The sequence below is a fragment of the Glandiceps talaboti genome, chromosome 16, assembly GCF_964340395.1.
Source record: "Glandiceps talaboti chromosome 16, keGlaTala1.1, whole genome shotgun sequence".
NCBI lineage: Eukaryota > Metazoa > Hemichordata > Enteropneusta > Spengelidae > Glandiceps > Glandiceps talaboti.
The window spans coordinates 4,162,243-4,226,212 of NC_135564.1; the positions used below are offsets into that span (position 1 = coordinate 4,162,243).

At 35.7% G+C, this 63,970-nt stretch overlaps 1 protein-coding gene across 1 annotated transcript; it reads left to right on the forward strand.

The window, feature by feature from the left end:
• Positions 1-42,720: 42,720 nt before the first annotated feature.
• LOC144447740 (uncharacterized) lies at positions 42,721-59,039 on the forward strand. Its single transcript, XM_078137819.1, has 4 exons — positions 42,721-42,982; positions 55,531-55,616; positions 56,030-56,134; positions 58,269-59,039. Exons 1-4 carry the CDS (start codon positions 42,859-42,861, stop codon positions 58,326-58,328), a joined length of 375 nt encoding a protein of 124 aa, XP_077993945.1. The 5' UTR covers positions 42,721-42,858; the 3' UTR covers positions 58,329-59,039.
• Positions 59,040-63,970: the final 4,931 nt, after the last annotated feature.

Genomic DNA, 63,970 nt, shown 5'->3' on the forward strand with positions numbered 1-63,970 from the left:
TGTTACCTGTGGACCAGGTGTTAGGGAACGGACTCGACAGTGTGATAACCCATCCCAAGCTTGTAATGGGAAAGGTAAAAATAAGTTTCAATAATTATCAAGTAACACTTTTGTCAAAATTTACTGAAAATCAAAATTTGTTAACTAAGATATTTTTTCCTTAAAAAGAAGATAAGTAAATATAAGACAGTATATGAAAAATCCTGAACGTTTTCTCTTCAATTGTTCTGATTGTTATCACAAATTGTTGTTTTATAATGAGCAATTCACGTACCTATTTGAATGTGGTCTATTTATTCCGTATTCGGAGGCCATCGGCCCATAGATACAATATACCAATATTACAGTAAAGCAGTATTGAAAAGGCAATGAAACTGTTACATAACTCTGTTTACTTCTTTACGCAGTTTCATGGCATGAAATAAGAATACTGCGAGACGTTGTAGTGTATCTACATTGTTAGAAGAAAGTAAATCGACAAATTTCTGTACAGACGGAGGATCAAAGTAAAATCTAGAAATATATTTTTCCCTATGATTGACAAATGAACATACTAATAAAAAATGATATTCATCTTCGACTTCATTTGAATCGCACAATAAACATATTCTCTGGTTTCTTCCGTGTTTTCTCACGTACCTATATGTTACATTGATTGAGCTACTATATTCCTGTCCATCATATACAGAATGTGAAGGGGAGAAGAGAGAGTTTATAAGCTGTGTCACTGGTGTACGATGTCCAGTGCTTGGAGAGTGGTCGATATGGACTGAGTGGACAGACTGCAGTGAAACTTGTGGAGAGGGTAAAGGTCGAAGGTCAAGGGAATGTATTTCACCAGAAAATGGCGCTTTGCAATGCAATGGACCAGACGAAGAAGTTGGGACATGTACACTTGATGCATGTCCGGTTCAGTTAGTTCCACAAGGTAAATATATATATTACATAATACTTGTAGAATGCCAGATCTTATGATTTAATAAGTTCTCTTTGAATTTCAATAATTTTTTATCACGGCACATATATGGCTCTAGGACAATTGCCACACTCCCTGACAATTCCCCCCGACATAGGATAACCCCCCCACCACCACCCCTGAATGTCTACTTCAATCTGTCATATGCATGAAAAAGAGTATCCTCCCATACATGTTCACATAATGTGCCGATTAGTATGGAGGGTGATAATGATGTCCTCTCCAACGTGTGAATATATTTGCCATACATATAGGAGGTCGAAGCCCACATCAATATTCTTGCAGGGGTTTGATAGGTTGTGTGAATCTATGACGCAAAAGTACGTTCTTGGCAACAATTGAATCACCATTATCAAATAAACTCTGACCGATTTATCAAATGGACACTGACCATATCAACGAGATGATTGTTATCAACGAGATGATTGTTGGAGAATCTGAACCACCAAAACGAAAACGTTACAATAGGAAGACAGGATATCTACTTTCGTGCAAGATTTTAAGAATTCTATGTCTTTCTTAGGGAATAGCCCATATGTTTACAGTTTTTATGTAAACTGTAACGACATGTTTCGCATGAGAAAGAACACATAAATGTGAACATTTCAAAGTTCCCCCCCCCCTCCCTCTTCACTAACTGTTTTGCATGAATATGACAAACATATCAAATATGTTTTACCTGTACATATCATAGAAAAATGCAATAAAGTTTGTACTGTGTATCTTTATGGACATCCTTCTTCCAATTGTCTTTGCTATCTATTCCAATCAAGTGCGCGTACGTGGGCCCTCATCCGGAGGTTGTCCGGGAGCAGTAGTTCTAGAACCATGTGTATTGCTACACTAGCCCCATCTACACGGCGTAAGTTTTTACGCGTCCCAACCTGTCCTGAAACCGTCCTGACTAAGGACACCTTCGAGATGTTTCCTGAAACCCTCCTGACTTCGTCCTAGGTACTACTGTCTGGACGGAGTCAGGCGGGAACGCGCGCCGCAACATTCCTACGTGTAGACACAAATCTATCCTATCTCAGGTAGAACCCGGGACTGCCTCAGGTAGGACGACCTACGTCTAGACGGGGCTCGTGACACCAGTGCTCCGGGACATTTTTGAGCCTCAAATTCTCCAGCTATTTTTGAGTTTGTTATTCATTTTTAGTTTTGTAAGGGAAAATGTCCTGAAATGTTTTGTTTGTTATTGTTGACAGTTAATAGTCTCGGGCGTTCAGCCGACTGTTTACAAATATCTCACCCTCGTCAATATTTCACATCAAATGAATGAATTCACTTAACTTTTGTTTAAAAAACAAATAATCAAATTAAGACTGTTAAAAGCCCGGCGACTTGAACATTGCTCAAATATCCCAATAAATTAACCAAATGCTATATTCAATGTATGTTACCTCTGTACGATTCTCGTAATTATAAATACACACTTTGATTGTAAAACTTATATGTACACTCTTACTGTGGATATTATAAATATAACATTCGCATATCTATCATATTTTTATGTCAGTGACAAGTGGTTGGAGTATTTGGGCACCATGGTCTGACGATTGCAGTGTAACATGTAGTGAAGGTGTAAATCTAAGAACACGCCAGTGTGAAAGTCACATTCCCTCCGGTAAGTATGGCATGATTTTTGGAAATATTGGTACAGTGCTACCACTATTGAACAGTTGCTTTTATTTCGTTTCAAATCTGTGCATATACAAAGAACACATTCAATTTACAAAGACATACAAATAAGATAAATACGCACTGGGGATGCACCATTATCCGAAACAGCTGATAGGACTGAATTTGATAAACACATGTCGTTTTGTCGACAATTAGCTACTCTTGCTATTACAGGGACTGAGTATCAAGTTTCATTTAAAGAGTCGATGTAGCAGCTTTTGTGATCCAATATCAACAACCAGCAAGACAGACAGACAGACAGACAGACAGACAGACAGACAGACAGACAGACAGAGTTATGACATTACCTCCCCTTACGAACACAGTTCCTTACAGGTGTATGTAATTGATTTTTTTCATCTAGAATGTCCGGGTACAAAAATAGAAGCAAAGATTTGCTCTACACACATACCATGTCCATCAAATGCAGAATGGTTAGAATGGGCTGACTGGGCAGAATGCACGGCAACTTGTGGAGAAGGTACTCGTAAAAGGTCTAGGACGTGTATGCCACCAGAATACGGTGGGTCAGAATGTAGGGGACAAAGTGAGGAAAAAGAGGCGTGTAAGCTGGATAATTGTCCTTTGCCAACACTTGCACCAGGTAGATGTATAAATGTGTACCCAAGACACTACTGCGGAAAATCAAGCTCTAGGGAAACAAAGATAGACACAAACTAAACATATTGTTGGAACATGTTAATTACACTCATAGAAGGGTGGAGTCTCTGATAGCAAAGTTTCCTCAAATGGCAGCAATTCAACCTCGAGTCGTTCAGTGTCAACATTATTATCATTATCCTAAGGCACCACGTGTGTAATCTATTAATTTCTATCCATCTTAGCTTGCCTATAGCTTGATTTATCGTAGTATGTCATTGTGTATCCATATTGTAAATTTTCATTGGTCGGACTTTGCACGGATGGGATGAAGTAACCATGATACAACACAGCACCACAAACCAGCTCCTAGCGCTGAAGGTTTCACAATAATAAATGTTTTCTCCAATTTGTAAGATGACTATTACGTCTGTTTTCTACTTATCTTCTCCAATAATGGTGCAACCCTTGAATTCGCTGATTAAACATTATATTGCTTCATTTAACCAAGACAATTGCTAACTGACCATAAATAAAATTCGACGACATTATCAGTCAACTGCTCATTTGATGTAAAAACGTTGTCATGAATCATATAACCGATTAGTGGCACTGCTGTTTTGTGAAGGTTATGTTGTATTTTGTGTGCCGTCAGTATCTACCAAGAAAATGAAAGGTAAACAACAATAGTGTTCAAGGGTTGAGTCATTTAGCACATATACAATTTAAAGTTTCTTCAACCCAAAGGTGTAAACGTTTGACCTATACATTTTTCTTTTACAGCTGAGTGACTAGCATATGAAATAGCAATCAAGTTGTCGACTTCCATTTTGGTCATAATTATGTCATTAAGACGAACAGCTAGCATTTATAAAATTGACCATGTATTCGATATATTATGGGATTTAGCGCATAATAACGCGAATTTATGCAGAGTACGGCAATTCATTGACATTTTGTAAGCATTATAGGGATAAGTCAGTCGAAAGCGTGTGTTCTTCTGAGGAAGAAGTCCTTTATCGTAATTATCCAAAGTTGTCACCTCCATGTCTCGGGGTCATTTATTGAAATCAATACAACTCTTAACTGATTAGTGATTATAGTTCGTCCTTGGTCTCTTAGGTGATAAATTTCTTGTCTACTCATCTACTTTTATATAATGGATTCAGTTTAACAGTAAAACCATTGTTGGCTCATCAAAACATTGATAACATGGCTACATTTTATCGTCTGGCTCAACAAAACTCATATACTAAAATTGCTACATTTTATCGTCTGGCTCAACAAAACTCATATACTAACATTGCTACATTTTATCGTCTGGCTCAACAAAACTCATATACTAAAATTGCTACATTTTATCGTCTGGCTCAACAAAACTCATATACTAACATTGCTACATTTTATGGTCTGAGTCATCAAAACATTGATAACATTGCTGCATTTCATCGTCTGGCTCAACAAAACTCATACACTAACATTGCTACATTTTATCGTCTGGCGCAACAAATCTCATACACTAACATTGCTACATTTTATGGTCTGAGTCATCAAAACATTGATAACATTGCTGCATTTCATCGTCTGGCTCAACAAAACTCATACACTAACATTGCTACATTTTATCGTCTGGCGCAACAAATCTCATACACTAACATTGCTACATTTTATCGTCTGGCGCAACAAAATTCTAACCAACATTTTTGTGTGACCTAGCGTTAACTTAGCATGTCATTGCTAATCATATACATTGCAACACTGTAACATACATCGTAACACTGTAACATACATTGTAACAAAGTGTAGTCTTTCAGGCATGTTACAGGATTAATATGTAAATTTGTTTATTGTATCTCAACATTTGTCGTGTTAGATGCTACGATGTACTGTTGAAATATTACTAAAACGATATGTCTCAAGTAAGACAGTAAGATGTAGTAATGTTAGGAAGATATTTGACTAGTAGCGAGACGACGGTTTGTTAATACTTAACTACAGTAATGTCTAATACACATACGTTTTACTGTATTTCAGATATAAAACATAAACTGGAACAAAAACTGAAGCGTAAGTCACTTGCATATCAACTCGTTCTTTGATCTACAGCTCCACTTACGTGACTTTGTTGCATCATATAACATGATAGGTTACAGAAGACATTATTTATTTACATATATTGTAATAGTAGTGACTACACCTTGGGAATTATGTCAACAAAAAATAACCCATAGGGCTTTGTGCTGCATTATGAGTTTTTTCATTCTTTTGAGTTTAAGGCGTTGCTTTGCACAACCAGGCCAATTACGTATGTGTTGGGGGAGGGGTAACCAAAATAAATGATACATTGTATTTCAAAACTTGTCAATATATTTAGTCCCTACTAAGACTACGATTGTAAGTGCCAGACCAGTTCTTATATTGAGATTGCGTGTATTAAGGTCTTCATTTTTTTTCCATTGGTAGGTTCTGATAATAATTTGGTCAAATTAGAAGGCGATATGGTCGTCATGTCATGTACGGACATGGACTATGTCCTCAAGGTTTACCCAGATGCCCTAGTCACTTGGGAGAAAAACCAGCAACCTATTGCTTTGGATGGCAGACGTGTGACTGTGGATAACGGAGTTTTAGGTACTTTAAATTGTTTTATCACCTTTGGTCGGTAGTCATCGGTGTCATCGGTGTGGCTATTACAATGAAAATCGCGAGACCCGAAACAAAACGTCGTTTGGATCAACAAAAATGTTATCAACAGGGCTACATTTGATCGTCTGGCCCAACAGAAATCTTACTAAAATTTGTACATTTTATGTTCTTGCTAGACAAATATCTCTGTTGGAGATTTTTTGTCTCGCCAGGAGGCGTTTTGTTTCAGATCTTTTCATTTTGATTGTAATAATGTAATAAAACACACATGCACTTCAAATGGATTCTTCAGTCTTTGTGCGTACAAATTAAATTGTGGCGGTTAAATGTAGGGAAGTGTACTTTGCATGTTAGAGCCGACCACCTGATCACATCATTAATGTACCTTATGGAAAACAACCATAGCGAGAAAAAACGCCCGGTATATTGTTAACCTAACCTGTTTATGTTTTCTTTTTTCTCAGTGATGAAGGACGTTCAGCAACGAGATTGTGGTGTATATATTTGTCAAGTAGATTTTAGAGGTGCTGAGAAATTAATTGTTAATTTCTATGCACTAACAGGTGAGATTTATTGACATTCTTTATGATTTAAAAAAATGTCCTTATTAATAATAATGATGTCCTTAACCCTTTCAGTTCCGAGTTCCATAGTATTGTTATAAATTCAGTAGATCATAGCACATTCAGTGACACATTGTAGAAAGATGGGACCAAAATGGCAGAACGTATGATGCACATTGTCGTGACCTAAATGACTAAAAAATCCCGTACTTTCTGTTCGAATACGTACAACTTGGCATGTGCGTGGTATTATGCATTATATCCGGAAACTGTAAATTGACACTTCAATATAGCCGTACTCAACAATCTACTGACTCCTGAATTTTTAATAAAATCTTCTATTATTTACAGTTGAGACAAATAGAGTTACTATATCAGTGAGAGAAAATGAAGATTTACAGATGGTCTGTAATGGTGCCTCATTAGGCTTACTTTTCCCGAGTAGCGTCATGTCTTGGTACAAAGACGGTCGTTTGTTCAAAAGCTATGGCGCACTTAAACCACAAGAGGTGGGTATCATGGGACTTGATGCCCTGTCATATTAATTAATCATTTCATTACAAGTCATCGACTTGAATTGACATAGCCATATGTTACTAGTATTTTCCAGCTAAATGGAAATACGTGGTAATAATATATTTATTCCTGTGAAAGTTTGAAAGTTTAATTAATGATATTTTAGAAGAATCATGACAACTTTGGACGTTTCGACATCGCTGAATCAATTACGTAAACACACACTGCCATGGTGTCGGCAGACCATTGTCATTGTTTCGTATTTTTGTTCGAATGCATACAACTTGAATCAATAGCTATTCGTGGCCATCATTAAAATCCTTTTCAAAATTTTCCAGAAAAGGTAATTAACAAAAACTGTAAAGGGTCTATTTTCCTTTAAATCGTGGAATGTCGAACAATTTTAAGAACTCCCCAACTATATTTATTTCAATCTTCATTGAGAAGATCAAACAATCAGTACCGTAGCCTGCGGGGGGGGAGGGGGCAGCTGCCCCCTCCCCCTGAGATTTTGTAAAACAAAAAAGAAAGAAAAAAAGCTACTTTTGAATACATAGCGATGTTTTTAAAATCGTTATTTACCATTCCTAGCATACACGATTTAAATTGATGGTTCACCATTGACTGTACACTGTCTCCTCGCTAATATGCATCTTATATCTTTATTGTACGCTTGCTAAACTTTGACTAAAATGTGTCCAGTTAAAAATTGTAACTTTTTGCAGCAAATTAAAAGAAGTGCGCACATGCACTGTGTATTTTCCTCGAGTAACAGTACAGTCTTGAAAGTCTCCTTCATTTGAAGATTGCAAGTCGCAATTATAATGTCAGCGAGTGAAACTAAAAAAAAGACGGAAAAGTCGTTCAAGTGAGGTCGCCTGCTATGCTGCGTGCCGTGACCCCGAAGATGCGCTCGATCTTATATTTAAACATTGCATACTGATAAAACAGCAGATCTCTTTTTGGAATATTTGGTGGCCCTGAAAAAACTATTTAAAAAACTAGGTACGCAGTTTAAGATCCACTCTTTGAAGATCCACTTTCAATAATTGTGTTCGACGTTGTATTTGGTTAAAATGTTTGATATAATTATCTCATTGCACACTGACACTACCGTTATTCCGCAATTCATTTTGAAGCGACAGTTTGCTATGGAAAGAATGGCCCTGAATTTGTAAACAGAGCTGTACCTTCGATATCAAAATCCAAACTTCCATTTCCATTATAATGATGATAACAAGGAGAATCCACTGAGTTCACCTTGGGTTCCAACATAAACGCGGCCATAAAAGTTTTAGTAGTTGGGTTAAGAAAATGATTATTTTGTTGTGTTACTTATTTGAGAAAGCACCATCCATTTTTTTACTTTGAATGTGATATCTTTTCGGCAACTACTTTGAAAGATACGACATTAAGCCAGGAAAAAATGAAAAAGCTGTTCAACCTACCCATATATTTTTCTGGTGATGGGCAATATATCCTCATGCGGGCTTCGCATTTTTTTCAAAATTAAGGATATTTCAATAGTTCATGTAACAACACACATTTGAGTCTATTCCAAATTATATAATATCTTATACAGTGGTTACTTGGCTCTGATGATGCATACAAGCATGAATTGAGATTAAATTAAGCTGTTGCATATCCAATGTGCACTAAAACGAATAGAACAAAAGTTTACGACCATTATAGTGGACTGAGCAGTCACTGGGCCATCAAAAGTCTAAAAGTTTTGAAATGTTTCGCTTTTGAATTTTTTGGAACCAAATTAAACTTCAAGAGAAGTCATTTACAAAGTGCACATCCGCAAAATATCTTTCACCTTTGCCACTTCCAGATAATATGTAATGCATAGCATAATTGTTTCAATTCTGGTATTTTATTACCATATTCAAGCATTGTAAGACTTTAAATTATGTCTATGGTTTGATATTTTATACCTCTAAATTGCCTCCTACACTGTCTTTTTTTTTCAATTTTTTTCCACACTTGGAGTTGTCTCCTTCCAATCAGTAGCAATCAAGGTGACAATTGTCTTTCCCCTACAACAAGATGAAAGGTGTCCGGCTAAGTACCTCCCTGTATAGGTTAGAGCTAATTAGAGACATCTCCTTATTATCCACATCCTGTGTAAAGTAATCTCGTTCGGAGTATTATTGTAGTTGGTTTTCTCTTATGCATCATTGTACTTTATGATTTTAATATCAGAAGGGGTGGCTAAAATAATGCTTGAGTTTGATTTGGCGGGCTTAACATTTTTTAAGAAGAGATAGTAAGAGGAACAACACTATTTTCTTATGCAGACAAATTGCAAGAGATAGTATCAAGATGACTGAATAAGTTCTATCTAAACCCGACCTGAAATATTTTGCTAACGTTATATATGGTTTGTATTATCCTTGTCAAACATTGTGAAAAAATGAAATCGACCAACCTACCCAATGTGATGGGTTAGGTTACCCGTTGACCAGCATTTTTTCTTCTGGCCTTACATATGATATTTAATTTCGTATGCTAAAATATATACTATATTATGTAAATTACATGCACATTTATATAAATTAGCACATTTCTAAATTTTAAATGTATGATTGCACCAAGACAAAGTGCTGCCCCCCTTGGCAATATGGTCAGGCTACGGCCCTGACAATCATATGTATCACATGAAAATACCATGGTGTGCTGGCTTTGCTTCATCACAATTTCTCTATCCATATCACAAAGAATCAAGCACACTTCTTCACTTGACATCTGTGTTCCCCATGTTTCGCATTCTCGCATTTTTCCCTTTTCATCATGATGGCACGCCTCGAATTGGGCAGAGCTTTCTTTTGAATTTCCCCGGTTGTGACACGCCACTCCATAGCACACCAGTGAAGAACATTGGCGGTTTTATTTTTGCAATGATTTTTTCAGATTCCTTTAGAAATGATTCACACTCATTTCCCGCCAAACTTTTGCTAGAAATTTCTCAAATATTGCAACACTTATGTTTAAATTAGTTTGCGTTTCTGAAATGTAATTCAGTTCAGGTATGCTCTCCATCTTCAATAGGTAGAACAACAGTGTCCACATATTAGGGCATGAAATGGCAAGACAATTAGCTCATTAATTGAGGAAAGTTTCATGAGACAGTTGATTTCTCAGGGACATTGGATGTTTGGATACCTTTCTATCTGTAAGATTTTTTTTCCATAAAGATAGCCAGATAGATGATAGATAAAGTAATTGCTTTGTAGAATGACAACAATAATTTAATTGAGACACTGCCCAACCCGTGTCTTAGACATGCTACATCCGAGTGGGACACACAGAAGTATTTAAAAGGGAAAAAGGAAATACACAAACAAAGTGAAGAATTTTCGTGTGTCCTGACAAAGGCGATCAAAAGCACAACCCAGCAAAACATGTATGGCAGGGTATTGTCAGTTTATTGATTTTTGATCTTAGCGAACATAAAATGGAATATTGATGATATTGTCTGTACTATCTGAAAAATGGCCCCTAAAATGGTTCATTTGACCTTATTTGTTACTTTCCTATTTCGAAAAAAAAACATAGAGGATTTTAACCATGGCTTGGCTCACTCATAATAAACCTTCAATGCACTCCTAAATAAACATCTTAACCATATAAATAGTGTTATTAATATCATACCTTCTTCTTTTTTACAATGCCAGGCAAACGTCGAGACCTTGACCGGCGTGACGAAAGAATTTGAAGGGCAATGGAGTTGTCAAATAGAGGATGCTACAGATGACAGAGTGTGGAAAACTAATCTGGTTAACGTTAGAGGTATGAAAACATATTTAAGCGAACGAATATAGCTAATATGGGAATAGAATGTTGTCCTTTTACTGATGGGACACAAACAGAATCCAAGAAGAGGGAGACTAATACCAGTATATTGATATGATGGTGCAAATCTTGGGATCTGGTTGGTGAAGACAAAATAGTAACTGTGCTAAATGTCGATATACTATGGTTGGCATGTATCCAGAATAAGGAGTAGTATACCAATATTTACCTATCTATTTACTTGATCGATTTCATCTGCAATCGTCCGTGTATCTGCTTGCCGTATTCATATCATGCCGTCGTGGGCCTATAGAACATTTTCCATGCAGAACGCTGATTCGTTCTCCAGCTGGGGGTAAATTGATGTGAGTTCCTAAGCCAGAGTTGTCCAACATTTATATAACACTGAAAACTACTGTCTAAGAGGGACTTTTGTTCGTTTTTGAATCCGCCAATGAAGAGACAGGGCAAAATAGTCATGTACATATATTCTACCAAACTGAGTTTAGCATCAGTCATTTTTTTAAAGATTAATTGCATATTCATATATCATCATATACATAATACAACTTATATAGAATAATATATAATTGTTACATGTAGTCACTCGCTCAAACATATGTGTTGATGTTGTCAACTGTCAACAAAACATCAGTGTGTACTGTCCCCAGAGAGTTATCTAATGCTCAGATATATGTTAAAAGTATTGCAATATTTTTGAATCCCTGCATAGTATTCTGAAACCTACTATGCTGAACAATGCAACCGAATCATAGCTAAAGACCAGAAAGACTATCTGAAGCTGTTTCAGCCCTTGCAAAGATCGTGTATATCTTTCAAGCAAAGAATCAAATTTCATGCTCAGTTCCATGCGTAATATAAAGTTTAACCTTTCAATTGTCATTTTAACATTTCGAAAATTGAGTAATTGACACAACCTACGATAATTCACCACTTTTTGAAGGTAAATCGAATGCAGTGATCATTTATTTATTATGGAAGTGTAATATGATATCATGATATATACGATGTAAAAATAGCCTTTACCGACAAGAGGTAGCTATTGATGGTGGTTTATTAATGATTGAAATGTTTTATCTCTTCAACAGTAATTCTGGATACTGTAAAAGGTAAGTAGAGTCACTTTTCTCAGATATTGCAATTTACTCATATAGCATGGCACACCAGAGCCACTCCCTCGTGTATTTACGTACGTAAGAGCGATTATTGTTTGTTTGTTTGTATGTATGTATGTATGTATGTATGTATGTATGTATGCAGCTATTGATAGTGAATTGATGATGCCCGAAAATATGATGGTTTATTAATGATTCTAATTTTTTATCTCTTCAACAGTAATTCCGGATCCTGTAAAAGGTAAGCAGAATCACTTTTCTCAGAGACTGCAATTTACTCATGCAACATGGCACACCAGAGCCACTCCCTCGTGTAATTACGTACGTAAGAGCGATTATTCTGTAACCTCTCGTGCACAATATGACTCAGATTGGTTGGTTGTTTTGATTAGTGTTTTGCAGGTGATAGATTCATAGTTTTTAATTATGTCTGTCTATATGTCTATATGTCTATATGTCTATATGTCTATATGCATGTCTATATGCATGTATGTATGTATGTATGTATGTATGTATGTATGTATGTATGTATGTATCTATGTATGTATGTATGTATGTATGTATGTATGTATGTATGTATGTATCTATGTATCTATGTATGTATCTATGTATGCCTGCCTGCTTACCTGCCTTACTTAGAAGATTTGTTTTTTTCCAGATTCAAAATTGCCTATATCCTTAACAAATGATAAGTATGCACCTGGTACAAGCAGGTCCTCGGTCATTAGGAAAAAAATGATAGAAAAAGCCCGAAAATATCCAAAAATTGCCGGAGCTGCAGGTGGAGCCGCAGGACTGTTCATTCTAATTCTCCTTTGTCATATGAGAAGAAGGTGAGCAGAATTGGGTTTTTTTACAATCATATATTATAAATGTAAATGTCTACTGGAAACCAATGTATCAAGGATATACACTCTATCATTACTGCAGAAAGTATGTCATCGATAAACTATTAGACACAAACTGAAATTAATGCTGTGGTAGATTATACAAATAGCTTAGAGTGGTGCCTCGTTCACCTGTATATCATTATTCATTAATGAAGATAGCATAAACACTAAGTGAGGTTGGAGAAATGAGGCCAAGAAAGTGGGTTCACTACCACAACATACTTAGTGAGAGAAAAGTGTACTGTCAGTTCTCATATCGTTTCGTCCTTAGCTTAGAAACATCACAAGACACCTAAATAAGAGAAAATATCCCATAAAAACACACTTTAAAGCTTATATTTATTTACAGCTATGAAACCCCTCGTTGAATTTTCTTGGGCAATTTTAACAATAACGTGTAAGAATCGCTTATACCGTCCAAGATTATTACAATTATTACCCTTCGTAATATTTCAAAGTCTCATTTGCATAGATTAAATAACGAGCGAATACTGTAATGTATTGTTGAAATGAAGCAATGTGCTCCAGGCGATTTATAACTTTATCATCTGACACATAAATTTCATATAGTAATTAATGAACTATATTGTACGTTCAGAAAGAAGAAAAGGATGGAAATGTTGATGGGACAACGACAGATGCCTATACAAGAAAAGAAGACAAGGCCAAGAAAGAGAACTCCGAAAAAGAAAAAGAAAAAGAAAAAGAAGGAAAAGCCCATAGAGGATCACATAACTCATGGGGCTCCTATGGGTCAAGGAGGTCCCGGAGTTCTAGGGGCTCCTGGAAGTCATGGACCTTATGAGAGTCATGGACCTCATGCTGCTCAGGTGGGCCATGGGGTACCTGGAGGTCATGGCGTTCCAGGGGATTATGGGGCTCCTGGAAGTCATGGACCATATGGGAGTCATGGACCTCATGCTGCTCAGGTGGGCCATGGGGCTCCTGGAGGTCATGGCGTTCCAGGGGATTATGGGGCTCCTGGAAGTCATGGACCTCATGGGGGTCATGGACCTTATGCTGCTCAGGTGGGTCATGGAGCTCCCGGGAGTTACGGGGCTCCTTTAGGTCACACAACTCATATGGGGCCAACCGGCCAGGGGGGTCCTATGGATCCATGGGCTCCTGTTGACCCTTGGGCTCCTGCGACTCCCATAACCCCATCGAAGGATAAGGGGAAAAAGAAGAAAAAGACCAAGAAAAAGCCCCCCAAAAAGCCCAAGAAAAAGACTAAGAAAAAGTCTAAGAAAAAGTCCAAGAAGAAAAAGAAACGAAAAGATGAAGTTGCAGTCTCAATATCTTCATCATCGACTTCTGTTGATACAAGTACTACTGTAAGCAGTGATAGTTCTGATAGTAGTGAAGTCAGCAGTGATGGTTCTGATAGTAGTGAAGTCAGCAGTGATGAATCCTCCAACGCTTCTTCCGATGACACATCCAACCAAAGCTCGGATGACACTTCGGAGGATTCTTCTGTCGAATCCTCGGATGAAAGCAGTGACTAAATTGACTAGAACTCTTAATTTACTAAAACTAATGCAATGTGTTAATACTTCTCAAATGTGACTTGCAGACAAGGCCCAGTTTTTGGATGGTTTTATATAAATATCGCCTCTGACGATTTGAGAGATGACATTAGATCGAGCCTTAAAGGCAAGCGATAGCTAGAGGGGATGCTATCCTTCATATCTATTATCTGATTGAACAGCCTGCAAGACATTGTAACCTATGTAATTCACCACTACTGTCAATATTAAACTCATGACACGTTTGACGTTATCATGTACATAATACCCAACAGCTTTTGAAGGAATAGTCCGCATGCGCATTTGTAGGAGCAATAATTCCAAGTGAGTATGTTATCAAGAATGGAATATTCACTCTGTACTAGGCATGTCCTTTTTTGTATGATGATCCCTATGTCAAGGTAAAATGTAGTTGGAGATAACGCAATCATAGTATTATATCAATTGTGTGTGTTAAACCCAGGGTGTCATTTCTCTGTACGCATGCCGGAGTTGATAAAAATTATATTATATATAACAAATTTAGTTTACTAAGAAATTGTTGAGCCAGACCATAAAATGTAGCAAATCTGGTAAGAAATTGTTAAGCCAGACGATAAAATGTAGCAAATTCAGTAAGACATTGTTGGGCCAGACAATAAAATGTAGCACTGTTAGTAAGATTTTTGTCACAACACAGGACGATTTGTAATTGTTTGTACTTACTGATTTCTAGTGTAATATTAAAATTACTGCTGACTAGCTTCTCGTCAAATATGTTCACAGTGCAATGATGTTTCAACAATACCAAATACTCAAAGCTGAAGGCTGGAACCGTAAAACCACTTTGTACATTTTAGAAGAAGATACAAATAAACACACTAAGCAAATTATTATTAGGAAAGATAGATTTTTATTGTTAGAAATCAATCAGAATTGGTCAAAAATTTCTGACATTCTTAACATTTACGGACATGCCCAATAATTCACATATAGCTAAAAGCAGAAACAACTCGAGATCTCACATCAAAGCAACAAATACAACGATATTGTCAAAATCTGGCTGGCAATGGTGATGACGGACGTTACACATCTCGTTCTTGAAACAAGACGCCGTACTCGTTATTGTTCGCTTTTACAAAATATATATGAAGTACAGATCCAAATTACCGTAAGATTTGCACAAATATGTTTGATTTATAAGAACATTATGCGTAGAAATGGATGGTGAAATGTGCATACTTTTATCTGCTATAAAAATCAATATGTTTCTGAAATCCATTAATTTTACATTGAAGAGAGGGAATGAATGTATCATTGGCACTTTGATATGAAACCGATGTTCTATACTATATATGTAATTTCGGCAGATAAGGAATGCGAAATTTTGCATTGCAATACAATGGAAATTCGAATTGAATAGCTTGGTTTATAATAATGTAATGAAGAAACCGTGGCAATGAGATATAAACGAATTAATGACACAGAATTATGCATGTAGTTTCCAAATGAAATGTGCTAAAATGAAAAGTCACTAGGGTCGTGAGGTGAATATGATATCTTTCGTTAAAAGTGCTAGTAGTTAGTCTAAGTTGCATTTTGTCTGCATCTGAGTCATGAACGAGGCGTCCCGGGCGTTGATTTTCAAGCGTGTTCCATGCGTCTCTCGATATCATAGGTGACCGTTATCAATTTCAGCAGCTGAAAGAGAATAATTTATGTAAATGCAAACTCACTTTAGAACGAACCGTATTCAACACTCCAATCCAGGGAATAAGTCATTGTTATTGATTGTATACCCCTCATTAAAGGGCTATGTAACTTACACACTAAGACCTAACAAAAATATTGTTTGGTTCCGGTTACCCGACCCCACCTAGTTTTTCACTGCCGACCCTAAACTTTTTTTTTTACATATTCGAGAAAAAATAATATGAATTCGTGAAAATTGTGAAGTCTCGCCAGAAATACTTGATGCGGAAACTGACATCAACTTAAAAAGACCGTATGAAACTGTTCTTCCGATCTGTAATGGCTTACATGTGATGGGAAGAAACCAATAACACAGAGACCATTTGAAAATCGATGGAAAACGCAAACTACCTGAACTAGACACTCACACATGAAAAAAGTCTAATGAAATAAAATAAAAAATCTACCTACCCAACCTATTCTAAAATTGAGCGTAATCGGAACCAAATAATATTTTATTAGGCCTAATATACGTTTGTAACACTTCCATTAAAACAATGCTCTGCCTGACCATTCCCATTTGTGTGCCTACATCCTTGTTTTTTTCACTTCAGTATGTGTATGTCCTCATAAGTGATAATGTAGATCTATTTGTCGTTTTCAATCGATTTTATTAACGTATTGACAACGACATTGTATGTACAGTTGATAATTTCACGTATTAAATGAGCCGTGTTTGATGATAATGACGGACATAGTGTGTGTCTATAACAAGATGTAGTTGAGGCCATGTTAAGGGGTGGTGAACTGTGTGTGGGGGGCGTGTTTATGTATGTGTACGGATGGATGGATGGTTTGTTAGGTGAGCGGATGAGTTGTTGGTTGGTTGGTTGGTTGGTTGGATGGTTGGATGGGGATGGATGGATGGCAGGGATATGAATGGATGAGTGGATAGATAGGCATGGACGGACGGATGGCTGGATGAATGAATGGGTGAAATATAAAATATAAGAGAGAAGGGCAAATGACTTGTACATGAATGTAAAAATGTTTATGTATTATTTTGCCATGCTTGAATATAATTGTATTTTAATCCTGTCCATGTTAAATCATGTACACGTGTCAGTAACAAGACAGCTCACAGTTGAGATATTCAAACACTGTGAATAGTGAATCAGAAATAGCAAAATTGAAGACACTAGGTATTGAAATCCCGAGTATTGTGGTGTACATCCATGGAAAACTAATCTGACTTGTACATAACCTGTAATAGTCCCAAGTGTGTAATTCAATAAGACAAAATATTAAACATTCATTTAGTATTCGAGATATAGCATATTCTAATAATTAATATTAATTTCGAAGACATATTGTCAATATTAATAAACTATATCTTTTGTGTATGAGTTTAGATGACTTCGGGTAGGCATAGCAATTATCACACATACCTTACAGCGCAAGTACTTTATATAAGATGTATGCCGACATACTCCAGGAATCGATTCGCTAGTCTCTTGTCTAGGCGGTGAAAGAGTATCACTAGCTTGGTTTCCAACAATCATTGCCTGTGAAAAGGTATTGTACGTCAGTATCAGGTTTATACAGCGTGGATGTATGAAATGGGATAGAAAACCTCACATAGTTATCTATATTGTTTGATCGGGGTGAAAACTTTTCAAACTTTGACTATTGCACAACGTTTAGTGAGGAGATAGCATTCTAGCCGCAACAGAAACAACCCCCACATCACCACCACCACCACAAATTCTACTACTACCCATTAAAAGCTGACGGAAAGTATATAATATAAAATTAGTGAGCAACAGTGGACACAATATAGATAGTATGACAAACCCCCATGACACACAAGTGCAAGTGTGGCGTTCTCAGGGTATATGCATTATTTTTTTTACAGTAATTAGTGTTCTCCGAGGCCATACTTGCACAAACGTAGCGAATACAAATACAGCAGCAAACACAGCAATCACGAGTGCAAATACCCCAGAGTATTCATACGGGCACTCACGCGGAATGATCAGGTTCTCTTTAAATATTACGACATATGTTTATCTGAAACAGGACATTTCAGTAAACTGACAATGTGCGATCACGAGCTTTTGTGTACAAAAACGAACATGCCCTCATTTGCATATCATTGGCATGCAAGTATGTGTTTTCAGTATTGCACTGCAGTGCAAATACCACTAGAATGCGCGCACATCGGTGCAAGTAATCAATTGTAAATATGCAATAATATACTTACTTCATTAGTACCAGATGTCTTTGGTTCTTTCGGAATGTTTTCTAGCACTGTGTTGGCATCGTAGTCACGTGATGAATCATAAGGGGACACTTTCCTATCACTTCGTTTACCTTGGAAAAATTAAAACCGTCATTATTATTATTTTTTTAAATCCCAGAATCTTGTATTGAATCAGATGTGTTTTGCAACCCTTTAATTCAAATAAACGCTTTCGTACTGTAAATTTCTGTGTAAACTTTCGGCGTACTAGGGAGCCCAATATCTAATTTTTCATTTCTTTTCACTCTTTTATCGACTTTTTTGTTTCGTTGTTAAATCTTGACTGACTCCTTATCGTGCACGACTCCACCCTGAGTGACGTCAGAATATACTGAAGTATTTGATATTCTATGCATAATTACATGTAAGGAGGAGTACGCTATTATTATGGACACGTTTCCTCTATATATTTCGCCAATGTAAGGGTTTTCATAATTGAAATCAATCAACAAAAGCCACTATAGTATTCATCGTTTGGCCCACGCTTTTCAATTGGACACACTGTGCAACAAATCGTTGTATTTGAAAATCATAACCATATTACTTTCTTGAAGGTCTCATTATAGAATGATAAAGTAATGTGACAAGTAGCCAAGATAAACCTGGACATAAAGACTGTCAATCTTAGTACATTCATATTATTTTTTGCCGCTTAAAATATTTAGCAGAAATACAAATTTTGAGTTTGCTTCCACTTTATTCTGAAAATATCACTTTTGTAAGTTAATACATTGATTCGTTCTTTTCTGTAATGTGATTTCGATCTGTGAGATTGCTGTTGTATATAATAATGTCATTTTGTTGCAAACAACTCGCGCCGAAATGTCTATATAACCCCCACCCCACCCCACCCCACCCACGTGTCCTTCTCCTTACCACTATCCCTAATCGTGCATAGGTATAAAACACAAAAAATCATCAACGTGTCACGATTGCCTCTTAACAATATCACGAGATCAACCCTGTCACTGCTAATACATTTATGAGGTCGTTAAATGTGAACACACTATGATATCGATGTGTCCATGCTGTCAGAAAAGTACACCCCAATTCTTATGATAAAATTCAAAACGTCAGAGTAACGCTTTCCCCTTTCTTGTAACTACTAGTGAAATACCTTCGATTGATTTTTCTTTTCAAATACCAGTCTACATAATATAAATTGGTTGCCTGCGTCATGTACGTACGTGTCAACCTCACTTTATCCATGTCCCGACACCGAATACAATTGTATTAAAATTTAAGTCTTGTTAACACAAACACATTTAACTATGTGTCGAGCAAAGTCAAACCTACATATTCAATAGTCGCAGCTCAATGTTGTGAGCAGCTGCTGGTTTGTTCGATGTACAGATCGAAGTTTTTCCATTATTACGAAAACATGTAACAGTTTCCGCATTATTTGCAACACGAATTCCGTCTGTCGATTTTGAAGTAAAAGCGTAAAGCTTTACAAGTAAATTAAAACGATGTTGGTCCGCTAGCAACAAGTAAGAAATACAACATTACTATATGAGGTCATTTTCATTAAGCACATCGAAATATTCGAACCTGGTAATAAACATTGCAATAAATTGTATAGTTTAGTATTAGACAAGACATTCAGTTTTAGACATTATATAATTTTTTTTTTAAAAGACGTAATTTTTGGAAACTCACGACGCTTAATAAGCGTTATGATATTCACATAATGATGATGATGATAATGATAATAGGAATATTTCCATTCGCAGTGCAAAAGTTATAATACGGGTGACTCTTATCTGGCAATATCTAGCTAGGGGAATCCTAAACTGTGCCCGTAACACCCACTCGCCCTTCCTCCCCTCCCCCACCAATACTTTGCACGCACGCGTATAGACACATGCTACAGGTCATATAATTGCATGGCAAACTGAACATCAGCTATAGCATGTGATATGTGTGGGTTTTATATCACCACCTTCCTATGTTAAAGACATACTAAAAACAAAGCAAAAAAAAATGAATGAATGACGCAATCATGACGAACGTATTGAGGAGTAAAATACGCATATATAACTCATTTGGTGAAAACGAGTAACGCATTACTACCTGTTTCTGTTTTGATAGATTGATGTGACATTAATGGAATTTAACGATCTTGCTTGACTCGTTCACAAGAGCTTCAGTTACTCTAAGGTTATAAATTATTTGCCATGTCGTTCTGACGTATCTTTAAAAATACTAATGGATCTACTATGTATACCTACAATACAAACAGAATCGTCTGCTGTAAACAAAAACGTCATGCGAAAGGAAAAGAACTAGCGTATGGTGGCAAGTTAGGTTTGACGCAAAACATTAAAGTAATAACATATTTTTCAATATGGGTGTAGGAGAGAGTCGCATACCCTGGAGTGATTACTGTAGAAGAGTGTAATTGTTACAGTATTTCAAACAATATAACAGTGTTGATTGATGAAATCTGCAGGTAACTATGAATATGAACGAATTGGAATTATGAACATTTGAATTCGAATCATTCGAATTCGAATCAAAACTCCATTATAAGCAAAGTTCGTGAAGTAACATGGCAGCATAAATGATTCTATATGCAAATTTTGTAGAGAAACATCAATAAGAGTGAGAGTTCCAATCATCTTGGATAAAATGCATCGACAATGTGCTACTCATATACTGTACTAATGAATGCCTTACATCGCATATGAAATAGGATACGAACGACACATTTCTACGTACTGTGCCTAGTTGTTCAATTTATGCATTGCACGTCAAATGACACATTGATGTTACAATTCAGATGAGTATCCAATATTTTGTGCCACATTAAAATCAAAATGTTTACTGTAAGTCTATACAGAAGTGAAATGAAAACACCTCCACCCCATTATGGTTTGCCTTATGTTCACTCTCAACACACACGCACACATGTCTAAATCAGCACTACGAATCAGCATTATACAAGTAGCAAAACTGATGAAAAAAAATAGTATCGAGACAAATTATTACTAAACTTACAGCTGTCATAAGGTAAATTAATTATGAATATCAATAACGTATGTCGAAAATTAAAAACAATCTAACAAACTATTTGGATGCAAATAAATACAAGATCTCACATGACGTTTGGCCTCATATGACGACTCAGATATGCATGTATATCATATCATAATTCATATCATAATTCATATAATAATTTAGATCATAATTCATATATCATATCATATATCATATATGTCATGTCATGTCATATCATATATCATATCATATATCATATCACATCACATCACATCATATCATATCATATATCATATAATATCATATCATATCATATCATATCATATCATATCATATCATATCCAGTGTAATATAATAGTTTATTGGTTAAGACAGTGTATATAAAGTTGACTCGTTTTATATCTCAGCCAGTAGCTAGAAAAATTGTGGCGTAAATTAATTATGAATATCAATAACGTATGTCGAAAATTAAAAACAATCTAACAAACTATTTGGATGCAAATAAATACAAGATCTCACATGACGTTTGGCCTCATATGACGACTCAGATATGCATGTATATCATATCATAATTCATATCATAATTCATATAATAATTTAGATCATAATTCATATATCATATCATATATCATATATGTCATGTCATGTCATGTCATATCATATATCATATCATATATCATATCACATCACATCACATCATATCATATCATATATCGTATAATATCATATCATATCATATCATATCATATCATATCCAGTGTAATATAATAGTTTATTGGTTAAGACAGTGTATTTAAAGTTGACTCGTTTTATATCTCAGCCAGTAGCTAGAAAAATTGTGGCGTGAATTATGAATAAACGGTGGGGAAAAAAGAAGAAAAAATTTAAATGCTGACCGTTCTTTAACAGAGTTCATAATGTAATCGAAATGAAAGGAAAACTAAATTTAGAAGTGTAAATCGTACAAATATATTAAAATATTCGCCTCAACAAAGTGCTAGGGAATGGTTTTGTGACACATGGGAACTTTAAGATCGTATAATTATGAATATACTTGACAGATTTCCTGAGGTTTATGTACTGTGTTCTTTGCCTGGTGTGGATAGTAAAAGTAACGAATCAAGTGTAATAAAGATAAGAACGTTCGCATTAGCAACAAACATTAGCCTACTGTTTTCAACACCATTCGCCATTGGAGCAAAATGCTCATAGAGATATTTGGCGACAGTATATTTCGCTTTTTTGTAAAAGGAAAACGAAAGACGAGATTAAAAACGCGCGTCTGTCTTTTGTATGGTAGATTGATATGATATAAATTGACTTTAAAGATTCCGAGTTTCCCTTTTGCCAAATTTATAGACTAATACAACTAAATTGAAGACGCATTTCTGAATGTACGATCTATTTGTACTATTACATGTACTACATATACGATGATGGATAGAAATATAAATATCTTCTACAAAGACACGACGTAAAAGTGAGCAACCGTGAACGTGCATACAGAGTGTAAATTTTATGACTCTACATACGTAGCCGGGTTGTTTGGTTATGAGAGTATGAGAGTAATAGCCTTAAGTGGTGAACTACTATGAATACTATATAACTAACCTTATACACACGGTGAGTAAAAATGCAGTGAGACTTTTACTTGTAATTATATTGAAAGTGCATTCAGAATGTTAAAAACTGCTGTGAAGTCATTCTCACCTAGTTGGCCGTATAACCATTGCAGTGACATCGTGGATTTGGTTTTCTTACGTGCCTGTGCATCTACCGTCAAACATAAAACAAGCAGATATAGCACAAAGATGGTTCGAAGGACCGAGAGTCTTTCCATGTTCTGCTTCTCACTCGTGTCTCGGCGATTTTGTCACGAAACAAGAGATTTCACATCTTTTTACTTGGTCCCTTTTTGAAAGGGGCGTGCATAAAAGATATTTGCGTCACGTGTTTATTATTCAAGGCATGCGGATGATTAATATTCATACTGAAAGCATGCCACACTTTCCCTTGTTATTCAATGTGACAGATAAATGACAAGTAAGTCCACTCCTTGACTACGTATACGCACGTGTTTAAAAACAGTTCATCATATGTACATACGCTTGAGAGCGTCTTGACACCTCCTTGTTAACAATGCATGAGGAGATGCTGAACAGAACTTCTACCAAACAGTAATGACAATGGTAATAATAGTCAGACTTGTACTAAGTTTCTGTGAAAATAGACAAAGTGAAAATGCAACAGCAGCGATCATTAGGTCTCAAAATTGAAGTCATATTATAATTATGGGAATAGAGTGTGTTAAACTTTAAGATTCTACCAACTTTCACTAGCTGCTGACCATGGATTTTGTTTGAACTTTAAAAAGAGTTTACCTTGTGTAGTCGTGTGAACGCTGTTACTGTTTACATCAGTAACTAAATCAAGAGCCCACACAGTGTAAGTGATGTTTGTACGTTATCTTTATGGTGTCTATCTCAACATGAAACCTTGTGATTAGGCTCACTGATCTTGATATTTCATTTAATAGCTTTGGCTAGCTTCTGGAAAAAGAGCTGTAATAAATTAAAAATGCAAAAGTAGTATGTCTATTTTGTTCGTTTCATGTCAACTTTTCCTGAGATTTCAATCCTGCTAAATTGTAAGCTAGTACTTGTCAGTCTCGCCCACTGTAATTAAGTGATTCTCAAGAATATCACACAAATAATAAAGTTGTAATTGGTCCGACATGAAATAGATGCCCGGCTATCAATCAGTCTGACAGTTCAATCTTTACAGAGATGTAGTTAGACCAGTCACGTGATTTTGAGCTGCACTTGAAGCTTCGTCTAATTAACAATAGTGTAGGACAATGGGGACGATCATATTCTGTGAAACGATTGGTATGAGTGTCACGAGAGTTGATTCCTCGCTATACATGAAACGCCGGAGGAAGGAAAATATCACAGAAAAGGCAGTGAAGGCAAAGTAAGACATCACAGGGGAATTTTACGACCCCAATCTTCTCTCATATAGCAACCTGAACTGTTGAAGAGTTATCTTGGCTGCCTACCGTTGTCTGCTTGAAGGAATAATCGTGTTTTATTTGTAGATAATTAGGCCAGGTTGTTGAAAGATTTATGCGAAGCTTTCTGCAAGTCTATATCATGCCTGAAACCCATATAAAAAGATAACAATTTCTGTAAGCTGTTGGGGAGATATAGCGTGTTATTTGTCCCTCGGGGTCAAATATCTCTCTAAAAGGAATATCCATATGTCAATTAAAAAAACGTAATATCCGAGAACAAAACAATTCAATATTTCATTCAAAGTTTTATCATGGCAAAACAGTAGATAACGTCGGGGAATATGAAACAACGATAGCTCGTGTACCATGTAGCATTGATACAGTCATGACGGGGAATGTTACCTTATGAGCCGGTAAAATTCTCCATCTTATCGTATTTGATGATCTGCGAGTCTCCAGTCTTTTAGCCACCCCTTCAGTCTGTCTTTCTACCGTTCATTGTTGATCCATTTCATGATGTCCTGTATATTTTAACTGATAAAGGAGGGAGTGGGGGCAGGTGTCTTCAAGTTAAATATAGTATTTCACAAAGAGACCCTCCTCCAAACAGAACTATCGCAGATGCAATTCATTTTGAAATACACAGAAAGTAAAAAAAAAAAACGTTAACATTCATTTGCGTTTCTAAATAATAGTCAATGCAGCTTTTAACATTGAATACGCGAGTACACGTACGTTATACATAAAGGTGCACGTCCAACTCGGCCCATTTCCAACTCGGCCCATTTCCAACTCGGCCCACCAACTCGGCCCACCGTCTGCCAACTCGGCCCACCAACTCGGCCCACTCTCTATAGATATTTAGTCCTTCAGTAAATTCATGTGATCTACATTGTATATGTACTAGTATGTCAATCCATAGTGTCTTTACAAGTAGTAGTAGTAATACCGATGTCGGTGCTTGGAGCAAAGGATTTTTTCTCTGATTATATGAATATTACTAGTATTTGATATTATCACGTCATCGACTCAAGACCTTGGCTTTAAATGACACAAACATTTTCGTCATGACGTGCGTGGGCCGAGTTGGCATGTAAATGGGCCGAGTTGGCATGTGAATGGGCCGAGTTGGCAATCACGTGGGCCGAGTTGGCGATGGGACGAGTTGGCAATGGGCCGAGTTGGTCCTACCCCATACATAAATACAGAACATAATAATAACAACCATAATCAAACTTTGTTCCTGTCATTTGTTTATCTGTCTGTTTGTCTGTCTGTCTGTCTGTCTGTCTGTCTGTCTGTCTGTCTGTCTGTGTCTGTCTGTCTGTCTGTCTGTCTGTCTCTGTCTCTCTTTCTCTCTCTCGTGTATGTAATTATGTATGTATGTATGCATGCATGTATGTATGTATGTATGTATGTATGTATGTATGTATGTATGTATGTATGTATGTATGTATGTATGTGCGCGCGCACGCACACACACACACACACACATACATACATACATACATACATACATACATACATACATACATACATACATACATACATACATACATACATACATACATACATACATACATACATACATACATACATACATACATACATACATACATACATACGAAAACGTACTTCTATTGTAATGCAGATTTCAGGTAGCAACTTTAGTACATCTTATATAAATATGTAATGAATACTGGGTTGTTTATCAATAATTAATTCGGGTCGCATTCTTATCAGTGAATTTGTAGCTATCGTCTAAAAACACTAAGAATGTCAAGGTTAAGTTTTTTTTATAACTATATCTGGGAATACCTCAGAGAATATTTTAATTTTTTATGTCATTAAGTTTTGATATTGTTGACATTATATACTGGATGTTGACAGTACAAATTCGCTTTAGGACGATTGATAAAAAAGAGATTGAAACTGAAAATACTCTAGCAAGTATCGTATAAAGTACATGTCAAAGACTGAATACCGAATATAAGTTGAAGTACATTACAAAATTTGACAACCTGTTGTTCTGTCTAACATCTATCCTTGTAAACAAATAGCCTACCATGAATTCGAATCTTCTTGAGAAAAAAGTGAAAATTATATAGAATATGGAAATTAGTTGAAAATATGCGAACAATGCTGAGTGACTTTCAACTTATTACGACCTATTGTCGTAAAAATACACACCTCTTACGCGTATACGGCACTGTCCATTGCGTCAGCGTGTAGTAGAAAAACGCTCTGGCCTGCCAGAACTCTACGATTAGACTACATTACTGCCTGTTCAGCAGTCAAGTGGTGACAGAACTGATTTTCTATCGTAGAATGATTATTCGCTTATCTACATTATTTAAAAGTCCCACAACTGGTAAACTGTTGTCTAGATAGAAGGCACACAGGAATTACAATTTGCAATAATTACATAATCTTACTTCATTAGTGACCACAGTCTTTTTACCAGTGCTTCATTACTCAGAAAGGATTCATCTTTCTTTGTGAATGGCGGATTGATTTCCAGCACTGCATGTCTGTATTAACAAGCAATAAGGACACCATATTTATGCAAAACTAACAAGAGAAGACTTACAAAGACTAAATCAAGAGACTTCGAAAGACTCATTACAACATACTGGCGTTACTTGAACTATCACCATTATTTTCTTATTCTTATTGTCGCTACATCGATAATGCTAGCCTGTTTATGGCAATGTCGAGATACATTGTTAGCCCCCCGCTTGCCTGTACTACGTTTTCAAACGTTTAAATAAAGCAGAATAGTGTTAACCCGACTTGGACTTGTCCTTTTATTCAAACTCGTATTAATGTAGCCACACACCCAAAAGTCGATATCAAAAACACATAATGTTAAATTTACATAACCATATGTAAATAACATGTTAATTAACACATGGCCACTACATGTTGCTTTGCCTACTATTAGCAATGCATGTACATATATTTGCATAATTTGCAGTGCATAATAAAAAGTCTGACGAGTTGTCATGGATAAAGGGACTGCACACTGTCATTGACAAGGCTATAGGGCGAAACTGTTTAATCGTTATTATCAGTTTTGACAATGTAATCAAGACAAGCAGAGAATACGAGGGCTATAAGGTGTATCTCGACAGCACTGTAAGCAAGCTACGATAATGCCTACAATGTAGGTAATATCAGCTCCACTACTCAAAATATCACAGTATACCGAGTCAATCGTTATAATGCCTCATTGATTTTGTAAATCGTTTATCTAACCTCTAACATCAACGAGTGCGTGATCATTTTCCATAATAGTTCTCGTTTAGTTCAATTATCGTACTCAATCACCCAAGATAATCACTGGGTTAGTCAATATTAACTGTACTAGCGACAGTCTGGGTCCAATTTCACCCATTTTTATAATACTATTTAGAATCTGACGTCTCATCTGTGTGTGACATACATTACATTTCAGTAACATGTAGGCGTTTTTAAAGTTTCATCATAACACTTGTGTAAAATGTAAGTATACCCTTCCGATCCGCGTGACGTCATATAGTTCATTGCCCGCTGTCATCATATAATTATAATAGAATCCAGTTAACGTGAAACAAACTTTTATATTCATCTACTTCGACAAAAAAGTCATATTGAAATTGTTTATTTTTATCGTCTGGCACGACAAAAATTCAACGGGCAACCTAGCTCACCACATTGGGTAGGTAGGTCAAAATTAAAACAGTTGTTCAAGTTGACTTTCATAGTACTTATTCGGCCATTTTGATTGTATCCCTGTGCAATTTGTCTGTATGGCAATATATAATTTATAATACACAGATATCCCTTTAATGTTTTTTTTTTGAAATTGTACATCGTAGTCCAGCAACATGTGAAGCCCACATGAGGATATATTTCCTATCACCCCCAAAACAATTTGAAATGCTAAAAATATGGGTAGGTCGGGACCCCATTGAAGAGCTTTTTTTTATTTTTTCCTGCCCTTAGTAAGATTTTCGTGACGCCAGATGATACAATTATGTATCGATGTTTGTAAGATTCTTATCAAGCCAGATGACGTTTACTTGTTCTGTTGTAACTTTTACAGTCGAGAGGTATGGTTGGTTAGAAACAGTTCTTACGTCATCATTTTCATTACAAACTGGAAGCTGTCATCACAAGTATCCATGTGCCCCCCAGCATTCGAATTGGCTTTGCTTTACATGCAATGATCTTCGTCAATATTTAAACGTTTATGGTCATTTTTATCATGTTTCATCCTGCTATTTAAAGTATACTAATAAAATACAGTAAAGTCTCATGTAACAATGAACTCATCAATTTTCATTTGACTAAAACCTAGATTCAAATCAAGCGTGAAAAAAAGTATATTTTTAAAATGAAAAATTGCGTACACATTAGTATATTGCTGTCAGGGGTGAATGCCAGATATAAGGATCAAATTGATGCAACAAATATTGATAGTTGATATTTTGATAATTGAAAACGATGCATGATTGTATGCTTCAGTTTAACCATTAGGTAACCAGTTACCATTCTTGTCTTAAAATGACAACAAGTGTCATACTTCATAGCAGATGGATTTAACAATTGAAGCACACAATAATACATTGCGAAAGCTACCAACAAAACATAGTCTATGTAACAGATGTCTAAGTGAAAATCATTTACCAATCGTAGAAAAGATCGATCAACTATCTATCCACCTATCCATCCATCCACCTAATATCCATCCATCCATCCATCTATCCATCTATCTATATCTATCTATCTATCCATCCATCCATCCATCCATCAATCCACCTATCCATTCATCTATCCATCCATCCATCCACCTATCTATCTATCTATCTATCTATCTATCTATCTATCTATCTATCTATCTATCTATCTATCTATCTATCTATCTATCTGTCTGTCTATCTATCTATCTATCTATCTATCTATCTATCTATCTATCTATCTATCTATCTATCTATTTATAATCGAATTGGATAAAGTAAGACATATAGACATATATATTCATATATATTGGGATTATATATATGATATATATGTATATATATATATATATATATATATATATATATATATATATATATATATATATATATATATATATATATAACTATTACGCTCTGCCACTGCGGTATAGAGCACTGTCTTAGCAGATTGATACTCACCGAGTTATATATATATATATATATATATATATATATATATATATATATATATATATATATATATATATATATATATATATATATTCGTTGAACGAAACATATCAGGATTTATTAGTACGAGTCGCTAGGTGGCGTAAACACAGATGTAGTCAAATTCACAGAGCATGATGACGTATCACACAGTCAGTCGGGGCCGCAAGGAAGTGTGGGTATCGTAGTGAGACTGTAAATCATAAACGTCTGACGTAACCCAAGTTTACAGCTTAATTAAACTTTCATGCAGTCTAGTAGTAAACTATAAAGACTGCGTATAGCATGCATATTGTGACGTCTTCACGCCTTCTTATACTTGTCTAGTACATCACAGGTAAACACCACGCCATCCCTCATTAAATTGAAAATGTGTCAACTACATTTCCTTTGTAATTAAAACACTAATACGTATCGACACACTCTTATCACCAGACGTGACGTCTTTGGTTTAGGTCCGTCAAATCTCATTAAAAAGGGGAAGTTTGAAAGGCAATACCCCTTTCCCGCAGTTGACGATCATTTCAACTATTGTAATCGTCTACGCTGCATATATATAACAATATTAAAACCCACACAGAAATACCGTGTCTATAGGTGTAGCTGTGTATAAGCTATATGTGGTGAACTACACGCACCAGGCAAACGATTGCAGATAGTTAGTGTTACCATGGTGTTACACAATATGAATCAAGCATTTGATAGGGAGTGACGAAAATGTACCTTCAATCATATATTCAAAGTGATAGATTTTACTTCAGGCTATCTGTACAACATACTTAACTTAACAAATTTGTCGAAGCAATTTTACGTGCGCTGGTTTAGCATCAATGTATTGGCATGGAAGTATAATCCACACTGACACTGTGGGTTATACTTCCGAGGGTTATAATTCCATGGTATTGGTAACGTACTCACAAAAAGGTGGATCAAAAGGTCAAACAGAGCAATCCATTTGTAGTGTATAAGTATACAATAGACACCGCCGGAGCCGCCTTGTTTATCTTTCCACCGGTGTCTATTGTACTTATGCCCGACAAGTTCACAGGATGGCAGGATTAGCTCATCTCACCCTTGCTAGACTAGATTAGGATAAAGTACACACTGTCCCACCACTTGCCAGGCTAGGTGATGATAATACTGAGATTAAAGTGTACACATTCGGATGGGGACACACATAGCATGCAGTGTTCACGGCGAAACAAATAAGCCATACAACATTCTCCCCATATACCTCCATGCTCATATGAAGACCTGTGTAAAATTCTTTTTCAAATGTTTACCGTTTCTTTTGAATGGTAATAGTTGTGCCCTCCTTACTGTGTAGTCACTACTCCATTCATGGTGCAGTAGTATGACTTATTTTTATTATCACTTTCCACAAATATTTTTCTCCGTAATTAAGTTCTCCTCGTAATTTTGGCAAACTATTTTGGTCCGGGCCGTACTCTTGCATTTCATATTCCAGACCATGGAGGCTCCCCTTCTATACTACCATGTTATAAATATGGTTTCTGACTTTGCTGGACTGGTCTTACTTGAACTACAAAGGTCAACCCAATTCACACCTTCTAAATCCCCCTTTGTCTTACACTATCCATTATACTGATTCGACTTCAGCAGCAACTCAGACAAGGAGTTGGTTATATCCCGCTACACAAACATTTAATATTAGCTCCGGAAGAGGATTGCTAATCCTGTACATGTCAAACACTGAGTCAACATTTTGACAGCTAAAGGGTATAGTAGAGAAACTAACTATTCTATTTACACACCGACAACGATAAGCATATCATATCAACAACCTCGTGGGGTAAAGTCATTTGTCACTTGCGGGTTTCACAAATTATTGAAAACAAGCTTTCAGAAACACACTGTGTGTTAATTATTGAAATCGCAAACAAGACAGCTATAATAGAATCAAAGATGACAAATGTAAAATAATGAATAATTTCACTGGCTACTAAATATTGATAACCTGTCAGCCTTTTTTATGAATTGAGCAATAATCTGAAATTCACAATAACAAAGTACCATTTCATTTCTATACTGTAGGTTTCTACATGACCCCAACACCCCCTCCCCCTTAATTTCTTCCCTACACGTCTTTCATCCTGTCAATAATCCACTAATCCACAAATTCTTTCCGTTCTGTATGACCACGAGGTTAGCTGATGAAAATCAACCAGTGACGAGGGCGGGAAGGGGAGGGGGCTTGCCTCGTGAAGGACTATAGATTGGCATGCCATGATGGCTGATGGTAACCGTATTGGTTTCAAAATGTCACTTACAACATTTCTAAGGTAACCGTGGCAATTGTTCATGAAATGAACTAGTCATTTTTTTTCCACAAAATTAAGCCATTATTGAATGGAATTAATGAGGCGTCTCTGATAGCGAATTATATGTGTCTATGATCTCTAAGTGACAGTATATTTGCAAGGACTTCACTCACAGAATGATGATATTGACCAAGACACTGCTATCACCCACTGGTGTAACCTACTGTACCACATTCCACAACAAGAGTTTACGCGTGTATATCTTAGTTTGCCGATAGTACATTTTTCCTAGTGGTAAGATGTGTAAGAACAGTGGCTGTCGGGTAATATGGAATACGTATTTGATTATAGCAATCAGGCTATAAATTACTTATATCATTATTGTTTTAAAATATATAATAATCACCTTTACCGTCTATCAGCGAAGTAAAAGGAGCTATAACATACATACATACATACATACATACATACATACTTACATACATACATACATACATACATACATACATACATACATACATACATACATACATACATACATACATACAGCCAGACAGACAGACAGACATACACACACACAAACGAACAAATAAACAAACAAACAAACAAACAAACGCGAACGTCTTAACGTCATAGATTCGAATTCAATCTTGTGATGGTCGATGGTAAAACGCTCTTGATGTGTAAAAAATTATCAATATTTGAGGCAGCAATATCTGCAACTATAGGTGGCAGCACTTCAAAGTAGGTGTGCAATGTTCCCATGTGCCGTACATAATACATTGCCTCTTATCTAACAGTTGGGTCGGCTTTGCATCCGTCTTTGCAATGCAATCGATCATAACTTCGTAATAGTAGGTGAAATGTTAAAATAATTCAATGTCATCGATGGTTATTGTGTGCGTGGATTTTGTCTTGCATACGCCGGGCTATACCTTTAGAGTAGGGCTATATGAAATGGAGTATGGAGCCCGCTAATGTATAAATTGTGTTTGTGAAAGGTATTTTAATATTCATATATTCATAGGACTTACATGACTGACGGGAGCAATCCGAGGCGCGAATGCAAATCAATAAGCAGTCAATAGATTTGCAATTAGTCAGATCTCAAACATTATTACTGAGTATAACCAGTCATATATAGAACTAGAAAGTAAAATCTAATTCAGGCATGCTTTAATTACCCACCTGCACTTCATATACATTCACATATGTCTTGGCTGAATTACAATAAATTCTTTCAACGCAATCGCATTACCTGCCCTACAAATCGCGCCAAACTGGAAAGTCGATTCTTTGTTCTCATTTTAAGCGCATTGAGGTGGATGGTCTTACAAAAATAAAATAAACAACACTGTGATGATAACATTTGATTGGGGAATAGAACTGTTTAATGTGTTAAACCGTAATAATGGAATACAATAACGCACTTAAAGTCCATCTAGATCAACCTGTAAATATATAGACCTTCGGTGACCTATGTTTGATTTCATGCAAATGACCCTAATGTGCATATCACTACACGTTATTCCGTAGTTTCATGTATAAGATACAATTTTACTGAGAAACTTTACCAAAATAATTTTTTTTCAGAATACGTCTCGGTGAAATTACAGACCTAGATAATACTACAACGTAACACAATACAATAAAAACAACTACATGCAGTTACTGGACTCAAAGTCGACAGCAGAATTACTTCTGTCGCAAAGAAATAAAATCAAATTAATCAAATGCAGGATTGCAAAATTGGAAAATGTATTTAGATCAGGGGAATAGTTAATCTCCTGAATTATCTAATTCTATGACCATCAGTACAATAATCTGAAATTGTAGTTGTCTAGATAATTCTGATTAGAATATTGCAATGTAAATTTGAATCAGGAAAATAACAACAACCCCCTACCTTATACAAATATCCGTCACAACACAATGACACTTGAATAAACATAAATGTTACAGGTTCGTTCATGCGGTAAGGAATTTCGATGGCTTCTCTAGATTGCTATACTATTGAATTTCAAATTTAGTAAGCTTGTCTATAGATTGAAGATTGTAAATATTGATGATTTATAATCGATGGCAATTCTGTTTTATTAACTAACAAATGACAAAATAGTTAGTTTCCGAGGCTACATTTTAATCAAAAAGTGCACAATAGGGTAATACTTTACATAGTCATGTTAAAGTAGACGGAATGGTAGGATGTAGTGTAATTTTTCATTTGCCGTCTTCTGGCTTGTGTGCTTGAATTTACACCTGGTCAATTCGCATTGAAGCAAGAATAAGCACTTCAGCTGCAAAAAAAATGAATTGAGATTTTTTCAACTAATTACATAGGGTTTTCTGGAGTTAAACGTAATTAGTCACGTCTCCACATAGTATGTGGCGTTCAATGCATTATAACGACTTTGTTTATTTTTTTAAAAGTATGATAGAAATGAACGAATGTTTCTACTTATATTGGCATTATCCGCTCACCGAGATTCCTCTACTACACCGCCTATATCGTACGTATCGATAAAGCAATCAACTGACTGATACAGCCATTTCTAGTTTCATCACTGAATTTATCGATTCACAAAACGTTAATATCACTCGTTCACTGTATATATTATGTAAACTGACGTTCTCCCATCAATCAATGTCTTTTTATTGACTTTCCCATCTCCACCTCGTTTCACCTTTTATTGTTTAAGTACCACATTCATTCGTTTATCTTTTTCTTTCCTCAACATGTTCAACGATCATACATCTATCCACTCATCCATCCATCCATCTATCCATCCATCCACCCACCCACCCACCCACCCACCCACCCACCTATCTAATCATCCACCCATCTATTCATGGCCATCCGTCCGTTCATTCATTCAGTCAGTCAGTCAGCCAGTCAGTCAGTCAGTCAGTTGTTAGTTTGTTAAACATTTCGTCTGTCTGATATTCATTTCCAAACTCACTCCTCCATTTAGTTAGTCAGACAGTCAGTCAGTCAGTTATCCATTCATGCATTGATACATAGATTAGTTTAGTTATGTTAATATGCCAGTCGGCCACCTTGGAGCATTCTATCCACCCTACCTTCCAGCTCAGTCTGATATTGCATCAATTCAACAACAGATAGTCGAAATATAACGTCAGACTGGTTCAAAGTAACATAATATATACTTTAGGTATACTGCCGAGCTGATGAATTTGTACATACTCGTAATAATAATTTACGACACCAATGTAAGGTTAAAGTTAATAAATAAAGGACTTCGACATGAATATGCAAATGATACCTAATGACTAGAGCAAGAATAGATATCTCCCCTGGCACATTAAAAAGCTTACAAGTACGTGTGATAACACCGTGAGCTCAAGACGCCTTATTTGATTCATTTGTGTAGATGCTGTGAATACCGAGTAACAATGAATATGTAGTTATAGACACAACATAATGATTAGATATGATGACTTCAACTATGATTGTACAGTAATATAATGTAAGTATTCCACATGATGTGACTTTAGCAGGAAGAAAATATATGTGCATCAAGCAGTCAAATTATAAACACAAACGCGAAACTCTACCTTCATTACTTTTTCTCCTTTCAGGCGGTTTCCGACACAGATCAAGCTCGAGATCGCTTCTTAAAGGCTTATAATAATATATTAAAGAAACCGATTTCTGAATTTTGGTCTATGATGATATTTCACTGTTAGATTGGATCATTGTCTGTCACGTTAAGGTCAATGAAGCATTGCAAAGATTCAAAATGTGGCTCCAATAAACCACTGTAATGTATGTACTAGTAGAATAGGTTAACTACAATCCACGAAAAAACACCGGTGCGTTTGCGTGAATGACGTGAACCAAGCAAAGATCAGCAAAGACAGAATTAGGTAAATACAACAATACAACTGAATCAGATACAAAAACAACAATGGGTGCCTCTGATGTAGGTTCTCGCAATGCTTATAACAATATGTGTATATCTATATTAGTTATAATGTAACAGTTAAACATTCCTACCCAATGGTATACAGTGTAGTATTCTATCATGATTTAACAGTGTCATAGGATTCGGGCTCCTGTGGTGTTTATGCTTTGATAAGTTATCAGCACTGATCACACTGTATGTCGTCGCATGAACATTGTCTCATTCCTACCTACAACAAGCAAACAAACTAACTAGTGTTGTTACACAGGTTGCATTAGATTACATTAGAGTACATACATAATTATAAGAATAGTGGAACTCAATGTACATTATTTATATCCTTGATACACAGAACATGACAAATGAATTATGATTAAAAAATATTTAATGACAAGGTTTTCCAATCAACAAAGAATAGTTCGCGTGATTCTAAACTAACGCTTTCACAATGTAAATCATCTGAGTAGAAGCAAATCATTGTCTGACTCAACAAGTCTCACCAACATTTGCTATATCGTATTGTCTGGCTTTACAAATACCTTTTAAATTGCTACATTCTATTGTCTGACTGGACACAACTCTTACTAATATTGTTACATTTTATCATCTGGTACGACAAAAAAATTGAATTAAAATTAATATTGTGACGTGCTGAACGTTGTTACAATGTACATGATTACGATAACAGCTGCTAAAATAATCATAATTCACGAAAAGAAACTGTAGCAATATTGAGAAGATTTTTTGTTATGCTAAACTATGAAAAAAGACAGTGCTATTAATGCTTATCGAACCAGACGGCGGTTTGTTTATACTCAACTGATTTTCACTGTAGATCGGAAAGTGTGACAGATTCAGAAAAATTTTCTAACATTTGCATCAGTTTCAGTGTAAAAGAAAAGTGATTGTCGTCATTAAAATTGTATAATATGTATACATCATACAAACTTAGTACAATTATATCTATATGTGTCGTGATCACGTGCTCTCTACGGAATGTTTGTACCATCCTATAGATGTGTCGTGATCACGTGCTCTCTACGGAATGTTTGTACTATCCTATAGATGTGTCGTGATCACTTGCTCTCTACGGAATGTTTGCACTATTCATTTTGATACAACCAACAGGTAATCAACCCTGTAATGGGTTAAACATTACAGTCTCTTGAAAAATTTAAACATGCACGCTCGTGAGTGTGCGATACATGGCCATTTAGATTATGTGGGTAACATAAGAAAGTATGCGAAGAAGTGTCTGTTCTGACAGTAATGATACCCAAACAAATTCAAACTGACTTTAAAGAGTCATTGATAAATAATCACATCCAAAGGTTGATAACAGAAGTGTATAATGCTCGTGTATAGAAGAGGAAATAGCAGCTATTATTCTTATAATTCTACTTTTAACTGAATTTAATTCGTATTAAGGAAAATGCTCAATACTTTGGCACTGTCTGAGTAAGTATCGAAACCATTGAAACGTTCAAACTTCAAGAACACACATTGTCAGTTTTTCTATTCTAACAAGAATACAAACTAAATAGGTCCTATTCCATTAAAAGGAGATGGGGTGAGGAGTGGAGGAAGAGAAAAAGACAGACAGCCAGTCGGTAAGAGACAGTCAGTCAGACAGACAGACAGACAGACAGACAGACAGACAGACAGACAGACAGACAGACAGACAGACAGACAGACAGACAGACAGACAGACAGACAGGCAGGCAGGCAGGCAGGCAGGCAGGCAGGCAGGCAGGCAGGCAGACAGACAGACAGACAGACAGACAGACAGACAGACAGACAGACAGACAGACAGACAGACAGACAGACAGACAGACAAAAACGGAGCGATAGAGAAGCGGTAGTCAAGAACGGTCACTGAGACAGATAAGGTGTGGAGAAGCAATAATCCCATATTTACACACACGCTACGGGATCCATTCCATACATACATGTCTGACAAATTTAAATACCGGTCTTTTCAAAGAAATCATATTGTTTGGAAGTGAATTCCCAACCTGTGTGTTCTTAAAGGTTACTTTTGATAGCTGTGAACTTGAATGAGGCACATTTCTTTGACAATAATCCGGGTACTTTTGAACAATTGCAATTGATGAGGACTTAATTCTTAGAAAGGCGGCGTAGATTAGTCATGTCAAGGAAACAAGTAATTAAGAACCTTTAATGGCATATTAAACATTATTAGATTATATTTATGAGGACGAAAATGCGAAGGGTCATTTACAGAACAAAGAGATTGTACTTTATGCTTCGGAAATTTGCCTCCACTAAGTTTGAATTAACACAGTGGGACAAAAGTAAATAACCATTTAATTTAGTACATGGAGTAAGGAAAAAGCTGACATGTGTGTTGTCATGGTATCGTCTGTGTACTCGAAAGGGAACAGTAGAATAATTTGGCCGAATTGACCAATGACATTTCACGAATTATCCACATTTATTCTGAAGTCATTCACATCATATTAAGAGTAGCCACGATGTGTGTTAGCGTTGAATAACACATTCTCTTGCGGTGACCAGGCCACCCATAACCCACGAGTCAAATACAACTATTACAGGAGTTATTTAGAAACGCCTGTGATCAGTATGTCGTTTTACATGATCTATAAGCTTACACTCGAATTTTATGTTCCAAGATGACTAACTTTCACATACATAACAAACAAACTGATAAGAGAGTCGAGTGAACCTACATCAGAGGGTCCCGGTGTTGTTTTTGTATCAATGTTTGTCAGTTTGATAGTGATAAGAAGTAGACTTTTTTTCGGCATCTTCAAAGCCTGGCTTCAAAGTCAGTTTTCATTGCCCACCACTCATAAAACGACGTTATGATGGCGTTTCTATATCACCCCCGTAATGGTTGTAGATATGTGTGATCCATTGTATGCTGGAATAATACCACGGTGGTTTTTACCAGGGATTCCCCCTCAATAGCCACGAGTACTTACTATCCCGGCGGCGCTTCTACTGTCCATATTTGATCAATTTGTGCCTCTTTATCACATCTAACAGTCCATTACACTCTTTCATGCCAATAGTTCTTCGCACCCACTCGTTATAGTTCTCCGATTCGCCAACCTCACACGCAACACTCTTAACTACCCCCACAGCCCAAACGCAGCTATTCTTTTCTAGTCGTCTTCACGCAGCGTCTTACTCCCACAACCGCAAACCGTGGTACTCCACCATACAGAGGCCACAACCAATCTCTTCTTTAACTGAAGGTCTTCCTTTTTGAAGGCGTTGGTAATCACCATGGTGACATGACTTCAGAACTATATGAAGTCGAACTCTTTCATATCTATGTATGATGGTTGAAGTTCAAAATGAATGTAGTCAAATCAAATACATATACACTATGTTATTATAACCTGTTATGGACAATGTCAAGGAAAAAGTTGAGTCTTCAGTCCGGATTACATCGAATAATATTTTTCTTAATGTTCCTCAACATCATCTTACATAATGTTACGTTATTCCCAAAATGAGGCACCGATATAATTAGTGACAAACGCACTTGATTGTGATGAAACTGACATGCAAACATTCTACCCTGATAAAGACCTAGATAATGGCCACAGGTTTGCCTCCTAGTATACATCCATTGGGTTTTACAACAGGAAATCATCGTCAGGTTTGGTCATAAACTTAACATGCTGTAAAAACCAATCAGTCGATGAGGAGGCCATTATGTTATTACCTGTAAACTAGTTCTAAATTTTAAACATTTAGTGCATACGGAATGATTGGCAAATGTGCCTTATTGCCTAGAATAAATGAAACTGTACAGAGAACGTCTCCGAAATACAAATATTAGTTTTCTATTCTATTCTCCCAAATGTCCATGAAGTTCTGTCTAATACGAAAACCGTTGTTGTTGATTTTACTTGCATGAACAACTCTTGTGCATTCCGATTCAATATTAAGCTTCTTTAATGTTTTAATAGTAAACACCACAGGAAATTGAAAATCGCACATTTTAAATAAATCGTGAATGGAGGGAGAAATGTAACACTTGAAATCAAGTTTTTAAACTAGGGTTAGAGGACTATACTAACAGAAAAGAGAGGTCTGCTTGGGGCTAAGACTGAAGACACAGTTCTATATGAATATCCTTCCACGAGAACTCTTAGTTCATGGTCACGTCCTTCCTAAGTAAAGGCTAGTAATAGTTATTGTAACTTTTTTCCCCTAATGAATTATATTGATGAGTGATTCAATAGTTTTAGTTTAGATAAGCAAAAATCCAAATATTTTCTGCCAGGAGTAAAGATTCAAGTTGAGTTATTTTAACAGCAATCACATCCAACTTCGTTTTCAAAATGGCAGGTTTATTTCCTCACCAAGGCATATAATCTAATCGTACAAAAACTTTCATATTTCATTCAACGGTTGCACGCTAAAACTATCGGTACACGTTTTTAAGATATTAGTATTATTGTTTGACAGATACAATAGATTTATGATTTTGAATAACGTTATAATAATGTTGTATGTTAGAAGTACTGCGGTGCTAACCTAAACATATACATGTAGATACATTATGTATAGATACATCACTTCTTAAAGTTTTCCAACCCACGATGCAATTTCCGTATATAGTGGGATTTCGTGTAGGCAGGGCGATTATAGATAAACATTTGAATAACTGTGTACGGTCTGTTTTTGTTTCGATCTAGGTAGTGACTTACAAAAAATAGTTACCTTACATATGCTATTCTAAAGATAAATAAATGTAGAGGGACAAACGCCTGTGAACCAAGGGGAAAACCCAGCCTTCAGATCTAATGCCGTCATTTGCCAATACAATCGCAAACATCATCTCTAATGGAAGAATTGCTATAGAAATTGCCACAAATGTTATTATCACCACCACCTGCCAGTAAATATCACTAGGGAAACCTATCATTGACACTATCTAAATATAGCAGAAATTATCATATGTTCATACATACACACAGCTAGATGATTTCTTTCTCATATCAGTAATTGTTGAGGCTTTGTATCACAAGGGTTTCCTTTTAATTTGTGTGAGTGAAGTAACAACAAGTTCAGATGTATACAAAGACAGCGTCATATCCCTTGTGTAAATCACTATTCATCACGGCTCTTTGTTCACCTACACGTATTATAAACACTTACCTTGGAAATATGAATTCGTCAATATTTAGTAAAACCTAATGAATTAGTTTGTCTTCTCATAGAATTCGAAGGCTCATAACATACAGGTGTTGAGTCATCACTACAGGAAATAATATGTGATTATATAATGTATATGTGATTTTCGGTGACTTTGTATACCATACTCTGTTCTTAAATTTAAAAAAATCATGTGAAGTGCACAAATTTAAAATGCTAAGCTTCATAGAGTGTAGATTACATATTTGAACGACTAGATGTTTTCAAATCCTTGTAAAAATCAAAACACCTTTGCTATCCGGGTCTTTATTATCCAAACATTCCCGATTCGTATATGGCAGTGAGAATGTACAATGAAACATTTTCTGAAGTTGTACTTTCATCCATATAAAACAAAACATGAGTTTGCCATGTGAATATACTGTCACTGACCACAAGAATTGACGAGCCTAATTGAATGTTGACTTTGTTCCCCAACCGCTTTACTGTCGTCAAATGTAACAGTGTGTCGGTACAAACTTGATTTCTGCAAGTAACAGAGTGAGGAAACAATTCAATATTTGCCTTGCCAAAGTTGAACATGATCAAAATTATTTTCTCACCACTCACGTTCTACGCACGACTCTGTCCAGCACATATAATAAATGTATAGAGTATATTGAGCCACATATACGACAGACAGACAGACAAACATATAGGCAGGCAGGCAGGCAGGCAGGCAGGCAAGCAGCCACGCACAAAGCAGTAATTCAAACATTTCATTGATTTACACAAACAAACAATCAATACATCACATTGATAGTTTGAAATAAATGAACACATTTAAATGACCATTATTGTTAGGATTTACATAAAATTCTAACCGTGATACGGAAGCCTTTTAAAACATGAAAATAAAATAAAAAGTAGTCAAAATAAACCATTCAAAAACTCCAAGCAAATTCTTTCTGACTACAATGCAAGTGACTTACCTGAAAGGAATAAGGACAAAAAGTATCGTTATAGATGAAGCTTTTACGATCAAAATTTGAACAACTTAACAACGAGTCCAACAGGTTCATCATGTACGACAATTTATCATCCGGTAAATACACGAAACAGTGTGTATGCAAGCCGGCATTATCAACGCTGATGGGGAACAACATGAAACGACTTTTCAAAATAATGACATATTATATTATATTTGTTAATATTCATTCTTGGCAATATTAAAGCATAAAGACCGATGCACGCTGTAAATACTTATGTCTTTTCACTTTGAAGTTTTCCGACTTCTGTTGTACTGTTATTTCTTTCTTGAAATTCACAATGTATATAAAATATACTACCATCATAGAAACACTTCATAGAAATATCTGCCTTCATAAACGGATCTACTTTATAAACCAAAGGTCAATCGCATAATTGTCTAAATTTTACAGAAGTCCCCATAGCAGCTTAGCATCATTAAATTTAAGATTTGACAATCAACTTCATTGAAATATAATATGAAAAGATTCAAAGAAACTGAAGTGAGGATTACAAAACATCGTTAGTTAAATCTATAAGGTACACTCATCCTGGAGTGACAATCAATAGTGTCGCCTTAGTCGAAAATTTGAATTGAACGATGTTTTCGTCTAATGACTTTAGAATTCTGCGGAAGGAGGTGGCGTGTGTATTTATTATTTATACTTATGACTTCACAGTACTTTCAAATAATCATGGCAATACTTAAAATGCAAATGATAGTCAATGCATGTCACATGATGACAGGGGCGGTAACAGATAAATATAAAACGTGCTTACGAACGCCAAAGCAACCACTATTCGCCGACGAAGCCTTAAGTAGCGCACACACAAGAAGCGAACTCCTGAAGATCAGAAATTTCGAGTGAAGACGGTGCAAGTGACTTTAGTGGCAAGAGGTACCACAAAAAACGTCGAGTGACAGACAGGACCAACAGAGTCATCAACTAGGATGTCGAACACAGTGAATTCGTCATGTTTACTCAGAATACTCGTCCTCGGTGTCGTTATTGCAACTTTAGTTGAGGCCACACTTTCAGCCAAACCATCCAATATGCAGTGGTTATATACTACAGGTGAGTAATTACGGGCAATTCGCTCATATTTAAGTACATCTTACAAAAGCCAATTTTGAAGCGTTTTGGTGTCATTATATGGTCATATCTGACCAGTTTACATGTTTTCAAAACTTAAATTTATAAGAATGTTTCCGAAATTAAACATCTTTATATACATTTTTTTGTAGTTGATTTGTCCTACATCGCGTTTAGATTAAAGTATTTATAGAGTGTGATGAGAAATATTATTCATCGCGTATTTCCGATCGGTAGAAACAAATTCTGTTTTTGTTCAGTTGTGGTTTTATATTATACAAGAAAATCACGATTTTCTACGAATAATTCAAGTCTTTATATTATACTGTTAATTTTAGTGAATAGACTAAAAATATTGTAAGAGAACATGTATCAATTAGCATTGCTTAAGATTATCACGCTTTCAAGGAGGTATACTCTAGAGGCTTTTGAGGAAAATATAGTTCCAAAGGCAAATACTAACAAATGATGGAACATGTTTACTTGCGGGTGTAGCTTGCAGTTGAATACAACTCGCCAACAGAAGATCTGGTATATCGAGCGCGAACTTATATCATGCAACCACCACATCAAGCTACTAATTACACTTTCTGAAAAGTGTTGGGAAATATCAAAAGTCCCGTCACCAATTTACCTCCCATGGGAGTAACAAGTATATTCACCAAATTAGGCAAAATTCAATCCTACACAAATTTCATGACGCCAAATCAATAGAATTGACTTTTAAAATATAGATGACGTGGAGCAAACATTGTGATAGCGATAGCCATCGATTGAAAGGGCTTCAGTTCATGAAAAGCAATCTGTTGATTATTGTTGATGCAATTTTAATCACTGTTATCTTTCACTTTCTACGCTGTCCTGAGGAAATACATGACAGGAAAAGCTAAGATTTAAATGATACTAAATATCTTAACATTCTTAGAACTGATAAAAAACGTCTTCCTTCATTATGCCACACCGAGTAAAGTACGCTGTGAGTAATAAGTATGCAGACAAAAGGAACGCTTCAAATAGCATTTTCCTGAAGTGCAAAAGTGTTCAAGGCAAGATTTACTTGCATTGGACAAATGAACAAGTGTCTTCGTGAGTTTATGTGTGTTGAGTATGTACGCGTCTTTGATTAGAGATCAATGCACTGTATCCAAGATTTGATGTATCTTGAAGCAGGAAGTTTAACAACAAGAAATCAATATGATAACGTTTTTCACTTGAATGATCTTACTTCGATAACTTGAAATCCTTTCATCGTACTTCTGCAGCATAAAATGTGTAGTTGCAACTTTTCAGTATATATATGTTGTGAAATATTTCATGAGATACTAATCTAAAGAGCTTTACTCTTTTCGTCAGCAAACAGTAAGCAAAGAAAAAGTTGCTAAGTAAATTTGTTTTCATTATACTTGGCCAGTAATCACAAGAGTTGTGTCATGAATTAAACAGGTGGAAATTTCATGAAATGATTTTCTTTTTGTGACAGTTTGAATTTATAATATACTGCAATTATTTTCGCTTCCTGCAGTACATTTTAATGTACCTACTATCCTGTCGATTTCCATCCAAGTTGACTTCGTCTCGTAATTTCCAATCTTTAGATTCTATTTACGGCGATTAAGATTTAGATATGTACGGTTACTTTAACGATTTTTAAAACAATATATTTACGCAACTAACGTATACTTTACACGGATTCTCTGTCATTTGTAATGTGTACCCGTGTGTGTGTGTGAGTGTGTGTGTGTGTGTGTGTGTGTGTGTGTGTGTGTGTGTGTGTGTGTGTGTTTGTGTGTGTGTGTGTTTAACTATGTGCGTGCGCGCACGTGTGTATGTGTGTGTCTCGTTCTCTTCCTACCATTTATTCAAGCGATCTGTTTGTTCTAGAGTAAATAGAATATTAATGATAATGTATTTGTACAACCATCAATTATCCAGTATACTGTAAAATGTTAAAAAGCAATCACTCAGAATGTAATCATTACCTTGTATGAATATCGATATACGTTTGGTTTCTTTTGACATCAAAGAAAATTCCTCCGACCTTCAGAGAGCTCTAATCAGTGACCCTCTGTGGGGAAACAAAATCATTAAGTATATGAGATACAGACTTTATGTATTAGATACACGGTTTATGAGGTATAAAGAGTCTCTGCGACCCAAGTCCTTATTGGAAACAACAGGTTAATGTGAAGACACAGGGTCAATCGTGCTAAAGTATAATCAATGATTCATAAACGTTAACGTTACCTTGGTTTAGTAGTAAGATGAAGATGACACTTCTTGGTTGCCAAGTGATAAAATAAAAAGTTCGTTTCAGAAAACAACAGTTAAAGTGGCACAAGCTTAATTTATAAGTTTTTTACTGATGTGAAAATATTTCCCAAAAATTCGATTAAACTATTCTAGTATAAAGTTGATGTCGATGCATGCCTTCTTTGGCATTACAGTTTGTGTTCTGGCAGTGTTAGAACAATTTATTTCATAGTCAGGAGTTCCTCTACATTTTTGATACGTATAATAAATTGCGTCATCGGATCAATTTATATCCTAAAACCAGCTTTGAGATTAGTTACTTGAAAGTGATGGTTAAGTATCAATCAACCAATCAATCAATTAATCAATCAATCAATCAATCAATCAATCAATCAATCAATCAATCAATCAATCAGTCAAAAGAATTTGTATAGTGCCAAAATCCAGTACGACGTAATGTTCTATGACTCTAATCAGGAACAGTAGATTACATCAGTAAGTAGAATACCCAAAACGTATAAACTCAGCGTGTGTCCCTTTAAGGGAACAAATCGTACACAAGGGTAAAATAAAAATGACATAATGTTGATGTTAAGATGCCCCTTATCAGATCATTTCAGAATTATATATTATATATATGTTAGGAACCAGTGATTTCTTGCCTGTGTACACTTTTTCGCTTTCCTTGATTCTTAAGTGTACCTCGTCCATCTATTGCGATGATGGTCTTAAAAGAATTTTCCCCATTTGTTTTTGTATTCAATTAAAATGAAACTTGAAGTCTCTTCGAAATTAGTTGGAACCTACATATGGTTTATTTTGTGAAGTTTTCAGTATCTTCGTTTTCTCACTATCGAATATAGTCACAACAGACAAGCAATTTTTCATGTCTGTGTCCTCCACGATAGTGTTCAACATAAACACGATCAGAATATTAATATTACTTGGATAATCTTGGAACATGATAACGCTTTTATAACATATTTTGCTTGAACTCTGATAACTTTACCTGAAGTAACCTGCTAGGTAATGTCGATAATCCACAACATCCGGACAGATTTTGTATGACTTTAGCTTTTCTAGTGTCTGTAATGATAATTGTAAATGTTTGTACACAAGGCCAGTGGCCATAGTACTGAATAAAGGATTGATTGGTCGGTTGGTAACCTGCTGGGAGAGGGTTGAGGGTTGAGGGTTGGGGTATGGGGTAGTTACCAAGCAGACACTTTATCATAAAGTAGGACTGCTGGTTTATGCAGTATATACAAATTGAATATGATTTTAAAAAGAGTACTCTGTCACAATGCCAGCCTCAGAAATGTATATTTTACATTCATTGACCACGTTTAAGTCATATAGAGTCATGCGATTTCAAATGATCCACCAAACCTTTTGAGCAAGAAACTAAATTTACAAACTGGCAAATACATGGACTATTTATTATAGTGTGCCGAATATATTGAAACTTAGAACAGATTCCAGGCTGATTTTTTGTTGATAATATCAGTTTATCTTCAAAACTTAGATTAGAATTTCAAAAGGTAATATATAAACTAGTAAAGGATAAAAAGATAACAAACACACACTGAAAAATATGTACAACATGGTAGAAATCTTACGTACATTAACACAAATTCATGGAGATTGGAGATATGATTTACAATCAGAACTATGATTACAACATCCGGGGAATAATCAAACAAGATAGCGGCAACATATAAAGATACTTCATACTTTCCTTTCAAAACCTGAAAAATCATTTTTCTTTTGATAATTCATATGAGGAAATCGTATACCTGACTAAGCAATCAATATCTTTATTGTTGACCTCCTTTCTACATTATTGAAGATTGCATATCAAGGAGATATCAAATCTTCCTACTATTGTGTGATTAATTATAACCGAGTACAAATCTACTTCAGTAATCAGAATAATTCTGTTTGATGTATTCAGTTCTCACAATGATCGACGCCGAGTGACAGGGTGCAATTCTTCATCTCTATGTAAATGAGTTGAGGTACGTGCGTTTGAATGCAAAATAAGATGCAAATGATATCCTTGCATTTGCGTCACGAGGAAAGCGGGTTTTACAAAAGAGACATACTTACAGGTGTAGATAGAGTAGATGGAAATCGAAAAAGAATGGATGCTATTATTTGGTTTTAAACAATCAAAGGAGATAGAAATATCTTAAGTATGATAACGCCTTACAAGTTTGCCAGAAATTGACAAGCTTAATTTTACGAATCTATACTCGTGAAATGTTCGATCCTCGTTTACATCATGGAGAGATATGGAAAGAAAGCGACGGGGAGTTCAACTGAAGTCGCGAAGCAGATGGGAGATAACGACAATAAGAAGTTTTCTCTACTTTTCAAAAGCTTTACTTAATCAACGCAATGTGGTTGATTACAGCTCACCAACTGCATGACAATGAATGTGATTTCAGGGTGTTTGTCCATGAATTACTTTAGAGTTGAAAGGGTTCTTTTCACTTGAAACTAGTGATATCCTTAGTTTATATCTTAAATCAATATGATCCTCAAGTGTCACAGTTGAACAAATGTGTTTGGTTACAATTCAAACAAGTTATTCTTAAGGACACTCTTTGAGAGTAGGGGAGAAAGACAAGTTATTCTTATTCCTTTGAGAGTAGGGGACAAGTTATTGCTGAGGACACTCTTTGATAACAGGAGAGAGACAGACAGAGGGAGACAGAGAGACAGAGACATAGACATAGACAGACAGACAGACAGACAGACAGACAGACAGACAGACACGACTACTAGTGTGAAACTGCGACAAGAAGCAATGATAGTTAGAGAGAGAAGGAAAGTACGTAGTGAATGTCGATATTGTTGTTGTTGCTGTTGTTCTTGTTGTTCTTGTTGCTGCTGCTGCTGCTGCTGAGAAATATTGCGAGAAGTTTTGTATTTGCGGAGTATAAAGTCATATATATTAGGAAAGTGCCACCAGAGTTATAAGAAAACCCAATTTAATTTCTTCGCACCTGTTTGATTCTGAGCTTTGTAAAATAATGTGTGTTTTTTGTCAGTACCAATGAAGCGGTTAAAATAATGCATTCATTGCATATCAATCGTTATGTGTGTGTGGTTCAGCATGGTTGCACTGGCAACAGTAACTTGATAATTGATATCACCAACAGATCTCCAAATGACGTCTCAACTATGTGCAGTCTTATTGCAATAGTATATTGTCTCCACACGTTACTACTTCACACTTTATAGTGTTAACAGAACAGGTCTTTAGTTTCCTTCTACTGTAAATCTTTATTTCCATGTTTAGTTTGTTAATCCACGTCTTTACGACACGGCTTATAATGATTAGCTACTTACTATTTAAGAGAGTTGTATGTTGTTTTCAGTAGCTTTCAGAGTACTCTCTTGTAGTGGAAACTCTCCAGCCATATCACGCACCGTTTTTACTGTTTTATGACTTCACTAACTCAGGGTTAGTAGGGGCAAGGTCATATAGCTATTACCTCCCTGACTTGTAATGATTATAAAGGAAATTAATGATTTAAAGGAGTGGCGAATATGCTGCCATCAATAAATACCCACTAGTAGTAATTTCAAAGTAGACGTACATGATGAAAATGGACACTACATCAACTTCAATATCTAGTAGCTTAGCCAGCCGTGAACACTATTTTGTTATACGTTTGATCATATCTTCGTATCATATTGCTTTATGAATAGTTTACATACTGTTATTCTGTTTTTGAGTTTTGATAATTATCTGCTATATCAGAGATTTGATGAGATAAGAATTTCCCTAAGTCGCCTCTGGTTCAGTTTAAAATATGATCGAAGTTTTTTTGTTTACTTTACTAGTGGTACTAGTACTTAAAATGATACCTTCCCTGTCCTTTGCAACACAAACTCTTATGCTGAATAAACAGTTAGAGAAGAAAATCAATAATATGGACTTGTATCTACAAATGAAATCTTATTTACTGTTCCTTTCGGAGAAGCTTGCCCAAGCTGTTAAACGAACCATCAAGATCAATGCGCCTGATCACAAGGTTTCATGTTGAGATAATTACAAAAAAGATAACACACAAATGTCACATACATTCTTATAATCGTCAGAGACAGTGTGGACACTTTCTTTAGTTAATGATATAAACAGTAACTGTATTAAAGAAACAATTCAGTTGGCTGCTGACCATGGATTTTGTTTGAACTTCAAGAAATAATACCCCATGTTTACTGTAATTGTAGTAGTGTGCATGCTGTTACTGTTGATATCATTAAGTAAAGAGTTGACACTGTGTAAGTGATGTTTGTGTGTTATCTTTATGGTGTCTATCTCAACATGAAACCTTATGATCAGGCTCACTGATCTTGATAGCTTTGTTTTGTTTAATAGCTTGAGCAAGCTTCTTCAAAAAGAGCCGTATATACTGCAATCAACAGCATTATATTCTGTTACAGTGAGCTGACTTTACTCAAAGATTTGACAACACGATGCAACATTTGGCAAAAGACGTACAATATGTGAGCTAATACGACAGGACATATTGGAAATGAAATTTGATGGGTTTTCTGTCGACAGTGTTCGTGTTCATTAGTCGCCTCATAGCTTTTATATACCTAAATATTTCAACATACGACACAGATTACAAATTAAAAGCTATAAAGGGATTTTCTCGGGAGTAGTAAAATAAAATGCGTCTTGAAGGATAAGATGATTGGATCGAAGTCTTTAAGTCGTGCGTGGCTGTAGCTGTAAGCGCTGAGATGTGAGGAGAACATGTTCATTATTGGACGTTTATAGTTGATACACGTAGAGCTAGAATAGTATTTATGGATCCATCAAAGGTTAATATGGATAGGTTGAATTGAAAACTCAGAATTAGAAACACTATAAGATTCTGCAGATCGAAACATGATCAAGAAAATATATGGAATTCAATTCAACACTTTTGCAATTGCCCAAACCCTGTTTGAAATGTATTTTATGTCGTTTCTGTACTAAGAAAGTCCTATATCGCGAACATAATAATTTTCTAGCTTTCAATCTTTCTTACTTAACGGCCATATGAATGAGGATTGGGTATTTATTTTGTATTTTTGACTTATAAAACAATTTATAATGGCGTCCTACTTGAAACATTGATGTGAAACAACCTATGCCAAGTCCTTGTTTGTAACTCAATATATTGCAAAGATGAATAAATAGTAAAATCTTTAATATTTTGCGTCACGTTACAATAACAAACTTATTTATATATCTTTTAACTTTTTGCAATGTATTGAGTTACAAACATAGACTTGGTATATGTTGTTTCACATTGAGTTTCCAAGAAGGAGCCATGATAAAATTGTTTATAGATTAGAAATACAAAATACATATCAAATCCTCATCCATATGGCCACTTAGTATATCATTTGTGTGTTCGGTGAATAATCAACGAAATTTCTCAAATGAAGTATGAGTGGACTACAAAGTGTCTTGTTTAACTAAATATCACTTATCCATTAATGTCAAAAGACCAAATTTTTTTTATTCATCAGATATTTGAAAAGGTTTTGGCTAAAAATAAACTTTTTGTGGACAGTAAACCATCCACTGAATACACGTAATGAATGATGTCAACGTCATTCAGTTACACGACATTTTGTCAATTCATTTGTTTATTGAGAAGAGTGTAAGATTAGATTGTGAACCGTAATCATGTAAAACGTGAATTATAACAGTCCTTGTTTTTTTACGATTTGCTTCAGGTTCTCTATGATTTGGACACAAAGTAAATATATAACACCAGTTTTTTTTCTAATAACCCATTATAAAACGAAGTGTAGTTAGCTTTATAACATTGAGTTTCTTTATCATCACTGGAACATAACACCTTTGCTTGGTGTATAGTGTCTAAGCACGTGTACGTTTAATATATATTTAATGTCTAATAACCATTCCAGAGAATCAGTAAGCTTACGTGTAAAGGAGCGCAAACTTGTTAGATTTCATCAATAAGGTAAAAGTAACGCTACTAATCCTTGCAGCTGCAAACTAAATTTTCCATTTCTGTTATTGTTCCAAAGAAACGAACGTAGTGACTACTGTCAAAAGGAAATTATGAAAGACGACTATTTTCAACACATCGTATACGTTCACGCTACTAAGTATATGCAAAAAAAAAGACTTCATAAAGGCTTTATTGTACTTCTACTACTTGTACGCTGACATGATGTTTTATCACCCTCCAATTAACTAGATGATATAGCGTGATTCTGAGTATCATAGACATAGAGTAGACCCGTGCTTGATAAAATTACAGTGTACAATATTGTGTGTGGGATGATAACTAAAGCAAAATTCAAATACAAAGAAATGATATTATTGTTGTTGTTGTTAAAAGTAATAGTTTGAAAACAGGTGAAAAAGTGAGATCGTTTTAAAGGAGTCTGAAAGTTTAACACATTTTGTATTTGTACTAGTACTCTCAAAGTGTTACCTCTCGGATACTACTCGCTTTATACAAATTGATGTAATTGGCGAAATCAACACAATGTTCCATGCATTCTGCACTTTTACATCAGACCTATCTAGCTGTTTAACCTTCGATAAAAAGATGCAACTGTGGGAAATTAATCACATGTTTTCGCAACGAAAATTCATCATCTGATTTAAATAAATCCGTCTGCATCATTTATTACTTTATGATTCTGTCTTTCAAGTACGAACAGTTAGTATATTCGTGAAAATAATGCTGCAATTTATTTACGTTTCATTCTTTATTGAGTACGGGTATGTCTAACTATAATCATTACAAAGGCTAGAAATAGGGTGTAGGCTACAGAACTAAGTTTGTGAAAATCATTGATTCAACATTTGTCGATACAAGTTACAATCGACGTGACTAGACCTACCTATATAGACACATTGAATCTGTTCGAGGTGTTCTTTCGGAAATTTGTTATGATTGAGCTGTCATGGTTATGCGTATTTCGTTTATTACAATGACATTAGCATATCTGTTTTCTAATTATAAAGGGGATAAAAATCTAATCTAATCTGTATTTTAATATGAAGAGAAAATACATTAATTTCGAATTCTGTTTACATTTGTTTGATAGAAAGATATAAGAAATGCCATGGCAGCTTATGTCTAACTTAAGGTTTCTAAGTGTCTTGTTTAGAATTACCATAATGTATGACTAGAAAGGAAAGTCGCAATGATGGAAGGGACTAATTAAATATCAAGTAAAGAGGATGAAGTTGACATAAATCCAGTAATATGTAGTAATATGTAATTAACCTCCCATACATTGAACTAAAGCTGAACTTCTCGCATACCTAGTAATATGTAATTAACCTCCCATACATTGAACTAAAGCTGAACTTCTCGCATACCTAGCAATATGTAATTAACCTCCCATACATTGAACTAAAGCTGGACTTCTCGCATACCTAGTAATATGTAATTAACCTCCCATACATTGAACTAAAGCTGGACTTCTCGCATACCTAGTAATATGTAATTAACCTCCCATACATTGAACTATAGCTGGAATTCTCGCATACCTAGTAATATGTAATTAACCTCCCATACATTGAACTATAGCTGGAATTCTCGCATACCTAGTAATATGTAATTAACCTCCCATACATTGAACTATGGCTGGAATTCTCGCATACCTAGTAAATTTAAAGCTAAGGCCCGCTCATTTTATTTAGTACAATAAATGCATATACAGACAAATTATTGCCAATATTGATGATATTTTGGTTAGGTACAGTACTTTTGATAACTGCAATGATGTGCTGTTGATCACAATTGTCTGGCTAAAGTTTTGCAAAGCCAGGCTTAATTTATAAACTTTGATATTGGCTTATATTGTTCCTTGCAATATTCACAGAGTAATAAATGTTGATCAACGCTTGTTTATAATTCAAAATAATTGTTATGTTACACATAAAATGACATTTTATTTTATTATTCCATGACTGTAACCCAAATTAGACAAGTTCGATGAACTAAAAGCTTATAATGGACGTATGTTTACTCATATCATGTTGTGGTATAATATTGCTATGTCAATCCAGCATTGTAGTCCTTCACGGGTTATAAAAATCTAAAGGACGCTCCACTGCAATAGGCCTTTCCAAAATTTGCCATGGTGGCGCTCTACTTCCTGTCTGTACATGTGTGTACCTTAGGGGTATACATGGTATAGGTTACTTGGTTAATCATAGAGCACTGCTGCTTTCCTCGATGTCTGAACAATACGAAAAACATCCCTGATTTACACTTCTACAAAATACCAAGGGATATTAAAGGCTCTTAAGAAACAGTAGTAGGAGGTGATGATACCCCCATTTTGAGTGAGGGCGCTGTATTCTCAATTTCCTGTTTGCAGTCTGCAATGGCCCAATGGAAGCCAGCTGAGGAGAAACAAATCATTGTCTGACTCAACAAAATCAACATGTTACATCTTATCGTCTTGCTTGAAAAAGGAGAACTGATATAATATATTGTTACAATGTATGATGTGGCCACAATATGCTAAGATAATGAATGGCAACTCATCATGCAAAGATAATGTAGCAATGTTGGTGAGATTTCTGTTACCCAAGACGATCAAATGAAGCAGTGTTAGTGATATGTTTGTCGCGTCAGATGATAACATGTAGTAATGTTTACAGTAAGATGTGATTTGTTTCTACTCGACCGAGTTCGATTGTATTAGCTTCGGTTACCGCCACACTCATATAAAGTTTTCAGATCACGTGGTGGACGAGATGATATGTATCATCGGCCTATTTTGTCATTTTGAAGTCTTTTCATCAAGAACCGTGTTCACTGCCCACATGGGATTGGATCATAACGAGATGAAGCCGACACAAACTCTTATCAATATTCCGCTCATATACTTGTACATACGATGAAATCATTAAAAGCTTCTTTTATAGACGAATTTTTCATTACCAGCTAAAGGATAAATATATTGAGATACATTTTCAAACTTCGTGTGTTATCATTTGTTATGAAAGTAGAATTCTTTTTAGGTTATGTTCACATCAATGTGTCAACGTTCGTTATAATGGAATGTGATTTTTTTAAAAGTAACGAAAGATACTTTTGCAAGAAAATCTACAGTGAAATAGAAGTAAATTGTTACTATTTTACATTTTTGCATGTAAACAATGTTCAGAGTCGGTGGCTTAAACTAGGGTCGGTTCGGTTATCAGAAACACAATTTTTTTTTCATTTGGCCTAATAGAAACGCTAATTTGAGAAGAAAAAGATATTAAGAAAAACCGATTCTACTGCAAAGTTCAATGTACGCACTCTTGTTAAAGCGAGGACGTTCCTGGCCTTTTATATATTTATAACATACTTAGGTTGCATGCTTGCCACTCTAGATGTTTCTATCCGCCTTGTTAGTATGTCACAGCTTCTTTGTGTTATTCGTTGAATTTCATCGCTAACAGTGCTCACTTGATAACTCTAAATCATAAAAGCCTGTCGCAAATTTGACAACTTCCATATCATAACACATACGTCCTTTTCATATGAGTGTTGGTGGAGAATTGCTCTTTCTAAAAAGGTGTTTTTCTGGTGAGTTTTAGTCTCGCCAAACATTTTTGCTTTGTCTTCGTTGAAAAAAAAATCACTTTCGTGGGTGTAATTTGTCGAAAGATAACAAGATACTTAGAACTGTTACTCCACGCGAGGAAATACTCGTATGAAACCAAACATCGCTTAGCTGTATTCACAATAAAACACATTCACAGAATCAATTCACAAGAGTCGTGTAGTCATTGTAAATACATGTGAATGAAAGGAGACTTTACAAGATGTGGAACTACATTTTGTGAAAATATAAATTCATCATATCACAAGTATTTCTTCTCTAACGTTACGAGTTGTCATTTCAACACTTCTTACCTTTCAATTTCAATATTTGCTATCCTTAACAAGGAACCATTGAACAACATAGCTCGTCTATTTCTTAGAAAAGAAATACAAACACAAGTAAAGGAGTACATAAAATATGAGATCTACTCAATTTCTAATCTAGTAATTTCTTGTACTTTACTTCTAGCTCAGTTCTATTTATTACAGGAATGTTTTGTAAAAGTCATAAGGTGATATCAAGTCTATTTGGTCAACTGAACACATGTTAATAATCTAAATTATATTTTGATAGATACAGTGATGTGATTCAGACATCATAGATTGTATTTAAGTGATGAAATTAACATAAAAACTAATCATTTGTACATTTATCTTCTGTAAAATACTCAGGTAAAAAGAGAGCTGGTGAAAACGACGTAACGTCAGGTGATGAAGACCTAGACCTTTCAAAAGGCCATGCGTACCTTTTACCACAGGTAATTGGAGTTTGTTGACTCCTGTGTACAGAGAATGTTATCAGAATCTATCCTTCAACACCATACATACATACATACATACATACATACATACATACATACATACATACATACATACATACATACAGACAGACAGACAGACAGACAGACAGACAGACAGACAGACAGACAGACAGATAGACGTGTCTCTAGGAGTGTTTTTGTCTGTCTGCCTCTCACTCACTCACCCTCTGTCTGTCTGTCTCTCTCTCTCTCTCTCTCTCTCTCTCTCTCTCTCTCTCTCTCTCTCTCTCTCTCTCTCTCTCTCTCTCTCTCTCTCTCTCTCTCTCCACTGAAAACACTGAAAAGTGTGTAATACAAGAGCAAACGATCACATTGCTGTCCATAGTAACGATTTGTCTCTTCTTCAACAGCCTCCAGTGGATCAACTTGACGCTAAATTTCTTGCGTTGTCGGATGAAACTGTAGGAGTCTTAATCAAAAGATTGCCACCCTTCTGGAGGCAGTTTGTCCTACAGGTAACAAATTATTTTTTCATCAATTCTCATATCTTTGTTTTCTTGTGACATTTTTTCGCAATTAATAATGGATTTCTCCATGGTATTTTGTTTCCTTGCCTTGCCACAAACACAGATACAGATAAAGCTGTGTTTACATTTCAATTTAAAAGTTTGATTTTACATTATTCAATCTTCAAACGTTTTGATAGTAATAACTAGTGTCTGGAGGCTTACAGACGATCATTTACATGACTTAAAGGATTCTTGCTAACCATTGCTAACTGTCCGTGTCAAATACAACAATCTACGCACTGACACGCCAGTGAATAATTAAGAATAGTTCAAAAGTATTTGAATCAAGAGATGTGGCAAAAAGAAGTCTAAGAAAAATAAAATATAGAAAACATTTTCCATCATCAAAGAGATATATAATATATCGCTGATTGGCCGTCTGTCTGTCTCTCGGTCAGTCGGTCTGCAACAGTTCTAATGAAACTTAATATACACCTTCCTTCTGATAATATAAACCAAAAGTCACCAAAATCCACTGCGGTCGAGGTTCGAACCCTTTCTGGGTTTGATTAAATTTACCACGCTGTAAGTAAGAAGAGTGTCGTTCAGTTTGACTCTACTGAACAATGCAGGTTTTCCCCGGGTACTCCGGTTTCCTTCTGTACTCACTGGACTTCTTGGGAGAAAAGTGTTTATATACTTAAAGAGCTATCCAGTATAAATTTTAAAAAGATTATTTTTTAATCAGTATAAGTTATAGACTGTACTTGTGCTACTGAGTTTGTACAAGGCTTACGACGAAGCCTGACTGTAGATCTGTCACGAAAGCCAAGTTTTTCTAAAGTACAGGATGGGGGAGGGACCACAATTACTGGAGAAATAATATTGCCACACACGATTGGATGATCCTAATTGCCACCAGGTGTCCTTCATAATATATGCAAATCCAATCACCTTGTTTATCTGCTTGCCAGCCATCTGTCGAAACATGTTACGCTACTTACAACTGAATTTATATGCGAGTAAACATGCTTTTGGTTTCCATAACTAGCCAACAAGCCCGACCGGTCAACCTATTGTCGCTGACCCCGGCCAATAAACTAAGGTCACCACTGTGTGGATACGTGTAGGAACAACAAATCACGTGGATAAAACAATCTATTTTTTGTATGACGAAATGGTGTTAAGTACGAAATGTATTGTTGTCATGAATCTGCAAGGTGATTTAGTTTAAGATCACCCTTGTATTTTGCAAAGAACTGTGAATTAATATCAAGTACATGTCAACATCGGTCCTTTGGGCATTCGCATTGTTTGATAAACTGTTAATAGCGAACCTTATGATAAGTGACACTTAGGAGACACAAACTGGTGATAAATGTCTGGATTTCTCTTTTTCACATTCTGATAATTTGTCATAATAATCTCAAAGTCATTGAACATTACTCGTATAGCCTCGATAATACTACACATTATCCCAAGTACAACAGACTTACTGATACAAATTACGACTATAATTGAAGTGACCCTGTCCTCTGCAGTTGTTTGTTGAACACGTAGAGTATTGTGGAACCCATCCTACAAATGTTAATAATACTTCTTATAAGTCTCATAACCACAAAAGTTTTTATCACTTGCTTAGAAAAAAGATTGTTTATATGCAATGTGTTTATAGATATTTCAAGATTGTGATATCACAAACAAACAGACAGGTACGCACAGATGCTCGCTCGTTCGCAAACAAACAAACAAACAAACAAACAAACAAACTAACTAACTAACTAACTAACAAACAAACAAACTAACAAACACAAGTACACGCATACATGCATGCACACATGCATGCATGCATACATACATACATACATACATACATACATACATACATACATACATACATACATACATACATACATACATACGTACATACGTACATACGTACATACGTGCATGCGTGCATGCAGGCAAGCAGGCAGGCAGGCAGGCAGGCAGGCAGGCAGGCAGGCAGGCAGACAGACAGACAGACAGACAGACAGACAGACAGACAGACAGACAGACATGTGCGAATGTTACACATTTCTAACAACATATCAAAGTTTATTTCACATGTATAAGCTTATTTCTTCGTTTACTCTTCCAGATGATCCGTCTAGGCATGTACGGTCAACGTAATCAACCAGAAGAACGGTCTCAGGTCTAACGACATCTGACAATACATAGGAACAATGGCCACACTGAAAACACCTGACGTCTGTTGCATGCTGTATATGATTTTGTAAATTATCCTAAATATTTACTGTATAGAAAAATGAAATTCACAAATTTTGAACAAAATCGTTCTCATCTATTGAATGCGATTTGTATTTAGAAAAATGGCCAGATAATGATGACATCTAAGCACTTAATTTATAACGCAACGATGGATTACACACTTTTCGTAATGTCAGAATCCAGGCTACAACTTTTCGAACTAATGTTGTTTTATTCCTAATTAGGTTATATATTTATCAGATAGAGTGATGACTATGGTATTTGCACCCAAGCAATCGTATAAGTCCTTCTAAGAACTAGTTGACAATCACAGCTGACTGTTTATATCGGAGATAACTATATATCGCTGAACATGTGGAACGATCATATGTTTTATAACTAGTAGCTTTGTATATGTCTTCACTGCCTGTTATTTCACATATATTAGTAAAATAACTAAGGAGTTTATTGGTGTGTATTAATAAATGATAACATTAATCGTTAGTTTTTTTGTGAATTTGCATTTAATTTTTTTACCACTGAATTCACTAGAAACTAGATTCTTTTTTAAAATAAAAATTGGTGTACACTTTGCTAAAAGCAGTTGAAATAATTGAATTAGTAATTAATGAAATGATGAAAGTTCTTTTTAGAAATAAGCCTTCGGTATGTTTTTTTTCAATGCTGGTTATATTGGCAATAGATTACCCAATTCTTTGTTGTTGTGAAAAAAGCAAATAAATCTTACGAGGATCTAATTCATGGTTTCTCTTTTCTTACTGTATGTATTTTACTCTAAGTATAAGTTTGTGTGTGTGTGTGTGTGTGTGTGTGTGTGTATGTGTGTATGTATGACAGTATGTATGTAAATGTATGTATGTATGTATGTATGTATGTATGTATGTATGTATGTATGTCTGTCTGTCTGTATGTATGTATGTCTGTGTGTATGTATGTATGTATGTATGTATGTATGTATGTATGTATGTATGTATGTATGTATGTATGTAGTATGTATGTATGTATGTATGTATGTATGTATGTATGTGTGTGTGTATGTATGTATGTGTGTGTATATGTGTTTATGTATGTGTGTATGTGTATGTGTGTACGTGCGTGCGTGCGTGCGTGCGTGCGCAGTCACATAGAACGACAATGGAATCAGTTGATTCTGTAATGCAAAGCAAAAGAAATCAAAAGAAATGTTAAAAACCCGAAATAAGATACATCTCGATTCTTACATTATATAATATAATTATATTGAATATCAGTAACAAACAGACCAGACTATATCGGATCAGACCAGACGAGTAGATGAAAAGGTCCTAATAAAAGTTTGCCTTTACACCTGTGATGAAAGTACTAGTTTTATCTGATTGAAATTGATCTGGTGACGCTTGGTACAAATACTCGCACCTGATGTGATAGCTCCCTCAACGACAACTTCTTGTTTCAGAGTTATTGTCTCATCAGTAAGTTTTAGAATACCAATAATGACTGGAAGCCCGACTTTCGTCATCGGCAATCGAGGTTTCAACCCACTTATTTAGAATACATAGCCACGAACTAAAAACCAGTGTTGGTCGATGTGGTAAATTACGTATACAGCAACGGCCATGGGTGATAGCGATATCGATGCCTTTGCTGTATGGATATACAATGTATAATCACCCTGTAATCTAAATATTATAAAAACTGAAAGTCCCAAAAATGAATACTGCAAGATCATGACAATCATCCTACACGCCACCCTACTATATCATGAGTATAATTGTAAACCAACATCCATACATGTGAACTTATATCAACATTCACAACAATAGCTTTTTGGTTGATTGAAACCTCGCTTGCCGTTGTCATATTTCCATATTACTGCTTTGGACAGTGGTATTGTACTCTTTGTTGGGGTAATGACACAGAGTAAATTATTCTCCCACATCACTTCAAATTGAAAAGTCGACTGAGGGTGTCATGTAGTCTGACGTAGCCAATTAGTTGATACAAAAATTGGCGTAGCAGAGGTCAAGATTCCTCTGACGTGTTTGTATGCACACACTCCGTATATGATACATCAGAGGAGGCTGGAAGGGTCTCACGTGACACCCATGTGACCGTTTCGCGATAGAGCATACGCTGATGACCTCGGTGAGTACCTCATTCTTTTATCCGTTTTATTCCCATTTGCGTCATTAGTCTTTCGTTCAGACGATCACTATTTTTTAAAATGACCATTTCAAGTGTCATGCAACATGGATATCGTGTTTTCAGTATGTTTAGTGTATCTAAAACGAACATAAACTTTGGTACTCGACAAGTCTATGTTATCGATATCTACATTTCCGGGGTTTTCACCTCGGTCGTTTTAACACAAAATTATGTTTCTATGTATGCTTTTGTCACTTTTCTATTAATTACCGTCATGAATTTCATGGTTCTGCAGGGATCTTCCCAATACCCCACTTTATAATGTGCGTAAATTGTCACTACTTTTTGTTGAATTTCGATGTTTTCAAGATGGCGACGGGCCATTGTGCGTGCAACACGCAAAGTGGCTTGGCCATGGACGGCTGTCCTACACTTGCTGGCCGGACGTGTTTATTGACACTCTCGTGCCGTGCATTGATCGTTACACGTAACACTAATCCAATTGTCAGCATTTCCTCTTGTATCCTTAAAATTTTGTCCTTTTCACTCTTATCAAGACATTTTTCTGTTTATTTTCAGATTCGTCGCTATCGCTAGTCGATTTGCTGTGCCAAATCTGGACTTTCTTCTGTTCTCCATGTTACATTTTGTCTCGTATTAAACCATCTCTGTGTTGCCTTCTATAAATGTGTCTTGCTTGTGAGAAAAAGACCTGAATGTAACTTAACGTAAACCCCTTTCCTACCCCCTGATGGTAGCTAAAGAAATAATTTAGCTTACATCTTACAAACTAATTGTTAAAAAAAATTGATGTACAACAACGTCATGTATTACAAATTTGTATGATAAACAATTGAGACCTCCAAGGCCTATTTTATGTCAAAGCTTTAATATGTTCAGAAAGCACTCGTATTACGGATCCACATAGTGAATATTTTCCTCTTCATATGGCTTTCATGCCAGTCACTCAAAATATCAAATCTCGCCATTCCAGCTCAAAATTACATATATTACATCTACCTTGCTAGTTATATAATATTTCGCAATGCTTATATGATCAAAAATACTCATCATACGTTACCACATTTTGCTACATGTATGTTGCCAGACGAGCAAAACCATGTCGGATTAAAATATGCGAAACTGAGAGACTCGCACAATGTGTGGCAATATATAACTTTATAATACAAAGGCCGAAGTCTTGTTGTAGTTGTATTTATTTATTTATTTATTTATTTATTTATTTTATTTGTTTTGAGCAAATGTTTGTATTTTGGAAGGTAGACATCAAACGTTTTAGTCAGCTAGACTGAATAAAGTTGAGGAGCTGTACTTGGGACACTGCACTCAAAAATATGACCTGCTTACCCGAGTTGCCTTCATTCTGGCGTCAGTATTACACACGATTGTAGGGTGATATCGAATTTGCAAGTTACATGTTACTTGAAAATATCTCAAACATGTGCGAAATCATATACCCTTTCGTGTAGGGTCAATGATGAAATCGGGTGTGCACGGTGATTTAAATTACAGTAGTAGTTGAGCAAGTTGTGAGAAACTCGCCTGTTTGCATTGTCACGTCACATCACTTGTCAATGGAGGTCACCTTCGATTCCGGGGCGGATCACCCACTTTCTACCGCAAATCTTGAGTAGACCTTGTCTATTTCTAACTATAGCCATTTAAAAATACACAAGAATCCATCTCTTTTGCAAAATTTTGTAAATTTTGGGCGAAACTACAAACGGGCGAAAAACCGGACCGAAATTTACGACCTCGGCGGGGTCAAGTATTCTTCACGAAAAATCACAGTATTCCTATCAATAATTCCAAAATTGATTCTACTAGCACGGAGGGAGAAATATCAGTCGAAATGTTCGCTTTTATAGTATCCAATATGATGAATTATTGTGAAAGTTACGGCGTGTTGATGCCCCAAACTACGCGTACGGCTGGTGACCACTGAGCCAGCCACCATTGTAAACGTACGTTCACACAAGCGTACACAATGGAGGCCCACTGCGTAATGAGCTTTCGCAGTTATTTTTACCCATCATGCTCTGCACCCCTTCCAGCCTCCTCTGTGATACATGTAATAATGCGTTGTAAGTTTACACAAATAAACATCAATAGTTGAGTTTCCTATACGTTGTCTACAAGACGTGATTAAAATAGAATAAAATCACCTGAAACACAAGACACACCCACTTTTTGCAATTACATCGTTACCAGCAAAATCACCGATGAGGGCGCACCATACAACTCAAGTTCATGACTCGTGTTCGAGTTCGTAGACCAAGTCCTGTTGTTGATAAAAATAAATGTCAAATATTGACACCTGATTGAGTGAGACATAAACAAACAGGGTAGACGGATAGTGGCCTGCAGCTAGCTGGTGGTTGCTATGGTGGTTGCTATGTGAAATATCTTTTGTGTTTATAGAGGTAGACTGGAAGTATAGAGGACTCTTGTGTCGGTATAGGTCTGTGTCAACAATTATAATTCATATTGTATTGTATTGTATTGTAGCGTGTATATACTACACTTCGATCAACAAGTATGTTGATCCTCCCTACAAACAAATGGAATAACCACAGTAACCTTTGCACCCATGACCTGTAACCTCACGTTTTGTTCCGGCGAACGTAACAAACACTCGTGGCAAGCTGTTCCCCGTTATATTTGTATCTAGGATAGTGTACTTTCACTGTTGTCAACGGTGCGCGGTGAGCCGTCAACTGATTTGTACCTCGCTATCATATTGACATGTAATGTTACGTGTTACCATCATTTGACGTGTGACGTGCAGCTGTTGCTTACGACGGATTGTAAACCGTACAAATTCATGGTAATTTTGTAAAATAATACTTTTGCTTTTGACATTGAACATACTGTGCATTTGCATTTTGTCTGGTTCATGGGTCGTGTGCTTTGCTTTAACGGTGTCTAGCTTGTAGAATTAGTACACTTCTGAACGAGGTTACTGTCAAATATATACTTGTCTTTTGTGTTTTTGACACACTACGTGTTACCGTCGGTCCACCGCCAGACTAGACAATCACTGGAGCTCGAGCACCAATCGCCATATGTTGGTGACACTTCAATCGGACATTTCAGACAGCGATTCACACCACTGATCGGGTCACAGTACAATACAGGGACGTGTTTGGATAATAGGAATGGTTAACTGCGTACTAAATAGATAAAAAGGTAAGATATTAAACAACACAAGAACTATCAGTGGACAAAATTTCGATACATGAGTAGATATTTACAGTAAAGATATGTCAAATGATAACTGTTATTGTGACGATCATAATCAACATACACGTATAAGCTCAACGTCATGATTTTGGTGGAACCTAAATGAAACAAACTATTCAACTGAGACGAATACTTAAAACAAGATATTAGTGGCTTTCATAATATATTTATTACACTGAATTG

Coding starts and splice junctions, on each gene's coding strand:
- LOC144447740 (XM_078137819.1), top strand. CDS start 42,859: ATGTCGAACACAGTGAATTCGTCATGTTTACTCAGAATACTCGTCCTC. Junction 42,983..55,530: donor GCAGTGGTTATATACTACAG/GTGAGTAATTAC, acceptor TAAAATACTCAG/GTAAAAAGAGAGCTGGTGAA. Junction 55,617..56,029: donor ATGCGTACCTTTTACCACAG/GTAATTGGAGTT, acceptor CTTCTTCAACAG/CCTCCAGTGGATCAACTTGA.